Here is a 72,089-nt window from a genome sequence, read left to right on the forward strand (position 1 = left end):
ATATTGAGGTACAGGTGCAACTTGTTTATATCATGCTAGTAAAATCCATGTTTGCAAACACGCAGTGAAGAATGAAGCTCTTACTTTTTGAGCCCATTGCTGGTTATAGCCAGAAATGAGAAAAATACATGATAACCTAGAAGAGACAAAAGTGAAATTTCAAAACATCGCTTTTTTTTGTAAAAAACGTGTTCCCGTGGTAGCCACTATAGTCAAATAAAACGTCAAGTAAAACGCATTTTCTTCAAAAAAACGTTAAAAAACGAGATAAATTACATTGCAGTTTAAAACTAAAAAAAACATGTTTTTTAAAACGTTAAAACATGAATTTTATTTTTTTTTTCATTTTTTCTGTTTTTTTAATGCCAACAGTTTTTTTTTTCATTTTTTATTTGTTGCAAATCTATATTATACCCGAGATAAAAGTTGTTTTTTAAACTCAAAAACATTATTTGAGACTATGGTAGCCACCTAACACCATAGCCGGTTCTTATTATAAGTTGAATTGTCACTTTACTAGTACTCGCTTTACTATACACCGGGTTGCGTGTTCGGGCCGGACACAGGGCCTCATGTTCTACGGCATGAGAGGTAAATTAGATATTTTGGTTTTTCAAAAAATATTTTGATTATTTTTTTGAAACAAGTAAATTCTAGCTTTCCTAGCTAAATTCGATAATTTCTTTAGGGAAAATGCTTGAAAAAGAAGAGACCGTGCTTGGTAACGGGAACATGAAAAGCAAGGAGGTTTTCCTTGCTATGTGGCTAACATAAGAAGACATGTTTCTACCTTTTATTAGAGGGCATTTTAGTAATTTTATGAGACAATTTAGGAGGTTTTCCTGTTTTTTTTTTCACTTCAAAAGAATTTTGAAGCAATTTTTCTGCATATAGAAATTACTATGAGCTTCATTACAAAAACTTAATCAGCAGAATGAAAAGTGGAAGCTGATAGTGGTAAGCAATGTTTTTTTGCTAAAAATCATAAGCACAAGATTTGATGTGCTTACAGATTTTTCAGTGAAAAATATATTTTTTTTTTATATAATTACAAAATTGCATTATTATATGCACATTAACATTGTCTTTTATTTAATATATTGTTCAAGACTAAAAATAAGCAAATGTAAAACCAGATGGATAAATTGAAATCAACAGGCTGCCGAATATTACCAGATGGTTAAGTTTTTAAATTCTGATGCTAAAAATCTTCAGATGCTGAACATTAGCAGTCGTTTAATATGCTGCAGAGGTTTGTGATGTTTTTAGTGACAGTTTCGTGGTGTTTTTAGTGACGGATGTTAAATATTTAGCCATTTGGTAACTGGCTTATTTCAATTTACTCATACATATATATATGAGTAATTGGTTAATACCAGACTATTAACATAAGAGACAAAACCCAGACCGTTTAATTTTGTGTTAAAAAATATTATAAACAAAACGTGAACATCCTAACCTGTTCACAAGCAGAAATTCAATGTAAATTATGTTTTAATTTAAGTTGCTTTTGTAAAAAAAAAAGATTGATTTTTTCTACTATCAAAGTTTGCTTGCTATAAAAGCCGTTCACATTTTTTATTATTAAAAAGTTAAAACTAAAGTCAAAACATGACTACCTTAATACATATTCATCATCAAATCACTTTTATAACAATATCCATAAGGTTAGAATATCGCATAAACAAACACTTAAATAATGATTTTTTATTAAATCAGGTTTCTGTCTCTTGCTTAAATGGACTGATATTTACCAATCTCTCTCTCTCTCTCTCTCTCTCTCTCTCTCTCTATATATATATATATATATATATATATCTACAAAAGAAAGATTCTTTGTATTGGCTTCTATAAGATAACAAAATCCATAGCAGTTTCACGTAGATATTCTAGAAGGACGACAAACGAAGAAGATGGATAGATTGAAAAACTTTGTCAGTGTACAAATTGTACACGCGGTTTACATTGTCCCGAAGAAAATGAAAAATTTATGACATCAACAAAATGTAAACCTAGAGATAATTTATCGAGAAGGAAGATATCCCAAATAATTGATCCAGCAAAGTATCTTTGTCTCTATCATGCCATGGAAAGTTGCTTCCAAGGCTTTCCTTCCTTGGCTTTGCCGCTGCAGCAAAAGCTTTTTCACGTGAGATGTGCGTTTAAATTTTCCAAGTAACTTAAAGCATTTAAATTGGAAGACGTCTAGAGTTCAATACTTGGAATATTTAGGACTGCAAGACAAGCTGAGTCAAGCTCGATTTGGGACAACTCGAGCTCGACTCGACTCAAAAAGCTCGAGTTCAAGTTCGGCTCGAGCCCACTTAGCTCATTTATGTTAACATGTCTTGTTTCTTTTAACTCGTTTAACTGATTTCTTTCTATCAATTCAACAATGAACTGCCATCTAAGAGACAATACAAAGAAGAGAGACATATTTTGCATCAATATCTCTTAAAGAAAAACTTAGCAACAGAACAACTCTCATTCATGATACATCTATAGGGTCGAGCTGAGTCGAGTTTAAACAAGACAAGCTAGCTCTTACAACTCGAACTTGAGTCGTTTAACATTTCGAGCATAAATTTAAACTCTAACTTGAGTCAAGGTCTAGTCAAGTTTTTACGAGCGAGTTCAAGTCATCCCTACTTGCAATGCATATCCTTACCGTTAAAGCTAAAGCAAGCAGGATTTTTTTTTCTTTTCTAAGGGACAAAAGAAGTTCGCAGTTGATTTTATAGTGGAGAAATAAAAAGGGCATGGGAAGACTCGAAGAAGACCTGACTTCTAAAACAGAATATACATATACTAGGCTTATTGACGGCCAAATCTTGGTCAAGCCCACTCCAGCGTTGCCTGGCCCAGCCAACTGGTTCGGTTCAGCTGGTACTTGAACAAAAGCCTGTTTCTCTCTCTCTCTCTCTCTCTCTCTCTCTCTCTCTATATATATATATATATATATATATATACATATATATATATATATATATATATATATATATTATAGTCCACATCACTTACCAAGATGAACCTAAATTTTAGAAAGACTCACTAATGTGAAATTACCTTGTGCTTGGATGGCACCTCAAAATCAATCTTTAGAGGTAAAAAAAATTGATTTTGCTTCTAAAATGTCATTTCAGAGGCGTTTAGATGATACCAAGGATGATTTTTGGTAAAAACTAAAGAGTGACCAAGTTATTTACAACAGAATGTGTTCTGGTTGTATTACCCAAACACAAATCAATTTTTCAAAATTAACTAAAGGTGAATTTTCTAACAAAACTGGCTTTTACAAAACCAATTATTTTAAGTGCATAATCTAAAACTACTTAAAAGTGTGGTGTGTTCTGGGCAGTGGTGGAGTTAGAAATTTCTGGTTAAGAGACACTTAAATTTAAATTTCAAACTTTAAGGAGCTAAATTATGGAGGAGGCCCACATTGATCACCACTTTTTTCCCATAATAAGTTAATCCAACTATGGATTTGGATTTGGATAAAGTTTTTATAGAAATGGATGTTTTGGAATTCTGTTTTTAAGTATGGGTTTGAATTTGGGTTTTTCTTTTTTGGCTGCGCTAAATTTGATCTAATCTCGTTTTAATTGCTATAGATGGGAGCAAATAGCTGCCAAATGAAATATGTTTTTCCTGTATTAAAAATTTTTGCTGGATTGAATTTGATGCGTTTATTTCGGTCTGGACCCGAACCTACCTCTCCGGTTATTGCCCTATCCCAGAGTTGGATCTGGCACCGTCGATATGGATTCGAATCTGGATCTGGTATGGTCTGTGCTGTGTGGGATCCGTTTGACCATCTCGCAAACGGAGGAGCAGCACAGGTGAGACGGGGAAGGATTCCGATACGAGACGGGTCGCGGGGCCCACTTCGTTTTGGTTAGCGCAGCTTAGGAAGCGATAAAGGCCGCTCCAATACACTTCATTTATGTTAACATGTCTTGTCATATGATGAAACAGAATGTTTCCAACTGCAAGTGTAAAAGCCTACAAACAAAAAACTAAAAATTTTGTACTCAATAGAACAAGAAAATTGTTCAAAATCTATATAAGAGTCCTTAGATTTATTGGAATATTAGAGAAAAAGGTAATAATAAGAAAGTTTAAAAGTTATATTGTTTCCAAAGTTTTTGGTTCTGGGATTTTTGGTTTGTTTTCTGGGACTTTTGGTTTGTCTTCTAGAATTCTTAGCAAGGATTCTGTCTGGGTTTTCCATTTTAGGAGTTCTTTTATTTGGATCTATAGTACTGCTATCTGGATTTGGTGTTCTTCTAGTTCCATCCTGATTTGTCTTGTTTCTTTTAGCTTGTTTAAATGATTTCTTTCTATCAATTCAACAATGAACTGCCATCTAACAGACAATACAAAGAAGAGACATATTTTGTATCTAAGTATCTCCTAAAGAAAAACTTAGCAACAGAACAACTCTCATTCATGATACATCTATAGGGTCGAGCTGAGTCGAGTTTAAACAAGGCAAGCTAGTTCTTACAACTCGAACTTGAGTCGTTCAACATTTCGAGCATAAATTTAAATTCTAACTTGAGTCAAGGTCAAGTCAAGTTTTTACGAGCGAGTTCAAGTCAGCGCTGCTTCCAATGCATATCCTTACCGTTAAAGCTAAAGCAACCAGGATTTTTTTTTTCTTTTCTAAGGGACAAAAGAAGTTCGCAGTTGATTTTATAGTGGAGAAATAAAAAGGGCATAGGAAGACTCGAAGAAGACCTGACTTCTAAAACAGAATATACATATACTAGGCTTATTGACGGCCAAGTCTTGGTCAAGCCCATTCCAGCAGTTTGCCTGGCCCAGACAACTGGTTCGGTTCAGCTGGTACTTGAACAAAAGCCTGTTTCTCTCTCTCTCTCTCTCTCTCTCTCTCTCTCTCTCTCTATATATATATATATATATATATATATATATATATATATATATATATATATATATATATATATATATATATATATATATATATATATTATAGTCCACATCACTTACCAAGATGAACCTAAATTTTAGAAAGACTCACTAATGTGAAATTACCTTGTGCTTGGATGGCACCTCAAAATCAATCTTTAGAGGTAAAAAAAATTGATTTTGCTTCTAAAATGTCATTTCAGAGGCGTTTAGATGATACCAAGGATGATTTTTGGTAAAAACTAAAGAGTGACCAAGTTATTTACAACAGAATGTGTTCTGGTTGTATTACCCAAACACAAATCAATTTTTCAAAATTAACTAAAGGTGAATTTTCTAACAAAACTGGCTTTTACAAAACCAATTATTTTAAGTGCATAATCTAAAACTACTTAAAAGTGTGGTGTGTTCTGGGCAGTGGTGGAGTTAGAAATTTCTGGTTAAGAGACACTTAAATTTAAATTTCAAACTTTAAGGAGCACACATATGTCAAAATTAAAAAGTAATGAAGTTTGTATATGTAAATAAATGTAAATTTTGTGAGCTGGTATGGGCAGTTATGTGACTTTGCAACTGGTCATTGGGGTTTAGCATAGTGAGGGCCGGAGCTAGAAATTTTTTATGAGGGAGCTGAATTAAAATTTCTAAATTTTGACTAAGGCTGAAATATCATTTTTTAAAATTTTTATATACAACAAGTGAAATTTTTTAAAATTTACATAAAAAAAAAATGCGGGGCGCTACCTTGGCTCCACCCCTGAGCATAGCTGATGGAGCAGCGCTTGGTTAACAGCCTAGTATTGGTTGGACTCCCATATACGTTTATTTGTATTAATTAAAACAGCTCTGAACCCCGAAAGCAAAGATTGGAGAAATGAGAGATTCTCACCTCAAAGATTTCTCTGTAAGGGAGTTGGCACAATAAATAGAGATCTTCTACTGTTTGATGGGCAGTCACAATTTGAACTCTAATGAGCTATGGTCCTTTCACACAAACCATAACATGTATTAATATTTCGTCCTGGGTACTAGTCTCGGAGTTTTATGTAATCCAGTACGCTTTCTTGTAATAAAAAAATGAATCCCAAAATCTGAATTTTTTGCTAATTATAATTATCGACCCCTTAGCTTACACATGCAAGGTGTGACTTGTTCTAAATTGATTTAGTTGTCATTTTCTCGACCACAAACATGATATCCGGGGGCGGAGCCACAAATTTTCCATGATGGGGTCAAAATATCATTTTTCAAAATTTATATATAAAACAAGCCAAATTTTTTAAAATTTTCATGTAATTTTTTTTTTAAAATAAGGTGGCGTGGGGCCCATGCAGGCCCTACCTTGACTCCACCCTTATGGTATCCAGATTCATTCTGGTGACTCAGAAAAATTGGGGAAGAAGACAAAAGATACTGATGGTGCTGCTTAACAATGAAAGAGACGGGAAAAAACAAAGTTTCTTTGTTGATGGAGACTTTGAATGAGGGAGACAACCTCACTACGTGAACCCACAAGAAGGGAATCAAGTCGGTAGAAATTGTCAAACGCTGGGACCAACATGGACAGGAAGCATGAAGAACTTAAGTTTTTGGATTTAATGGGTGGGCCAGGGTTCACAATAAGAAGGTTGTGCACGGGGATGCTTGCGCATATTTATCTGTCATTAAAAGTCGGTACACCTAGCCAGTCGTTTTCACGTGCAGTTCATGTTTTGGGTCTAGGGTTTAGGGTTTAAGGTCTTTTAAATCGAGTCATCGATATACATTTATGCTATGTTTGATACAGTTGTGGAGCCATAAAATTTTGACTGAGGGGCACTAACCGATCACTCGCTTAAAAGAATGAGTGATTGCAGGGTACTGACTCAGGTCTATTGTGGGCAACACATGCAACTGGACCTACCTGAACCTACATCTAGCTTAATCACACTATAAGATTTCACGGGCCATGTCAATCACATAGTAACTCCGCTAGTGGTTTGATAGCCTCCAATCTCAAACTTAAGTTAATTTCTAATGCATGATAAGTGAAATAGGCAGCTAATTAAGCAAGCAATGGATCTTACAGTACCATGGATCTTAGATCTTCATTAACTTATGAAAGCCACTGTACAAGGCTATCAAACATGAGAGTTTGGATCACATATCTGTACTTTAAACTTGAAAGATACCTGTGGATCTTCAGGTATACTCAGACGTGACCTCAGATCCAAGGCTATCAAACATAGCCTAGAAGTTGGACTGAAATTAAATTCAATACGACAACAAAAGACTGATAAATTAATACGAGATTCAATCCATTCGAACTCTACTTTTAGGACGTGTTTGATGGGGAAAAGAACATGCATGAGACAAACATGTCACATTTGTTTATTGTCTCTCTAACAAGTTGTAAGTGAAAGTGGATGGAGAATTCTGGTGCCTATGACTCTAGTCTTTTCTTTCCACTATATGGGGAAGAATGCACCTAAGAGCCACCTTAATGCAGGGCCATTTGACTCACCATGCAAGACTATATTCATAGACATGTCTGAACTTGTAATTCAATTCCCAATGGAGATTAGATTGCCCAAGAGATTAATCCTGAGATCCCAATTGAACAAGGGATCCGACATAAATCTACGCATGGTTCTAACGAACCATGGATCTTAAGAGTTTATTTCACAAATGAAACAACATGTAATTGTTGACCCAAAAATTAACGCAGATTCATGAAACATAAAAAGTGTTCTATAGACCTACCTCAACCTTTGGAGTAGACTTATGAAACAATTATAAAGTACTTCATTTGCCAAACAGACCATAAGTTTACTATTATGCCTTAAATTTACATATCTTAAGTCAGAGCGGTGGGGGTCTAACTTGAGATCCGTGCATTTTAAGAAACAAAATTTACAAATCTACAGTGTAATTTTGAGTATTAACATTTTTAATCATTATTAGAAATCAAAGATCCAAATTAATTTAGTTTTTGAATCTGAATTCTAAAAATCTTGAATAAGCTTGCTCTAACAACCGAAGTAGTTTTTTTTTTTTTAAAAAAAAAGCACTCCAAGTGAATCCGACTTTGGCAAACACGAGACGATTTGCTATTTACATAGCACCAACTTCGGTCTAGTGTGGGCACCGCATGTGGCTGGAACCGGATAGACTTTAATATGTGACCTTCAGTATCATAACTATTGAAGAAAGCCCAATTTCAGTTTCAACCTCAAGACTGATTAATATTTTGAGGCATGCTTTCTTTTAATGGATCTTAATAAGTAGGTCTAGTTTCAGAGCTCCATACTTTATCTGATCCATCTTGGAGGGGTGGGAAACAAATGATAGAAAGGTCTCGGGACACTCTGTCTTCGACATTTTTCAACCATGCTTCCAATACGCTCTTAGAAGTTGCTTGAATTATATGGTCATCAAGTATGGATAGAATACCCAACCTGCCCACAGTGCCCAATTCAGGCTTGATCCAACGACCCAAATTATACGCGGGTCCGGACCTTTTAGGATCATACCAGATTCAATTGGTCGGGTCGCAAAGATCCAATCATTCCATGTTTCGGACTCCCAACTTGCGTAGTGCTTGATTCTGGTTTAGATTGGCCCAAATTATGCTTGTCCGGGTCACGATTCTTTTGGATCATAATATCTACTATTCGGTTAAAGATCTGAATGTCATGGATGACTCCCCGTGAGCCTTACAAGAATAGTTATGCTCACCTCTTGGAATACCGATTTTACTTGCAGCCTTTAGTTGTGCAAGGACTGACGCTCGTGAGAATCGAACCACGACCGGCCAAAACAAACTTACAAACTTTTATAGGACTTGTGGCAATGGAAACAATAACAAACTGTTCATGAATTTGCCTAATTTTGAGCGCGTACTATAATATATACATAATATACGGCACCCTTCAATTAAAAAAAATAAAAAATCATTCAATATTTTGAAAATATTATATTTCAGTTTTTTTTTTTTAATTTTGAAACTATAAGTTAGTACCTTCATGAAAAATTATTCACTCCACCCCTACATTTCAGCAACTATCTACACAAGCATACAACTTAATCTGGGATCAACACTAACCATGTTTACTTAAGAAATTATATGAAAATAATCTAGAGTACTTTCCAATTGAGCTTGCCAATGAGGTTTCTTAAGCTTAGTTGAGCTTGCAAGTGGTTTCTTTCTTGACCCATTTATTAAACAAGTTTAATAAGTAATCTCGGCTCGGATTCAAATTTAATTCAAATATACGGAGTCTGATTAGGTCGAATTTGGTTAAAGTTAGATCCAACTCCAGTTGGTAACGTTTGCATCTGGATTCTCTACCAACTCAGGAAAATTCAGCCTTATAGTTTAAAATTTTCCAAATAGAGGAAATGTTTTTACTAACAATTGCCAAATCGGCGTCTAAGTTTTGCAATTACTCCCTGCTTTAAGCTAAGCAGGGCAGCCAACTAATACGAGTGATGAGAACTGATAGACAGGAAGCTTCGTAGTTCAAAGGCACACTGAAACTCCATTGAGAAGGACTGTACAACATCGGTAATCTAAAGCTGTTGATGTTGCAATGCTCGAAAATCCATCCACAGCCCACAGTGAAGAAGATATCTGTTCCAGAACATGTTTGATTATTTGGGAGGGCGTTCAATGAAGACCAAGCAAGCATTTCCAGCCTCAATGAAGTAAATGGGAATCTTCCGCTGTTGAGAAGATCCTGAATTGAGGAATGTTGGGACATCACGGTCTGAGGAGGGATTGTGAATGGACTTGCAGGAGTGCTCACGTTTGTTAAGGTCATGCACAAACCCACAATGCCTTTCACTAGGAAGACGGCTCCATCTGTACTGCGTGAAGGTAGGCCTGGAGTCGACGTTGTTTATAGCTAATTGCCTCCTTCAGATGTACGTGAAGTGTGGCAGACTCGGCGACGCGCATCAGGTGTTTGTTGAAACGACTGAAAGAAACACCTTCACCTGGAATAGCTTGATTGAAGGTTATGCTAATTCGGGCAAGGCAAGAACTTCATTGGAGCTGTTCACGTCTATGCCGTGCAAAAACGAGTTTTCGTGGAATGTGGTCATTGCAGCTTATGCAAAGATGGGGGATCTTGAGGTTGCCCAACAACTCTTCGATGAGATGCCAGCTAAGAACACGTTCGCTTGGAATTCGATGGTTCACGGTTGCGTTTTATATGGCAGAATTGGAGAGGCGAGGATATATTTTGATGCAATGCCACGCCGAGATGTGGCGTCGTGGAACAAGATGATGACTGGATATGTCCACCAGGGACAACCTTGGGAAGCACTGAGACTGTTTGACCAAATGAAGTTGCATCAGTTGGCGATCGATGGTTTCATCTTAGCTACGATGGCCTGTGCCTGTGCCGATGTGGAGAAGCTTGATGCAGGCAAACAGCTACACGCTTACATTGTCACGGGTGGGTTCACGATTGACAGTGTTTTGGGTAGTTCCATGATCAATATGTATAGTAAATGTGGAGACACCGATAGCGCGTTTCTTATTTTTGATGCCATGATTGACCAGGATGAGGTCTGCTTATCGGCTATAATAACAGGCCTTGCAAATTGTGGGAGGTTAGAAGATGCATGTCGAATTTTTGCTAGTCAAAGCAGAAGAAATGTGGGTTCTTGGAATTCAATTATTTCTGGATATGCAACCAATCGCCAGGGAAAAGAGGCTATTGAGTTATTGAACGAGATGAGGAGAACCGGGATTCAAGCAGAAGCAACAACCATAACTGCTGCTTTGACAGCATGCATGAACCTTGCAACAACTGTCACAAACATCGGTAAGCAACTGCACGATCTTGCTCATAAAGTTGGATTTCTTCATGATGTTGCCCTTTGTAGCACACTGATTGACTTGTATGCAAAGAATGGATACCTTGAAGGTGCATGCAAGCTCTTTGATGAGCTTGAAGTGCGTGATACCATTCTGCTGAACACCATGGTTACTGCATATTCCAACCATGGTAAAGTAGAACAAGCGAGGCAAGTGTTTGAATCTATTCCTTGTCGTAGTTTGATTTCATGGAATTCAATGATTGTGGGATACAGCAAAAACGGTTTTGTAATAGAAGCACTGGAACTGTTCCATGAAATGCAGATGCTAAACCTGAGGTTGGACGAAGTTGGTTATGCTAGCATGATCAGCTTGTGTGCTGATATGTCTTCTCTCACGCTGGGTGAGCAACTTTTCGCTCATGTTGTTCTTGCTGGACTTATTCACGATCCGGCTGTTGGCAGTGCACTTATTCATTTATATTGTAAATGTGGTCTTATCATAGATTCACGGAGACTATTTGATTCAGTACCTAAGTGTAGTGATGTTATATGGAACTCAATGCTGATGGGTTATGCACATAATGGCTATGGAGAGGAAGCTCTTCAAGTTTTTGAAGATATGAAGAGAGTTGGAGTCAGACCAGGCTCCATTACCTTCATTGCCGTGTTATCGGCCTGCAGTCACCGAGGGCTGGTTGAGGAGGGGCGGCAACTATTTCATGCCATGAAACATGATTATGGTATCTTACCAATGGTTGAACACTGTTCTTGTATGATTGATCTCTTGGCACGGGCAGGCTGCATTCAAGAGGCTGTAGATTTTATTAACAATATGATGTTTCCAGCTGATGCTAGCATGTGGACATCAATACTAAGTGCAAGCAGAGCTTATGGAGAGGAATCTCTTGGAAGAAAAGCAGCAAATCAGCTTCTGCAACTTGATTCTGCAAACTCTGCTGCATTTGTGCAGCTTTCTAACATTTATGCTACTTGTGGGGAGTGGGCTAAAGCGGCACAAGTAAGGAAGTTGATGCAGCAGAAAGGAGTGACGAAAATGAACCCTGGCTACAGCTGGATTGATGCATAAGTGACGGGAATTGTATTGACACGTAGATGACAGGAATTACATCGTCTATGCATGTTCTTAGAAAAGCTTGCATGATATGCGGATCATATCTGTAACACTGTCACAAATATTTCCTTTTTCCTTAAAAATATGTTAAAATAAAGGAAAATGAGAAAACCATGAAAAAATGAGAATATTTTGAAAAAAGGCAAAAAAGGAAAATATTGTGTTTATACTTTATATTGCTCTTTTACATTTTTCATGTTTTTTCAAAGAAAAATGTTTTTAAATATAATTTAATTTTTTTGAGGTTTCTTTTAACATTCTAAGTTTCTAAAAATTATTTTAAAAATTTTATCAATGTTTTTGTAAGAGAGCTAGTAGAAAACTTGAATTTTCATAATTTTTTATACTATGCTTTCATTTTTTAATTTTTTGAAATATTTACATTATCCTGAGGAAAAACAAACTTTTCAATTAGTACCTGAGGAAGGCCTCGCCTATAAAACCTGAGAAGGACTTTTTGTGACAATGATATGTACTACTAGTCTAGTTGGCATATGAAAGAGAAGCCAATCTCAACTCCATTGTGCTTAGATTGTAATTGGATATCAACCATATTCATGCTTCATCGGTGGTCTGACATGTTCATTATTGGTCAACTGCTCATCAATCTTCTTCATCATGAAAAACAAGGGGTTCATATGAGTATCTGGCTTCTTTCATCAGGTGAGTCAATGTCTTTGGCATCATGTTGTTTCCTTTAATCTGATAAGGAGACTTATATTCTGCTATAGTTTTAATATGTTATCCCTTATATCAACCAACTAATCTCTAGTTCTTTTATCTCCCTTCATGAAAACTCATAGTTACTCACTTCTAATTCTATGTCCTCCTTTTGATTGTCAGTGGAACTTATGATAATCCTTAGGTTCCTGTGTCTGATTGAATTTGTACGTGATGTAATACCAGAACTAGCCAATCGATGTTATTTTCTCATTGTTCATTTTACAGGGACCAATTAAGATGTATCTGGGAAAATGTTCTTCACATCAAGACATCTACTATTTCTTTTGAGTGCGAAGTTATTTTCTCATTGTTCGTTTTACAGGGACCAATTAAGGTGTATCTGGGAAAATGTTCTTCACATCAAGACATCTACTATTCCTTTTGAGTGCTTCTATCTCTATGAATCTAGACAGGTTGGTCTACATCTTTGTTTTGCTGCTCTATTATGTTAGAATGGTTGTCATACCTGCTACACATTGCTTAACATAGTGTATCCTTTACATCAGCGATTGCAATATTAACACTACATTGAATTATCAGTATTTTTTTTCCCTTTTGTTTTTTGTCCTTTTAGAATGCATTTTAGGATTTTGTGTTTCCTGTGTATAATAGTTTTGGCTGGACACGGTAGCCATGAGGCTCACCTAGTAGCTTGCAACAGCTATTGTTGTATGTGGGGGCCATGCAGATAGGAAGAAGCATACATGGCCTGATGTGTTTATCTTAGCATTTAAAACCCTTTTCTTTTTAATCATGCGCTTCTGAGGCTTGGTTGACCTTTTATAGGAGTCAATTCCTATGAGCTTTTGTATCCTCTCTGAATTTTTCTTATCTTGCTTTTTTGAGAGCATTTTCTTTGTTTTGTACTTGCGAATGAAGTTTTTTTTTCTTTGAATTTTTTTTCTTGCTATTGAGTGCATTTTTTGTTCGTACTTGAAGGTAGTTTTCTTTACATCTTATTATCCTTGTTTCATTGCATACATGTAGCTGACTAAGTCACATAGGTACTTTAATAAGGTCCATGTACCTATGTCGCCATACTCGTACCCAAAGTGGGTACTTGGACACACTTGGGTACTTCTTAGATCGAAACTGATCCAAAGCACTTAATTTTGCTTGATTTAAATTTTTTCAATTTAGTTTTCATTCTGTTTTTAGAGTTATTATTCATTAACATGTAATATTTTTTATTCATATCAATTGTTTATTTAAGTGTCGCTTCCATTTTGACTTTTTTGTGTTATTTTGTATATATACATATGTATATCCTATCGTATACCCATATTTGCATCTGTACCTATATCTTTGTTCCCAAACCGTATCCATACCTATGTGACTTAGGTAGCTGAATTTTTTTCTCTTGTTGTTGAGTGAAGTTGTTCTTCATACTCGAGGTAATTTTCTTTACATCCTATTATCCTTGTTTCATTGCATACGTGTAGCTGAAGTCTTCATAAACCTTACCAGCATCTGAAAAGATTTTCTGCATTGATTAAGCAAGGCGTTCACATGTATTGGTGTTTTTTCTGTACCAAGATGCAGTGTGTGTCCAAATAGAATTCACATATTCCTTTTTTATTACGAAGATAATTAGTTTCTGCATCATTATGTGAATATTGTACTTGTAACAACCCGACCCACTTCTGGGCTCGGACCCCTAGTCTAGCGGATCTCAACCCGCTCCCTAACCGTTTTGGCTTCAACACCCAAAAAAGTTAGGAACCAGGACAACCATCTATTTAATAACCCCATTTATAAGCCCTTAGAAATTCCTCACAATCTTCAATATGGGACTAAATTTTTAGGGTGTTACAATCCACCCCCTTTAAGGCACACACGTCCCCGCGTGTGGGACCCTAAGTCCAAGTGTTGAACTGGCTCTGATACCACTGTAAGTCTGTAACAACTTGACCCACTTCTTTGCTCGAACCCGTAGTCTAGTGGATCCCAACCCACCCCCTAGGAGTTTCGGCTCCAGCCACCAAAAAGGTTAGGAACCAGGACAACCATCCATTTAATAACCCCCTTTATAAGCCCTTGAAAATCCTTCACAATCTTCAATATGAGACTAAATTTTTTGAGTGTTATGGTACTAATGTGTGTACACATGCATGTGTGCTGAACATTTGTGTAATGTGCATGTAGGCACAATCTCCATGCACACTTATGCATTTGTGTATGTTCATGTCTGTTTAATTTTTGCTTTTAATGTGTTTTGAGTTTTAATATGTTTTGTTAATTCATTGAAATTGCTTTTAATTTTTGCTTCAAGACTACATCTGCTTGCCTATGCATTTTGATATTAGTTAATGAAACTTTTTGTGGATTTTCATTGTAAATTGTCTTATTGATCCCTTCTATTTCTTTGTTCAGTTTGATTGAAGTTTTCAATTGTCATTTAAGAGTGCATATGTAACAGTATTGTTTATCAGCATCTTATCCATTTATCTGCGTAGATAAAAGTATCTGTTGATCAGCCTGATTGAGGTCAGCAACTTTCTCTTTTATTGAGTTGCATTCTGGATCACTTTCTTCCCTTTTATTTTGTACATCATTGGTCCATTTATCGTGAGATATAGATGGATCATGGCCATCAGTAAATAAAATGGAAACTGGAAGTGATGCATAAAGTGGAAGTGAAGCTAATATTTTGTAAAATGCTACGTTAGAATAGGAGGTGGGATTGAGGGAAGCCAGGTGTTGGAAATGGACTGGAAGCAAATGTCCTTGTTACTATGAGTCTTTGTGATTCATATTCTGATGCTAGTGTGGCATTTCCAAAACGTTCAGGGAACAGGTGTGACATTTAGATAAATATGAGACTAAAGGAATGAATCTTTGAGTTTGTGACTCATTTTTCAACCTACTTGAGTACAGCATCTCTGCCAGCATTTGGTGTGGGTGCAACTCAGGTACTCAGAGATGCACTGTTACACAGCTATGGGTCACACAGCTTTTTCTAACAATGGAATATTAGAAGAATGTCTATGATACAGATCTTCCCCTCAATGTTACATGGAATGCCAACATTACGCAACCATCTGCACAATGCTTTTATCATAAGGCTCTCTTGAGCTTTATAAGGTTTTGTTGGCTTCCTTACAACTTTGATGAATTGCACGTGTGCCTGTGGGAATATGTGGCCAGCAGACTGCTACTCATTTTGTTGACATGGGGCTGAATCATATGCATTTTTCGATAAACCATCCCCCACTATCAAGCATGGGCACCCCCATTTTTCACATCATGTCTAACTGAATCAAGCATGCTGAGATATAACTAATTTTTGAAGGAGTTCTTTGAAGACCGGCATCTGACATGGACGGTCTCAGGGCATTCAGTCTGCACTATCAAAGATGCCCTTAAAAAGAGATTATCATCAGTGGAGTCTCTATTTGTGTTAGTATATGAAAGTACAATTTCCATGGCATTGCTAGGTATTATAATTTAGAGTGGCTACATTGGAAATGCAGCAACTTGTTCCATTAGTTCTTTATAGTAATATTGTTTGGTGTTTGTTGTACTATGAACTGTTCCTTATGGTGTTTGGTGTACTATGAACTGTTCCCTAAATTACTAGCTTTTGCTTTTTTGAATGATCATTTCTTTCTTCTAATTAGCATGTTTATCAATTTATGCAGGATATTTGGCCTCTTTCTTCTGTTATAGGATGGCGTTGGTTGGTATTTGCTTCAGACTATATAGAGAGACAATTGACTGCTTTTCAAGGGCTTCTAGTGATCCCAAAGACCAAGCGATTAGCAGTTCCCAGGATGGCAGTGAAGGTTGCTGGAGAGCTCTCTTTTTTTCCTTTCTTTTTTCCCGTTCCGATTGTATAGTTTCTTGGATCTGTTAACAGGAAGATCGATCTGTAAGGATGTGATATTTTAATCTCATAAAGTTTTGGGTCTGGATCTGATATGGACTCAGATCCTGTCGTCCCTTTATAGGGGAGCTTTTGTAGCCCTAATATGCTTGTAAGGAACATCAAGAGAGTGGATTGACCCAGAGAGAAAAGGCTGTCTTTGCTGCACGTTAGAGAAGGATTCAGTTCCTGTTTTCCACAGCCTTAACATTTGCTCACTTTCTTGCATGGTGTCAGAGCAAGAATTGTCCTTGAGTATGATTAAACATGATTAGCTTGGGTTGCCATCTGTTTCTTTGTATGAACTCCTTCATCAATGATTCCTTTTTTGTCATTTTTGCTTCTATGGTCTTTGGTTTGGGCTTGAACCTTGTTTCTTTATAAATTATAATATTTGCTGTTCTTCTTATATATTTTTCCTCTGATGTTGCTAATCAATGTTGTTCAAGTTTTATCCTCTCTTGGAAGTCTTTTCTGTGTCAATACTTCTGTTTCTTGTTTCTTACTTCTGGATGTTGGGTTGTGGTTTTGATTTTATCTCCTTCCTCTTTTAGATACTAATCTGATATGTTTTCTCTATTGTCTTCTTCCTTTACCAAATCTGTTTATTTTCTTTTGTGCCTTTCTATCTCAAATATGTTTACTTTGTTCATGCTTTTCTTATTGTTTTTGTTCGAAGAAAGTAAAACTTATTGCTGATAAGCTAGCCTTGGTGGACGAAAGTAGTTGCCAGCATATCCAGTAAAATCTTACTGGTTTGGAACCCGAAGTTCATGTTGTCATCCCCTTAAGTATTTCCCCGACAGTGTTTCCCCGTCATTTCCTCATTTGAAGATCTCATACAACTATAAGTTCCAATATGAGATGAATCCCACTTAGGGGGATGTTACATCGTCAAAAGTCTCCAAATATTTTATCTGCAGGCGCTATTTAGAGGGAAAGTGAGAGGAGGAGGATGTCAAGGAGATCAAGATCGCGAGAGAACTCAGGGAAGCCGTGGTATCTTACTCTGTCCTAAATCCCTAATTAGTTTGGAGGTAAAAGAATTATGGTTTGTTAGATTGGTTGAAACTTTGACATGTCAAGGTCAATTACTAGCATAAGATGTTATCAAACATATTAGAGAATGTCTTCGATCGCAAGAAGGAAAAGAGTTTGAGCAAATCTCAAATTGGAGGAGAGAAAATTGTTAGCTTAGGGGCATGCTACAAAATCTGTGATTTGGAAGCAAAATTATCTGAGTGTTTAGTCGTTGATTTTTAGACAACTAGTTCTGTATAAGAGATGCAGATAATTTTTCCATATGTGTTGCTTATATTTGGAGAAACAGTCACTAATCAGTAAGTTTTAAGATGTGTAGTGACGGTTTAGAATATGCTGTTATTATGTTTTAGGTGATAAACTAATTATCTAAAAATTACTTTAAAATAATTTTATCTTCTTATGGATTAATTAACCATAAAAAAATTCAACGTTTTTTCAACAATATTAATTGTGTAATCTCGTCTTCTGGTTCAGCACCAGTCTCCGAATCTTCTGGTTTGGCACTAGTCATACTTCCAGTTTAATACTACTATACTTTTCTGCAGATTCTATTCAGATGTAGACTCAAATTCAGCTTTGAAGCTATTACTTGGGATTCAGATTTCATATATTCCATCTATTGCATCCTGCCGTCGTTATCATTCGCAAAAAATTGGGTGTGTATATATATATATATATAGCGGTATCTACTGTGTCAACAGCCTTGTAAGTCATTGGATAGGGGAGATGTGTGATTAGATGACTCTATAAAGCAAGTATTTTTACAAAATAAGGAGATTAGACGTCGATAACTTTCACTGCAATGTAAACCTATTTACTGTATATGGAGATCTGCTGCCATTGCTGCTTCCCAAAGTAAAGCAGCGTCTTTAACTCCTCTATGCAATTACTGTATATCTTAACAACGAGATGTCACCCATTTTCCAGCTTGCTTTTCGCCCAATATTATCATATTAAAATGCATGTTTTGCATTTCGCCAGCCCGATATGTAACGGGCCGGCTCGGTAACTTGACTGGCCAACCCGATGGGGCCAGATTCCACCTGCTATGTTATTTAATATTATTTTTATTTTAATAATGATATATATTTTATATTAAAAAATGTATTTTATTTAAAAAATGTTTTTTATTTTAACCGGACAGAACTCAACTTTAGCTGGAGTCTCGAACCGGCCTGAGCCTGATTCTCATCGGGCCGATGCCCAGCCCTACATTTTTATCTACCTTTTCGTTGCTTTAAAATAAAACAAAAAATCACAGTCACCTGGGTGCTTTTCATTTGAGCTCGCACCCGTTTCATTTGAGCTCGCACCCCAGAATCTGATTTCGGAAAAAAACCAAATCCAAAATCCACAAAATCAAATCCACCATTCTCACCCGTCAACCGTTGCATCTAAGTTAATACATATATAGATATATTATATGTTCTCTTTTCTCTTTCAAAAAAAACAATACAGGACTAAAAAATGGTGGCTTTCATAAAACGATCTGTTTGCCTTTTTTTTCAAACATTTCTTTTTTTATTTTTTCCCACTATCATAAAATGTATAATTTTAATTGTGTTATTTAATTTCTACAAAAAATTAATAATAATAATATTATTATTATTAATATTAATAAAATATCTTCACCGCACCGCCGCACCTAATTTTTTTGAGATGTGCCGCACCAGCACCCGCACCCCTCACACAGGTGACATAGCAAAAAATGTGTAACTTCATTATTTCATATTCTGTTTTGCCTGCATGAGTAATTGCGTTATTAAAAGTGCAGCTGCATTGCCTATTATAACCTAGTTGCATGCAAGCGTTCTGTTGATTTTGTAAATTACTGTGCTCAAGATCGACATCAGCTTCCAATCTTTATTATTTCTAAGAGCTATTTTAGATCGTGTGCTCTTTATAAGAAGCCGATATTACTTTCTTGATATTTCTTTATTAGTGAACAAAGGTAGTTATATATTTAATGAGGTGCACCAGCCACTATTAGTTCATTTTTAACTTTACAATATAAATGATTATTTTTTAACCTCCTGTAGTTCCACGTTTAATTTATGTCATAAATGAGGCACACCGAGATATTTCTTAGATAAATGTTTCTTCAATTTTTCCCTCTTTGAAATCCATAATTCCTCTCCCTCTCTCTCTCTCTCTCTAGATCTACATGCAGTTTAAATTAATTGACTATTAACTATCATTCACCTGAAATCAATTTTTAAAAGCACCTTCCACAACTCATTAGTCATCATTTTTTTTAGAAACCAGGATTTAAAAAGTGAAAACCGAAAGGTTTTGAAAACTCATTAAAAAAAATGTTTTCACAAAACCAAGTTTTTACAAAAAACCATTTTGTTCGAAGTGCTATCCAAATGCATCCTGACACTTTTCTCCACCGCTTCTAGCTTGGAGAGCAGTTTAATGACCATAGCCACAAAAAAACATGTTTTTTTTTTCGAAAGAAACGCAATAAATAAGTCAGTTCGTTTGAAACTTAAAAAATTATTATTAAGAAAAAGCTTAAAATTTTTTATTGTTGTGTTTTTTCCACATTTTTTAATGCAAAACTGCTTGTTTTCATTTACAATTTTTATTTGTTGCAAATTTATTTATTTTTTTATGTTTATGCTTTTAGTTTCTCACTTATGTTATTGTTCTCTAACTTTTAGTTTTTCTTTTAATTTTTTTTAATGTTAAACGTATTTTCTTGTATTTTTAAGCTTGCCACATTACAATTAAAAAAAAAATCCTCGCCATTCAAGACACAAGAAAGACTCTTGTGGCAATCTATGGCCACTTTCCAGCAAGGTTCTCCTTCGTTGGCTGCATTCAAAACCAATAACGAAAACACTTGGAACACAGATCACAGAATGAAGTAGTGGTCTGCTATTGTCCTTAGCAGACTAACCACTGTTGATCCAATCTTTGTTAGGGAAGCATCTGCCCAATTTGCTTTCGACGTTTCCTTTGGCCCTCACGCCAGTTGGTCCAGGTGTATTTAACAGTCTCTTCTGGGGTCTTCTATTTTCATCAGGTTGGCTGCATTAGCATTAATGAATTGAATGACAGAAACAGAGACCTTGGTGGCTAAATGCCTGCATGTTTGAGTTGAGCTCAGAGAGATGAAAGTGGAGGTCCATGACTCCATATCTAGGATAACAAGTGACCAAGTTCTCGCCGCTATAGCAAGGGCATTTTTTGTTATTATTATTATTATTATTATTATTATATATATATATATATAAAGAAAATTGTTTATAAACAGCAAAATTATCAAATAACAAATTTAAAATTACAAATAGTCAATTCAACAATGAATAGTCTTTAAGTTCAGAGTTTGTAGTTCATAGTTCATCATCCCAACATCTTGATTTTCTTCAATGCTTTCATTAATCGAACTCATTGAAAGAAACAGCAGAATGATAAGCTAAGCCCATGTTGGCAGTATATAAATTGTGTTCTCCTTCAAAATCAAATTATTTTGGGGCTACATCCCAATGTTGATATGATCAACAATTGTGTTTTATTATAAAATGAAAACCAAAAGACAAAAATGTTGACAACAAAAATATGTTTGATCTAATACAACACAAGAAAATGATCCAAACAAAACGACGTAACGCAATGTCAAATGAACAATACATGTATTCTTTTTATTTTGTTAAAAGAAGGCGCAAATTAGAGTGTACAAAAACCAAGTCTTCTGCATGTTGGCTAGTGAGTTTATTTCTTTTATTGTTGTGTATATGAGAATACATGCACCAATTTCTTTCACAACACAAGTTTGTAATAGTAGTCTCATTGCAACTTTTTGGATCACGGTCCTATCTAATCCATAGGATGCCCACCAATAAAAAATGAAAAAAACTTATGACATCGTCTTCTTTTGTTGCTGTTGCATCTTCAAAACTAAATTGTTCTAAAAAAAACTTTGAATATTAACAAATAGCTTGCCTTCTCATGTAAGAATCTACAAAATAATTCTCTCTATACATGACATTCCATTATTATATAACTCATTATCTAGATTTAGAACAAGAAGTCTAGTTTTAATATAATATTTGAAATTTGAAGAATGAGCTATGTAATGCAATGGCGTATTGCTTTTGCCCTATCTTCCAACTAATATTATATATATGTGATAAAAAACTCTGAATTATATCAAGTGGAGTGTCTTTCTTCTTTTTCTTTAAAATTATAGATTGAATTTACTCAATCATATCATTTTACATTCCATTAACTTTATCAAAGATAGACTCATCTAACCTCATCTTCAGCACATCGAAGCTCCACTTCTCTATTAACCACCATTTGAATTAGTGTATTCTGCACTCTTTAAATTCTTTTTAACATAACAGTTATTGAAGCAAACCATATCTTTACATCAGTTTCTGTATCTTGAATGTATGAAAATAGCTCATGTCTTTGAGGATCAACTTCTAGACTTGGATGACCATATACGTCCTTCATTGCTAAATTTAGTGTACGTGCAACATATGAGGTCCAAACATATGTGAAAAATTATATATCAAATTTTTTTGCAAACAACAACGTTATCAATGATGAGTTGCACTCTCTTCCTCTTGCTTCCCACCTCTCTGGCCTCCTTTAGCATGAACAGCTTGAAATTTGTGACATATTTTAAAGCTCTGCTGCGGTGCTGCCTCTCCCTCCCCTCCTTCCTCTACCAGGGCTCTGGAAACTTGAACCTTTAGCTCCCTGTCCGTTTTCCCTCCTTCCCTGCTCCTAGAGACATCTACCACCAACTGACATTGCGCAGGGGCTGGATTTGCACCACGCTGTGCAGAGAAAGAAAAGCTCGGGGGAACATCCTCCAACCTGAAAGGGAGACTCATCTCGACCTTGTTCTTGTCTCTCCTATTCTCAAAGCGACTCACAGTCTTTGATTTCTCCTCTACCTTAGACGACCCCCCACTGCTCTGCCTCACGGGCATTTTCCTATGCCTGCTGACCCTTTGTGCGCGCGACAGTTCCGAAACCCCCGTCTCCTTCTCAACCAACACCTAATTTTCCTGCCGGTGGGGAAGCCCGACTACTGTTAGCCACACTGCCACTCCGACGGTGCTCCCCTGGGTCATCACCCTTCCCCTCCTTCAGCCGCCTCTTGGGGCAGCTCTCAGGTGATGTGCATTGACGCCACAGATCTGACAAAGCCTGAGCCTCCCCTCGTAGACTGCTTCTTGAATAAGAAGTGGCTTCCCCCCAGATCGATCCCCACCTTAGGAGGAAGGCGAGAGTGAATTAACAGATCCAACAAGATGCAAGCGAAGTTCATACCAGACATCCTCATTGTTGGAAAATTAGCCTCCAGGAACTAACCACCAATACCCATCCCAACTGCATTGAAGATCCGCTGGTTCCAAAAGTAAGGGGCGAGCACCGAGAACCATACGAGACATCCTCATTGTTGGGGAATTCGCCTCACCTCAGATACCCATCGCAATTGCATTGAAGATCGGCTGGTTCCAGAAGTGAGGGGCGAGCCCCGAGAGCCTCACCCATAGAGGTGCTGTGATGGAGGGGTTAGGTTCCAACGGAATCCCTGGATGCCATTGTGCTGCCACCAGATCCTTTCCCTCCACCCTTCACTCCCCTTTATTCAACACAAGATTCAGTTCGTCCTCATTGGTAACTGGGTTGTCAAGAAACCCAGTTTTTCCTGTCATCCAAACAATCGGTGTCATCCAAACAGCACCTTCAAAAAAATAGTTTTCACAAAAAACGTTTCTTTAAGGGGTGGATCCAAACAAGGCTTAATAGTTAAGATTTAAGTATAAAACAGAAAAATACAGACACCCGAGAGTTGTGATTCGCGACATCGCAAAATCAAAATAGAAGCTCAAGAGTACAAAATCTGTAGACGGCAGAAATCAACCTAAGAAATGATTTAAGTTAACAATCTAACATTGTGTGCCGATGAAAAAACCAACATAGACAAAACAAACGAACAAAAAAAATTAAAAAAAAAACATTCCACAATAACTACGGTGCACAATCAAACAATGAAAAGGACTGAAAAAAAGCAATAAAACATGCATTTGAGTAGGATAGAATTTGAACTAGAGAGAGCAACCGCCGGACAATGGAGAAAACTGCCGGCAGCTGGAGAAAAATAAACGGGGCCTGAGAAATGAGAATGCTTGTGCGATGTGTAAAACACTGCCAGTTATCGGAGACCAGTCGAATGTCTCCACCGGCCATCGGAAACACACTCGCCGGTTTTAGTCGTCAGAAAATTCTTCACCGCACTGGATGATTGAAAGGAAGCAACACACACGAAGGAGATGGAGAGGGGCACCGATCATAAATGATCGTGCCTTAAACCCTTTCCTTTTAACTTAGAAATTTTAAAAATAAGAAAGATGAAAAGAACACCCGACTCCCATCAAACACTTGAGTGATGAGTCATATTCAAAACGGACGAAAAAGGTCGGTGCGGCTGCAGATGCTTGCCGACTGTTTGTGGGCGCACATCAAGGCTGCACCCTCACACTCCCGGCACTCAGACGGTAGGGTTTGTGTGACTTGGCCCTTGGCCGCCACACAAATTGCACCGGGTAGCTTCTCTCTCCACCAGCCCTCAACAATCTAAATTTCAATAAAGAGGTTATATGTGAATTATTCAATCTTAGTTTAGGCTATTATCTATGGAACATGTTACATGTTATGGCCCCCCATAAATTACATGTTGTGAGCTAAATATGACCAAAATGGTACTCGTTAAATGAAAATCTCTTCTTCTATGCATCCCCAAAACGAGTCGAGCTTGAACTGGACTCTAGTCATATATAGCTCCGCTTAAGCTTGACTGGAGCATCACTTACTACCGAGTTTGAACTCGAGCTCGACTCATTTAAGCTCGTGCCTCTTAATATATATTTTATGCTTAAAATTTCTATATTTTTATTTAAACCATTTTAAGTTTCTACAATTACAAGAACAAGTATTGGTGCTAATGAGTTTAATTGAATCCAGTCATTCAACTCGAACTCGACTCCATTACAAACTTGAGTTACCAATTAAGCTTAAAGCCTTAAACTCAACTCCTTTAATTTAATTGAGTAGAGTTTAATCGAGCAGGTTCCAGTCGAGACCCCTCGTTGAACATTGTAGGCCAAAAGTGGAACCCAAAAACAAGTTCCCTTATAAAATTATGAAAATGAGCCTACAGAAAAGGTGTGAACTCCGGTCACCTCGGTTTCTGCGTTCCTGTTGATCACTTTGTGATGCGTGGCTACCTATGTCGTCTATCTTCGTTATTTCATTGGAAATGGCTGAAAGCTTGCTCCTTGGATGGGCAAAGCCACACGTCTCTGTCGAGACGTTCATCCTCGATACTCTAAGCGGTAATCCTGCGGTATGAGCGTCCACCACGGCTTGCTAGAGGCTGCCCACCAAATATTAGATGAAATGCCTAAAACGTTTGTTGTCCACTTGGAAACCATGATTTCAGATGTTGTTCAATTGCCAAAATGGGTAAAGCACGCATGTGGGTCGCAATATGTTGTATACGCACGTGGCTCGGAATGTTGTATAATTCCCAATTGGGTAATCTATGCAAGTGCCGCCTCCCCTTAATCTGTATTGGATGTTCCTTGTGCTGATGACTTCCCGAAGCAAAATCTTGTCATGATTTAGCTTTCAAAGCAAATTCTCTGGCCGAAGCTTTCATGTAAATTTGTTTTTGTGAAGCAAATATTTTGAGCTTCGGTGCTACTGTGCTGTTTTGGGGTCTCTGTTTAAGACGCATATGTTTATGCCGGTGATAATCTGTGCCAGGTTTCCTGGTGTGGGAGTTGTCTAATAGACATGTGCGCAGCAGCGCAAAGTATGTGGTGTCTAAAGTGCATGATATCTATTTGAAAAATGCTTGAGCGAGGTTGTGTTATGGGGCCGGACCCATGGTCATCTTATGGAAGAGCAATTATGATGTTGCAGTCGATCTGCGTTAAAGCTAATTCTGCATAAAAGATCGTCTTCTCGATTAGAACAGTGGAAGGGCAATGTATTTGTGCTCAGTCTTGCAATGTGGAAGACTTCTTGCTTTGCATCTTTGAAAGAAGGATGCTGACCAGTGGTCCTCTGTTTGGAGAAGGCAGCTTCGAATTACTGACCTGTATGGACGTGATGGCATGGGACAGCCTCGTTTGAGACTAGATGCTAGAGAAATAATTTTTAGAGAGGCCAAGCCAGCAGAAGATACAACTGAATTGTTTAGGGAATGTTCTGTAATTGGCTTTTTTAAGGTTTGGAACTCTTACGATTGAAGCTTGCTGAATCCCTGTGCTCCTTCATTGTAGGCCAATATAGGGATAAACTTTGCTTTTAGGTTGTTTTCCTTGCTGTTGATTGACTCATTCTTTTCGAATAAAAGGGAGGGGACCTATCAACCCTAGCAGCTTTGCATTGGAGGTTGTGTTATGGAACAGTTTGCACAAATGCTGCGTTTAAGAAAATGCTGCTTGTTAAACAACGAATCCCCTTTTATCGGTGCAAGACAGGTTGTTATCTAGTGAAGCCACATTGTCAACTGCAGTAGTTACATGTGTGTGCTCATGTTTAGTAATAGAATTCTTTTACTGGTTCATGCTTTGGTGCAAAATTTCACGAGTAGTCATTGTACATGATTGCTCAATTTCAGTTGGATGATCCAGGAGCCCACTTTTATGCTCTCATTACCATCTCTTTTCTGATTTTTGCAGATGATTTCACGCCTATTTGATTGGAAATGTTATCAGATTTACTGGATTTTTATGTCAATGCATCAGGAAATGCTAGACAGGATTTGCGGTGGCGTTGCCTCGCTCTCACCTCTTTGATTTATAGGTGTAAAGAAGCTGGGAACGTTGGTGATACTGATGCACTTGAAACTTTGTTTAAAATGCCCAAATAGAATATGGCGTCACCGGCTGCTACTATTTGGTAGTGAACAGAGAATTGCTAGAAAATAAGCTGTATAGTTGTCTGTGGTGTTGAAAGCAAAACATGTTATTCAACGGTTTGCAGTATTTCCAATTATTTTGCTGGCCTGAAATATAGTTCACGTAATGAACTGTAGGTATAAAACTGAAAACTTTGTGTGGTTGATGGAGGGCCACATATGGATCAGTCAAAAATGCCTTTCTGATATTTGAGAAAGAGGAGATTGAGTCCTGTGAGATGTATTGTAGGACATACTTGACTGGACCCTCGTTTATGGTTTTGGACTTTGGAGAAATGGTAGTAAGACATCAAGCTTTTAAAAGTATTTGATAGTTCTGTCCTAGTACTCTGAATATGGTCTGAAGTCAGGTTGCCACAGAGGAGGATGACCTCCGAATCGTGAATGGAGCAGAAACAGATCTTGTCCTAATTTACTGCTTGAAGTCCTCTGTGGATGTAGTTGAAGGCAATAAAGGAAATTTGGAGGACTATACTTGGTCATTGTTGGAGTTCTGGACAGCATAATATAGATTGCAGTTCTATGCGAACACTTCATTGGTTATCAAAGTTTGAACATGTCTGCAAGCAACAAAGCATGGATTAATTCCACATAAGAATCATTGGGCATGTATGGCTGTTGATCTTCATTAAACTGGTCATTTATGTGCATTGCAGAAGCTTACCAACGTAAGCATAATTCTTTCGGATGCAATAATGCCTTCCCTGCTTAGTGCCTGCAAATTCATGGCAATCATGAGATAGGAAGCATGTGGCATCAATGCTTTACTCAACATTAGGAACTCTTGCTACCAGGGGTTTTCTTGGATATGTCTCCAGAGCTTCAAAATTGTGCAAAGTTTTTAGAAGCAAGGAGTTTGAAAGGACAGTTCAGCTGGCATTCATCTGGCTTTACGTTGGAAGCTAAGTGCGTGCAGTCATGGAAAATATTTTATCCGGTCTTAAGTGGAAGTGGATATGCATATCCTTAAAAGTTCTTGAAAAACAAAGAACCTGTATTGGATGGACTCTTCAATGTTCTTGAAACACGTAATTAGTTCTGGATGATTTTGGACGCTTGTTAGTTTGGATAGTTGAGGTGAAGGTGTCATGTAACTGCTGCAATGTTTACTTAATGATTAGTTCCCAAATTTTTTCTGATGTCTGGCTTGCTTTCTATTGTATTTTAAAAGTTTCACCATGAAAGGTTTACCTGCAAGTTTGCCATTTCCATTCTGAAGGCATTCTTCATAAGCCCCATTTTGCTATAAGCTAAAAATGGGAGGCGAATCTAGAACCTCATGCATTAACTTAAATTCTCCAAAATAAAGTAGAAAAACATTTGATTTTCATAAGCGCATTTCTAGCACTCGTGTTTATTTTATCTTTTGGTTCGTTAAATAGGTTAATGATTTAATACTTTCCCCTTCTGTAGACATCATGGTTCTGCAATTTTGTGACCATAATGAATCTTACAGAAGATATCATCTACATGAAAAAATGACAGACACTTGGATATGTAGAACAATTACATAGAAACTCAGATTCAAAGTTCAAAGATACAAAAATAGTCAGCTTCCAGCTTCTGACAAAGTGTGCTTCCAAGAATATGCAAAAGTTTTTGTTAACCATGGTGCGGTTCATGTCCAGTCCAATATATTGAATAGAGAATATTACTTTAGGTTAGTGCTATGCCTTTTATGTTTTTATCTTTTGGACTGATAATAAACTTTGAGAGCCATTTACCTGCATCACATCTATCTGGAGGTCATGCTGTAGAAGTCCAGATTATTTTATGGGCACAGGTATCTTTAGACAGGCGAAGAACTATATAGCAGTTATCAGACGATGGATCAATTTAATTTATATAAAATGTATAACAGAGATGCATCCATATAGATAGTGAGAACGCATGTCAGACTGGGTAAGGCACTGAACTTCTCCTTACACGACCTTCCAAGAGGGTACATGTGATGTTTCCAGAAGGTACATATGTATATATACACTTCAAAAGCACAATGTGCACGGTTGGAATAATACATCGAAGAAATCTAGTACATTTTGGCTGAATATAATATCTATTCTGGCAGAGGGTTATACAAGGGGTATCAAGTTTGAATATCTTATTGAGTCTTTTCTCCCCTATGGCAACAAGAACATAGAAGGAAAATAAATGCTGGCGGCCAGCTAAGTTTATTGATTTTCTCTTCATAATTTTCCATTTGTCCCTTCGAATTTCATAGGTTCAAGTTATTTTAATTATGTCAAGGATGTGAATTTCCAACATTCCATATCTCAAGGATCTTTCAGTTTCCTATATAAGTGAAGGTTTAGCCCTAAATTCTTGTCACAGTTGGTCATGTGAGACTGAGGAATTCCAGTACATGTCAACTTCGGCATACTCGGTGTGTTTGGTCGGCTAGCAAAATATGTCTTCTGATGATCTCTAGATTTTTCTGCAGAGCATGATTTACGATGCTTAAGCAAATGATTACACATCCAAGGAAATGAGGCTCTGTAACTAGGAATCATGGTGAGTGGTTAGAGTAAATGCTATAAACAGCACAATTTTTTTATCAAAATGATATAAGAAAAGCAGAGTAGCTTACATATTCCAAACATACACAAGTTAGGTGGAATTTCGTCATTTGTGACTTGCTTTATTACATTTTCTGATGGTTTCAAGGAAGAACAAGTCAGACTAAAAGCTGCTTTAGGCTGCCATGAGAGCACCTGCATCTGAGGATGATGTAGGAAAAGAATCTGTAGGCTACTATGAAGCAGATCATGTACATCACGCTCCTCCATCTGTCTGCCTCTCCAAGGCCTTGCCCTTTAAGCACATCCTCACCAGTCATCAAGCATCTACCAAACTTGTAACCCAGGCATCCCTTCCAAGACGAAAATTCATTTACCATGAATGCTTCAAATGGATACTTGAACAGAGAAATGTAATGCATGAAGATCCAGTATCTTGGTATTTGATCCTTCGATATAAAGTATCCAGAAAACAGAAAAAATGATCCCATGACACCTGCAATCACTGAATTCCCAATGATGAAATTTGAAGCCAAAGCACTGAAGCACGCAACAACAGAATTTGCGGTATACAAAACTAGCCAGATTATCAAAACAAAGTAGAGGAAAGCTGAGAAGCTCCTAGTCAGACCCACAAGCCAATATAGTGGAATGGAGAACAGCAATGCCAAGATGAGCAGAAATGGCAGAAAAACTAATCCATTTGCAATTACGTACGATGATATCCTGTAGCTACCGGATGAAATCTCTTTCATTAGGATCTCTCTTTCCTGCAAGAAGATTGGTAGAGCTTCTGTTGTGCAGGATAGCAGGAAAGTTAAAATGAAAGCAAACAGGCCTATTCTTTCTTGCTGACCGGTTATGCTTCGGTTGAGATCATGAAAGATGGTCCCCAGAACCAAACCGGCTATTAACATTTGCAAAGTCCGCACGGCAAAAAGCTCCTTTGTTCTAAATGTGCTTTTGGCGAATCGCTCCATAAGGATAATAATCTCCTTGATCCTCGAATTGGCACATATCCATTCAGAACTAAATCCTCCACCCTCATCAAAGCTTCCCTCGACTGCTTTGTTCAGTCGGAACAGCTGCTGTAGCGTCCCTTTATTCCTAGCTTCTTCATATTGGTATTGAGGAAGTTGTTTGCGAATATCATCAACTGCATCAATTGCAAATTCAATTATGTTTACATGCATAGGAATCTCCAAACCTGCTGATACCAAATGATTTTGGAGCTGCTGTGTGGTGCCATGATGGAGCACTGACCCATTGGCCAATAGCAGGACAGAATTGAAAAGCTTTATGATCTTGAATCCTGGTTGGTGAATGCTTAGAATTACTGTCCTGCCATGAATCTCGGCCATGAGCTTAAGCATATCAATGATCTGCAGAGCTGATGTGCTGTCCAAGCCAGATGTGGGCTCGTCCAGCAAAAGCACTGCAGGATCATGGATGACATCAACACCTATCGAGACACGTCTTCTTTCTCCACCGGAGATGCCTCTGATCTTCTCATTGCCAATTCGTGAATGTGCAATGTGTTCCAAGCCGAGTTCCTTAATCAGAGATTCAACTTTATCAACCCGTTCCGAGTAGGGGAGCTTCAGTTTGAGCCTAGCACTGAACAAGAGTGTTTCTTCAACTGTTAGGAGTGGAAACAAAGTGTCTTTCTGTGTCACATACCCAGAAATCTTCTTGAACAGGATCCTGTCAATTGGTTTCTGGTTGACTAATATGTTTGATGTTTGTGGAATGATCCGTCCTGCTAAGATCTCAAGGAGACTGGATTTTCCGGCGCCGCTAGGCCCAACAATGGCAAGTATCTCCCATGGCCTTGCTCTGCAGCTCACATTCTTCAGAACATGTTTAGCCCTCTTAACCATCCCAACTTTTTGTTCCTCATCTACTGGATTTGGTGAGCTGAGCTCCTCTTCTCTGCTCCATATCCTGAAAGGGTGGCTTGTTTTCTCCACATCTACCTTGTAGTTGATACATTTGGCTTCTATTTCACAGCCCTTCTTCATCACGGATTCCATCTCTAGTGATCTCTGCTATGAATCTGCTTCTACTCTCACACGGACTGTATAAATGATTTATAGAGGCAGACTGCTGAAATTATTAAAAGAAATCCTTGTTTCTTACTCACTCTTTTGAACTTCTCCAAAACTAATATACGTTGGCTTGAGGCCCACTTTAAGAAAATGACTAAATGCCCCTTTGTAAGCAAGTGGTATTCTCCTCCAATTCTAGAAAGCTTGTCTTATGTCTTGATATTGCATTTCTTTTTTTGCCTATTAACATTGTACTTGGAATTTTAGCTTGCTTACTGATCCAGTGATCCCAATTACCTGATTCAGTCGTTCTATCTTTCATAAGCAACCAACCTGTTGGCCGCTGGCTATTAAATGTTGGACTATTGTATAAAATATTGCATCTACATCTCTTTTCAGTTGGATAGGCACCCGCATTCTGAATCACAGGCTTCTCTGGAAAGTTCTGACTGCCAATTGATTTTAGCTTATTGCTGTAGCCGTGCTTTTCTATCGGAAAAGAAATAGGAATGTCCACAAAGTTCTGTTCATAGTAGCCACTCATATCGAAATCAGGATCCACGAGCTATGGTTAGAAATTTGGATTGAAGCCCTTCCAAATGTGGATGAAGGTTTAAGGAGAAATATTAACCTGTTCGAGCTCTGTTTTGAAGTTTAAACTATTGGAGCTTTACTGTCTCAGTTTAAACCATTTGAACTTTACTGTCTTGGTTACATTCTGGTTCACTTCTCAGTTAGTCCAGCCCCTCAGAGAGACAGAGGAAGAGAGAGAGTGGTTGGTAATTTCACATGCAGTGTATCAGACATTTCACATGTATGCTTGCATTATTTCCCACGAACGCGACAACAGAAGGCCATCTTCTCGAAGCACTAAACTACAAATACTCGAGTTGAAGGGGAAGGGCTACAACTTTCAAGAATTCATAACACGCAGGGCATTTCAGTCATTGACATTTTATGCAATATCCATTACACTCTAGCCCACTCCATGGTTCTCTTCTTGTCTCGAGGCACCCTCTGTCGACAATGAGATATTGTTGGTAGGAATTTTCTTCTTTCACATGGGCACCTTGGTCATCCCCTGAGAAGCATCTAGAATGTGCCATGTGGAAAGAAGCCGGTGGCACGTCAGACGAAAAGTTGGTAGCTTGTGGTCAGGATTGCTCAAAAAGATTCTGGCAGCTATCCCAAGAAGCCTGTGGTTAAAATTTGAACTTGGGGTGCCAAATGCCCCATATTGGTTGATCATATTACTGTATTGCAACTCCCCACCTTGATTTTTTTATGCAGCTTCTGACTCCCTGAACTTCTTCTTCATGTGTTCAGGGCACAACTCTGTGATTCACTGTTCTGTTGTTAGATTTTTTTTTATGATATCAAACAAAATACTGAAGGGAACAGTACTGAAACAACAATTGGTTGCAGGAGGAAGAAACAGTCAACTCATTGAGCCAATCGTATTGTTGCATGGAAATATCACTGTTGAATCCGTGGTTCAATGTGCTAGCTAGATGTAAGGTCTCACTCTTATACAAAACCTGGAGATCTTTAGGTTTGCATTACAAATTGTTTTATCTCAAAGAAAAAGAAGTTGTATCTGGTCGATTGATTCGAGCAGCTGGACTGCAATGCTGGTTTATGTATTGGATCATGTTTTGTATCACACAAGGCATAAGTATCAGGGAACAGAAAAACTTGATCGAGCTACCACCAATCAAGTTGAAGAAGAATTTAGGAGTTTTAAGGAATGCCGCATGCCAAGTGATCAATCATTCTTGGTGATTTTGATCGAAAAATCAGTTCAAACTTCGAACTGCAGAAAAGGAAGCTTAGTGCAGTATCAACTCAGCATTGGATAGACACGTATGGCCTTTTTTTTATCATTTAGCATCAATGGTATTGGATGAATGATGGTATAATATCATCTGGATTAACAAATAGAATCTTCTTTTTAGTTAAGCTGATCCATTTTACTTTCTGAGAATGAAGAAACTGTGGATGTTCGAGTGGTCTACCATCGATGGAGCATTCCTTGATCAGTTTCTATTGTGGGGATGGCATGGCAGAACTGTTATCCTGCTCCAGGAGGAGGATGTCATCGGGATTTCGCAGTGGGCCCGTCTGACGTGGAGGACTTAGTGGTGTAGGAATGTGAAGTGGCAGGTACTGAGCTGAGGTGGCAGCGATTGCTTTGTGGTTAGTACAAGAGGCAAATGGCCCGTGGGGACCACACCCCACTACTTTGCTTTGTTTCTGGGAAACCCGTGACCCTCTACGAGAGCCCGTGACTCTTTCCTCTCTCCCTCTCTTTTTTAAAGGATGGTATGGTCTGGAGCCCGTGAACGGTTTCATGCATGCATATAAATTATAAAAGTGAACTAACTCTCTCTCTCTCTCTCTCTCTCTCTCTCTCTCTCTCTCTCTCTCTCTATATATATATATATATATATATATATATATATATATTAGTTAAAAAATCTCTCCCTATCGATGTTGATTGGACACTTTGGAATGTGAAATCACAGGTATCCTCCAGCTATAGAGAGGGAGAGACAGTACGTGGTGGAGAGGGAGAGAGACTGAGAGACTAGACGGTGGAGAAAGAGAGAGAGTTCACGGTGGTTTTGAACCATAGATCATTTACGTAGCTAACCCTTTGCCCTGTTTTGAGAGAGAGAGAGAGTAATGGTGGTTTTGGTGCACGAACCATTCTGAACCGTGAATCGCATATGAGAGAGAGTACATGGTGATTTTGGACCATGAATAGGTAGGTAGAGCCTACTCATTTCCCTGCGCAATGGTGGTTTTGGACCATGAATTATATAACAGAGAGAGTGTACATGGTGGTTTTTAACCATGAATGATATGTATAGCCTACTCTTTTCCTTGCTTTTCACAATGAGAGAGAGAGAGAGAGAGAGAGAGAGAGAGAGAGAGAGAGAGAGAGCTCATGGCTGTTTCTGAGCCATGAAAGATATGTGCGGCCTACCCATTTTCTCTTTGTTCATATTGTAACTATTTATTTACTCAAAGGCTGCCTCATACTTCTCATCCATTAAGAACATAACTCCCCTTCTCGACTTCTCTGCAGGAAAACAGATAGAAATGAAAACAATGCAGATTCCAATAAACTATCTTAGCTCAAATTCCAAAAGAAAAAAAAAAATTCTTAAACAAGTGCTTTTAACATGTAAACAGCTGCCAGAATGATACAGCAAAAGAATTCGGGGGGCAGTAGCACTCCCTTTTCTCTCACGTTTAAAGGTTTAGCATATTCTTCTCAGTTTCACCTCTGCATGCAAGGGCAGGGAAAAGAGGAGCCCCATATGTCCTTTTCAAGTGTCCTCCATTGATCGAATGCAGAATAAGAAGAGCAAGCGGTTGAGGCCTCCGCTGCCTCTCCAACAGCCCTCAACATCATTGAATGAAATTTGGCTTGGTAGGAAGATGTCCAGGGCACAGTACAGGCCGTCGTATTCAACCTAACCCCATTGGATGATAGGCTGCATCGTTATCATATAATAATTAGCTCAACTTTTGTGTGTTGTCGATCATTGCATGATTGTTAGTAGAAAGCACCATGTTGTGACTACCAACTCGAAAGTTTAATTTACATGAATTGTGTAGGTAGCGTTTCATTCGGGTCTTAAGAAAGAACCATGATTCACAATGCACCAAAACTTCATAATTTTGGAAGTATTATCTTCCTGAATTCATGCCAAAAACAAAAAAAATGCAAGAGATTTACGTACAGTGCCCAACAAATTATAGTGTTACTAGAAGTTATATTTCATCAACCAATGCCTAGATAGAAAGAAGAGGGGGTGGGGCGGTAGGGGTGGCAAGAGAGAATTTCTTATGATATTGCTGGTATAATTCTAGTTTCTTGATAAAGTAATTTGTTTCAACCTCTAAAGGTGTGTTTGGATGATACCCTTAAACACTGCTTTTAAAGGTAAAATATTGTTTTGACATGTTGGAGGTCTAAAACTGGGTTTTGAAGAAACTCAATTTTGGATGTAAAACATCGTGTTAGTCTCGTTACCCAATATGTAAATCAAGTTTTTAAAACTAATTAAATGATGCAGGTAAGTGGTCAGTTCATGTTTCAAATTCTCATGACATTAACTGGTGAGGGCCACTGTTGTACTTAAAACGGGGTGAGGGAGCACCCAATACCCCAAAATATGAGTTTTATCTTATGGAGGCAAAAGGTTGGGTGGGGGCTTTGGGTCTATTCTTGAAGCAATATTTTACTTTTCACCCAAGAAAATTATTTAATTGACATTTTTTAAAGTGAACTAAAATTTGTATAATTTTTTATTTTTAAAATTATATATATGTGTGTGTGTGTGAAAAATTGGTAAAAACTAACCACTTATGTCAACAATAAAAACCAAACCCAATGATTTTTTTGTTAAAAAACTATTTTAAATAAAATATAAACATCTTAATAATTAATATATTTATAAAAAGTGTTTGATATAGAACATGCTTTTATTCTAATTGTTTTAATGAAAATGGTTTTTTTTTTATTATCATGTCATGGGGCCATTCATTTTTCCTTATTAAAAAAACACCATTAAAGCACATCAACTCATTTTACATCATATCAATAAGGTTGGATTGTAAAGAAAACATCTTAAATTTCAAAATCATCCTTGACTTAATTATCTGACTTTTACCCAATATATATATATATATATATATATATATATATATATATATAAGAAAAAGTGAAAAGCATATACATAATGTCTCTCAACATAAATATTATCTTTTATTAGAAAATAAACACATATACTTTAAACATGGTGAGGCTCAGCAGTTGATAGAATTAGAATTAGCTCAGATATCCAAAATGAGAATAGGTCTGGCGAGTTCATAGGCTAGCCAGGTAGCTAGCAGATCTACGTGTGGCCACAAATCCTAGGCGGAATATCCTGGCCCCAGACTTTTTTCTTTTTTTGCTTGTTTTTTCGTTTAGAAATCGAAGAACTCCAGGATTCGACATTAAAAATTTGTGTCCCCCCGTGAACACCGTCTCTGAAATTTGATAATTCAAATCGGGCTGAAATCAGATTTGCTCTTTCCCCCTTTCTAATTTCCAAAGGCATCAGTTCCCCATCATTTCAGATATATAATCCTTCTCACGTTTTACATTCATCTCTCTCTCTCTCTCTCTCTCTCTCTCTCTCTTACCCACCACTCAAGAAAGACTGAAATTTTTATATAATAATTTGTCTAAAACATATATAGGGCTTGCTTTTGATGCTACAAAATGCTGTTCTCACCACACTTTAACTTATGCGTTCATAACTTTTGTTTATATACAAAAAATTGAAATCTTACCTGCCAACTTTTTAAATGTGTTGACAAATTACTGTAGCAGTTTGATTATTTAATGAAGAAACACCATTAGCAGTTTGAATCTGATCTCTCGCATTAGTGTCGATTCTTGCTGCTCTGTCCACATGAATATGGATCGGATTATTTGAATTTATCTAAGATCTGAAAAAGAAAATCATGAAAACACAATGTAGCCTGATGTTTTCACATGGCCAGCCATTATAGAGAATTTGATCTTCATGGTTTTCACAAAATTCTATAAAACTGAAGATTCAGTTCACTGATTTTCAAGTTTTATCTACGCATTTATGGTACCACCTTTTTTTAATATAAAGATAGACCACAGAAAAAATGCACGAAAATGTTTTAAAATTAAGAAAGACACTGATTGGATCAATCCGAAGGCGTGTGCAATATATATATATATATATATATATATATATATATATATATATATATATATATATTTTCTGTATAATTAATATTAAAGACCAAATCATGCATCATGTTTTCTTTGAAATAAGTAGGCCATTTGTGGAATCATCAAGCCTTTTGTTTATTGTGGGCCATCCAGTATAATATATGTCGGACATTTAAAATTCCGGACTATATATATATATATTTATAACTTTCAATAAACGTAGTTAAACTCATATCCGTACATGTATGACGCATAATTGATACTAAAATCAAATGATGCATCATGTTTTCTTTGAAGCAAGCACGCTATTTAATGAATTATCAAACTTTTGTTCGTTCCGGCCATATTGTATTTGGAATCCTATATATACATAGAACTATTGGATTCTTCCGGACGGATGAGAGAGAGTGGGAGAGAGAGAAGATGTGGTTTTCACGATAGGATATTTTTTTTTTCACATGGAGTGTAGAAGTAAGGTGGTCGGGATTTGTTGTCATTTATCGAGGACTGCGATTGTACGTGGTCCTCGTTTGTCCTTATACTTGTCATATCTTCATGGTGACTGATGGATGGCCCCGTCCCAAGACACCGCCAGTTTTTGCGTTGAACTGTCAGGACAATTTCTGCGGTCTATATTTAAAGCGGTAGATATTTTTTCTGAGTGGGTTGGATCCTCACACGAATCTGAACCAGTAAAAAATTGGTGATTGAAATATCAAACCTTGTTGGATCTGGATCACAAAACTGATGTAGAACTGATGTAGATGGATGGTTGAGAAAAAAATATAAAGAAAAATGTAAGAACTAATGCTAGATTATGAAAATATCCATTTTTTTCTTGTTTTTGTGTTAACCTTAGATCCTAATTAGATGTTAACCATTTATCCTGTTAGATCTTGATTAGATGGTTGTGTGACTTTAAAAAAACTATATTCTATCATTCATTTTTTTTTCATATATGCGTTTTAGAGTCATATAATCTGTACTATTTAATCAAATATAATTAATAGTTAAAAGAAAAATAAGAAGAATGACAAGGCCTGTTATCACATTGTATGGAGTGGTAAGACCGCTTACACTCAAAGGATCTAAGGTTTGAACAGTAGCAATTTGAGTTCAAAAATGTATTATAGGTTCATTTAGACTTTAAAGCAAGCCATAACCTTGAGAAACTCAAGAACATCGCCTTGAAGGTTGATTATGCCAAACAGAGTTTATCTTAAGTAAATATTAAAAAAAAACTTATGTGTAGATCACCCTTTGTAATTGTTAACATGTATATTAGTGCAATGTTTAGATCCAGCTTGAGTGTCCGTGAACGCTGGTCCAGATCCAAGAATGATTGGGAAGCTTGATGGTTGCATTTTGGGTAGGGCGACAAAGCTAAAAATGTCTGTTGCTTTCTATCCTTTGTTTTCCTTTTAGGGGGTGGATGATGCCGTGAAATATGTTTTGGAGTTTCTTTTGCCGGTGAAACTTTTTAGTGAACAACTTTACCCCTGTTTGATTCAAAGGGTACAAAAGCACCATGGAAGGCATTTGATGACAAAAACATTTAGAACACATATTCTCGCATATATGTTTTAGAAACACCATGTTTTTGTGTGATTATGGATGTGGTTCTTAAATCAGAAAAACCAAATGCTAGATATAATTCCAAGAACATAATGTTCTTCTTGTCTTCTACTCTCGTTAAAGTTTATAAAAATTATATATAAAAGTTTATTTCTTCCTACTTTTTATCTTACCGATAAAAACCTGATCACCACCAAAGTCTTACATGGCGAAGACCATGGAAAATCACAAGCTGCAGAATGGTAACTAGGTTGGCACTTGATCCAGAGTACCTTACTACCCTTTTGACACAAGAGAGAGAGAGAGAGAGAGAGAGCCCTTCTTTCCTACATACTGTTTCAAGATCTACCAAGCTAAGTTGAGGATACTGTGCTACTTCTTTGCAAGTTGGAATATTTTTAAAATTGAACCCTTGACATCCATTACTACTTGACACAAATACTTGTCTCAGCTTTTTAGTTTGAATACCAGAGTGCCAACAATGAGCTTTCAGGCAAGTTAAGGATTACCTAATACATTAACTTGGGTATCTAATTAGTATAAAAATAGATACTCACTATAGTTTAACAGAACAATTGCCACTTTTTTTACATAAACAGTAAGGAAATTCCCATCAAATAAGAACTTATTTCTTTATCTGATGTACAAGGGAAATCACACATTATAGCAAGAACTTTTTAGATAGAAAATGTCAAGATCTTATTTGATCAATCTTCATGCACAGAGCTAATAATGGCCCAGAAGCCAGAACTTATCTTAAAGCACCAGATCTGGAACCAGGTGGGTCCAGTAACACTGGAACATTGGATGTAACATGAATTCAAGGTAAGGTAACATTGACCTAGGTGTTCCTACCCTATGCTTTTGCTGATCTTATCTGAATGCACATTATGGGAGAAAACTGAATCTACAGTCACATTTAATCAATATAAGCTGAATCTATAGTTATATTTTGATCAATGAAAGTCCATTTTTGCTGATGTGTGCACGTATTGACATTAGCGGCACTACCTTCACTGACGTTTTCTCCTGCGCTACAAGATGTGTTAGCGAAGGCCTTACTGACCTTCCTCCTCCCTTTACTGACGTTTTTTTAGTGCCACTGAGGACTGCTTTCCCTAAAGTGTGGACCATGAGCTTATGAGAGTTTAATTTGCAAAAATATATCTTTACTCAGGTGAATTCATGGGTTGATCCAGTTTTAGAGGGAGATAAAACAAGAAAAGGAGTAGCCCATACAGCATAAGTAAAATTTGCTAACAAGTTACACTTGGCCTTTTGGCTAAGATCAAGTGTATATTGATCAAATTTGACAGTAACCTATTTTGCAGCAGAAACAAGAATTTTTGGTAGATAATAAAACACAAAAGGAGAAAAGAACATGAACCAGGATATTGAAAGGTCCTCATCAATGTCATATTCAAAAGGCAAGCGAGTTGTTGTATTTTAATTTAAAAAGGCAAATTAAATGCTTATACTGATGTCAGGAACAAAGCAATAAACATCTTCCAAATAATTGAGAACAACTAGAAAGTGACCACCATATTTTAATGCAGCTAATATGCTTTCATGACCAAGCAATAAACATCTTCCAAATAATTGAGAGCAACTAGGAAGTGGCCAACATCTTCTAATGCAACTAATATGCTTTCATGACTATCCTATGAAGGCTCACAATTAAAGCATATTAAGATCAAGACTGTGGGCATCCTTACATAATAATCAATAGAAACAAAAGAATAGACAATATGTCTTAACCTAAATGATAAAAGACCATGACTTTTGCATCACTAAAAGGCATACAACTAATTTTAAGAGCAAAAAAATCAATAGAATAAGAACAATTGACATGTGAAACCAAAAAATTAGCCATCATCTCTTAAAGGATACAAGTTCATGACTAGTGGGTTGCCGCGAGTACAAGCGACAAACCGCCCATGTTCAGCTGTTCACCTAATGACAAAGCTGAGCCAGCTTTGCAGCCTGTAATAATCCATTTCATTGTCATTTTTTGGCTGAGAAGTTCACCAGATCTTCCAACTATAGATCTTAAATCTTGAAAAAATGTGAGATAAACAAATCTTCATTTGGGTAGTTGAGTATCAGTATTGATATTGTTCGTGCACTACTGTCCCTAAATCATTCATATCCATCAGATTAGAAATTATTGCTCTTAAGAACATTGGATGTGGACCTCAAGTTTGAGATTTTGGAAAAGACTTCAATATCATTTGTAATGACAACCAAAACGAACACATATTTTGCTGGATCTACCTCATTGCTTCAGTTTGATAACATCAGTGTCTAAGAAATAGCTGGAACACAAGGTAGTAATTATTCTTCTATACATGGACATGGTTTGTAATTTGTTAAAGGTTTTAGATATGAGATTATCTACATGCTATGCATAAATGTTACTCTGTTTCTCTTTAAGGAACCAAAACATGTCCTTGCCTGTTGGACTTCCGCTATGAAAATTGGACTTGATCAAAATACATGTTACACACACACACACAAATGCATACATATATATATGTGTGTGTATGTCATGTGTGCATGTTTACAAATATTTCGGGTACAAGAGTATTCCCAATTACTTATTCTTAAGCATAGATCGTGTTAATAGTCTCCAAAATGTTACAGAAAAGACATATAGGTTAAAAATACTATTACCATATTATCACCTTGTGGCCATTATTGTTCCAATAATAAGCAGACTACTGCTCAATCAGTCACCACAAGAAGTACGAAAACACATTACAAAAGGTAAATGGTCATGCCAAAACAGAATAATGTCACTCTAGATGTATATATGAGAACAAGCAATTCCCCTAGATGTTGACACTGGGGACAGTGCATTTAAGTAGTGGGACTACTTGTCCTTATAGAGTGAAAGTTATGTTACCTAACAATTAAATTCATATCAAATGGCTATGAGGTGAAATTTGCCTTGTTTAGTGAGGCAGACTTGGATGCTAAAGAACTTATGATATTCTCATCTTGTTGTGTTACTTTAGCCTATCAAAAGTCACTAATTTTACTTATAACGACCTTGTTGAAATAAGATTGTTTGTTAACTTGGAGCCAAACAAGTTTACCACGGTTCTTCGATGTACATCTAGTTTGACAGTTTATCTAAGACACACTTTTATATAGTTTCATCTTAGTGCATATGCCTCACATTTTTTTTATTAGTTCAAGATGGTTTTATCATACATGATAAGCTGAGTTTCATCTTAGTTTATATGCATGCCTTATTCTCATATATACTGAGCTACAAGTGCAATCCCCTTTTTCTTTTTGTTGGGTAGCTAGCGTTAGAGACTGCATATACTTTACCTGTTAGAGTATTGTCCCCCAGAGTATATTAATACAAGTTAGCATTGAAGTCAAGGTTTAAATACTTGTAAAAGTAAACTTGTTTCCGATCAGTAGATACACTTAAAAAACAAGATTGTCTTTATTCTATGTTATTAATTTGATATAGATTCTAAAGCCCTCCTACAAGTTGACAGGTCAATTAAGTAAGTCTTTTAACTTGCAAACATGAAAGGAAGAAATCATAAGGTTGAACCAAAGTTGATACAACAACCTAGTGCATAAACTTTGGCGCTTCACAGTAAAAAAAAAAAAAAAACGGAAGCCCTAGGAACCAGGATGTAATTAAATAGAATTAAAATGTATGTCGCCATCAAGATAATTCAATGTCTTAAATATATGACTGCTTTTGTTTCCATTTCACACACTTGGGATATTATAATTCTATGCATCCTTTGAAGTATTGAACGGAAAACGTGCTATAAATTGTATGAAAAAGCCATTCTTTATTGAAGCAGGCAAGAGCATTAGGATTAAGTGATCAAATTAAATGTTGTTAATGTCTTTATCCAGGCAAAAAATTGTTAAGAGTGTTTTGGAAGGGCATCATCATGAGACAAACTATCTCAGACATCCTGCCATACAAAGGCCTGTCAAAGATACTGCTCTGAAAATAGTCATCCCCGGCTATGGGGTCATCCCCGGCTATGGGAGCGCAATGTTTTCTAGTTTTGATATAGCGGACGACTGACTATCTGGAGACACTTTTCCCCCTGTTTGGTAGGAAGAACGTCCAGAAAAGATAACTCGAGACGGAAATAATCTCTTATATGACATTCTGTCAGCCCCATTCCCATAATTCTTGTTTACTGCAAAACTGAAGAAATTGGAAGACTGGCCTGATTTGCAGTAAAAGGATGCCCTGGTGCTTTGCAAGGAGAAAGAACAGCCAAAACAAACATACGGTAAAAGTCCACATCTTGGACTTGAAAGTTTTAATGCAACTAAAAAACTTTATAATGCATGTAAAAAAGCTTACCGTTATCACTGAAAACATGAAAGATTAACAAATGCTTCAGCGGCGGGATCTGTGGCGTCGAAATTTTGGCCGTTGCCATTACACAATGGCGACAGAAACCAGAGTAATAAATAGCGACTTTTTCGCCATTGTTATTTATCATAATTGGTACCCAAAATTCAGGAAAAGATACTTGCTACTATGATTTTGGAAGTCCAGCATGACAAGCAACTAAACAGAAAGCTGACAAGCAGATCATTCACATCAAGGTTAGTAACTAAAATGATTATGAGAATACTAAGATAGAAAGCAATCACTACTAGTCCGTCCAAGTGTGTGATTGAGATGCAGAGATGGGTTGTCAAGAACAGTTTATCTAAGATGCCTTGTCATAACACATAGAGTGCTGCAACAGGAATACAGTCGCTAGTGCCTGTTCGGGGTCAAACACACTATTCATTAGTTGGGTGCTTCACAGGCCACTATGTCATGCATTAAACAGAAAGTAAGCTTTTGGTATTCCCATTTTGTCCCTGTAGAATTAGTTTGGTCTTCTGGGCTATCTAAGAATGTTAGACACTTCAGACATGCAACGATCTCCGACAGAAACATGTGGACTGATAATTAATGAAGAAGAGTTTGTACCATATATATCACTTTTATTTTCACATCTGAATATGAATCCGAACCACAAGTTATATATTATTAAGAACCAACTTTCAAGATATGTGGATGGTATCCGAACACAATGCGAGCAAATACTTGCTTACAGAAAATAGGCCGATGCGAAATTTTTCTCCACAAAAATTCTCTATGAAAGCAAATTTGGTTAGATATCCCATCTGAATCTGATTCATTGATCGACGTCCTGCTAGCAATCTACAGCTGTTCATGGCACACAGATTTGTTCATGTGGGACTGAATGTCGCGGAAACCATGTCACAGATACTCTGCCAACTGAACCAAACCCTCTCTAAAACAATTATGGGGAGCAACAAAAAACTTGCCAACCTGAAGTAACCAATAGTACGTCGCCAGCCTCATCGCCATCATAAGCGACGAATAGAAAGACAAGCTGCCCACATTAACAGTGACGATGGTTGGCCAGCTTTGAGTAACCAATTCAAATGCTGTCTTCACCAATGTCTGCAACAATGAAATCAAGTTGATGAACTGGGAATGATAAAGAAAGATTTGAAATCCTTCATTTACATATTGGTTAACCCCAAATTTTTGCATGTTTACATACAAAATGCCCTTCAAATATATGGTGAGCACCACGTACATGTGGGGATCTGACATGATAAAGAAAGATTAATTTGGATATATATGTGGACTTGTGGGGGTCCGGTCCTCGGACCGGCCCCAAGCATTGATAGTATTCCACAATTGTACAATTGTGAGCCATAAGATTCATTCGTTCGTATATGCAATGATTTTTTCCATAGACCAATCTGTTCCTTCCTAATGAGACCATCTGCCATCGTTTCCTCATTGAAAAGGAAAGGCTAGCTCCAAGATTTTAGGCAAGCAATAATGCATGCAGAGACACTATTAGTTAGATCTATCTCCCTCCCTCTACCGACAATATGTGCATGCACTCGTGCATGTACGTGGATATGAGTGTGTTTTTGTATACATGTCTATATATGTTGATGCAAGGTAGGACTTGCGCTTTTGGCTTTACTTTCAAGTACCAGGCAGGTAAAAGTAAGAGCACCAAAGATGGAGGAAGGGTTGTATTGCAACGTAGGGTCCGAACGATTCGTCAATTAGGTCAAGTGTTACGTCCGGCCCCCTGCATGAAAGAAAGGAGGAAAAAGAATATTCTACTTGATCGGGCATTTCAATTCATTGTCTGCGCGCGAGGGTTTAACACAAGCCGGCTTTGCGGCTTGGCTTTAAGTCTTCAAGTTTAAAGGGGTCTAGATCTAGAGTTTTACATTGAAACACATCAGAATATATATATATATATATACTCAATAAATAGGCATTAGACAGAGTTTATGATCTGGTGATGGTTTCTTGTGACTTTAGTGACGATTTATGGTCTTCTTAGAGATAATTTTTTTAAATTTTAGCCATTCGGCTACTATCCAATTTCATGGCAGCATTGATTCCTAGACAGAGTTTATGATCTGGTGATGGTTTATTTACTGACGATTTATGGTCTTCTTAGAGATATTTTTTTTTTTATTTTAGCCATTCGGCTACTATCCAATTTCATGGCAGCATTGATTCTATATATATATATATATATATATATATAGAGAGAGAGAGAGAGAGAGATTGGCAAAGTTACTCAACTCACTTATGAGATCGAACTGATCTATCATGATAAATGTTTGGGAAAAAAGCAAGAGAGAAAAAAGTGTGAACTAAATCACATTTTTTATTGTTTTTCTCTCAACCATCGGAATTATTCAGGTTTAGTATTATTGTTGTCCATTAGTTCATTAGTTTTAGAGAGAAAGAGAGTGTGTGTGTGGCTTTTCATATGCACCCAATTATCTAATTAAGGTCGTTCGGTCCAACATGATAAATTGCTAAGAGAAAATAGAGAGAAAAAAGGTGAAGGATAATTTCGTCATCTAATATTAGTTTACATTTTTTTTCTTGTTTTTATTGACCATATGCTTCAAATGGACAATCCTAGCTAGATGGTTGAGTGATTCTAGATAGCCTAGTCATCATTAACTCACTAGATATATATATATATATATATATATTGGAAGGGAGTTTTACACATTCGGAAGATGTGACTGTCATTGGAGAAAAGTTCTAGACAGCCATGGGAAATTTAGAACCAACTTGGTACACGATAGCAGTATTTCATCCAAATAAGCATCACTTAATATATCTATATATATATATATATATATATATATATATATATATATATATATATATATATATAATGGATGACATAGATACAAAAAATACTATACATAAGCTGCATTCATTTAAAACGCATGTCAATGTGCCTATATAAAAGCTGAACCGAGCCAAGCAGCTCCTAGAGTACTTTTAATGATCTGCGAAACTGACCTGAAGAGGTAGCGATGGAACCGTTCGATTAAAGTGAGAGCCAACTTGTCATTGCAAAAGCATAGCTGAGTCAGCCGGTCGATTCGATCCCTTTCAAGGGACCCTCTAAAGAAAAAGGGTTTACGCTGCAGCTCAAACAAAGTGGGTCTCCATCTCTGCTCTTTTCAACTTCAAAATCGATTGGTGGGTCGTCCTGCCGGGCGGATCAAAACAACAAAGCCAAGCAGGTTTAAGATAGGGTGGGCAAGTGCCACCACGACTCCAACAATTCCAAATAAAGGGCTTGGATCCAGACGACTCCAACTTCCGCCGAAAAGAGATTTCTCCACAATAGTCCCTAATTCATTAGTCAAATTCCTAATTCCACCTTTATATTTAAAAAACCACATTTTCTCTTTCTAAATTCCCTCTCGTTTAAGCATAAAAAAACTAGAGCACGCCCCATATTTAGGGCCGAACACAATAACACACATGTTCTACCATTTGCACAGTCTTGTGTGAGGAGTATCCGCAATGGCAGAGCCACATGTAGGCAGCCTTGCCCATATCAGCGCCTCAAGTTCCTTTGTTTTCGAATTGGTGTTGTCATACATTTGCTTCTTTCTATATATTAGTGCTTCTAGAAAAATGTGACTTCAAATTAGTGCCCCTTAGCCCAAAATTCCTTGCTCCCCTCAGTAGTAAGAGACGCATTTTTTTAGAAAAAAGTGGCATTAAGAATACTTTTCCCTTTATGTCCTTACTGCTGGATGCCTCCCTTTTAAAATAAAGGGACATTTTGGTCATTTCAAGACTAGCATGTTGCTCAAACATTTGCCTTCTTCAATTAAAAAAAAGAAAAGTATCCACTTCTTAGGTAGGTTATGTACCATCATTACAAAATATCGACTTAAACTGTTAATTTTAACTAAAAAATAATAATAGTGATTGGCCCTGAATGATTGAGCTTGCCTGTGCATATGATTTGTGTGTGTGTGTGTGTGTGTTTGAGAGAGAGAGAGAGGTGTGTAATCTCATAGGTTAGAAGTTGATAAAAGCCAAAAAGGAAAAACTTTACTAGCTGGCTCTTAAGAAACCTAGGTTAGTTATTTATTTAAAGGTTGCTACACATGCCCATAGCATGCTAGGCTGGGGCTAGCTAGTTTCCGGCCGGCAGCCGGTCACTGGTTCGAGTGGCATGAACACCTTGAACACCTCCTTTTGTGAAAGATAGTTGTGTTGACGAAAGATAGTTAGAGGATCATGAAAGCATAACTTGTGTTGACGATTCAAAAGGATAGGTTGGATGTGCACCTTACAATAAGAAAACAATTTAAGAAGTGGCTAATAATGGAGGAACCAGTACAGAAGGATGCTGGTTTACATCCCACATGCACATGGGCGTGCATGTGCACACACAAACCACACACATATACGCATACTCATGTAAGTCGATAAACGAAAAAGACAGAAAACGAAAAAATTTAAAATCCTATGTTTTCTCAAGTCTTCATGCTTCTGCAGACTCCATGTAGATGCCGTCTAGTTTCATCTTTCTTCTCGTTCGTGCGCCTAATTTGGCCTGTCACTAGGCAGCTGTGACCTCTATAAGAACATGCATGTGGAGGCCTGAAGGCCTAGCCATAATGTTCATATAGTAAGCTAGATAGGCATGAAGCATAATTATTCCCAATAATTTGGCATAAGAGACCAAAGTTTATGTGTTGCATATGGCCTAAGTCCACATATAAATGATGAAAATGCGACTGTTTCTGAAAGCTGGACATAGCTATCAAGTTCTATTCACTAGATGTTCATTATAGCGTTGCGTCGGGTAACCATGACATGCAATATATATGGTCATCGATTTTGATTGAACAAATTCATATATGCCAAGAGAACAGTTGAATCCAATCGGCTACAAAGTAACCCACGAACTAGAACAGGAAAAAATCGTTGGGGCTCCATTTTCTTGGGAATTGCCGGACAACTATTGCCGAAGCAGATCAGCAGGTCAAGATTTGCTTTGTCTAGGCTTAGCTGTAGCTGTTGGCTGCCCATAATTCATAGAAAGATAATTGGCTCTCTCTCTACCTCTTACTATTATTGCGTTCAGTATTAGTGATATTTTATAAGATTTTTATATTACTCTCTCTCTCTCTCTCTTTCTCTGAACATGAAATCATTTCAAAATTGTTATAATCTTTTAGCACTTCAACAGTCTCATGCAAACCATTTTTCCAAGAGCTACCAGACCCCATCGTAGAAATGATAGACCTAACAAACCATATTTGCTTTCTTTATTTTTTTTCCTTACAAGAGCTTTTATGAATATTCAGTCACATTTTATATTACATAATTGGTATATTTTTATCTTTTTCATTCCTGAGTTTGTGTGGCCCAAATGTATAATGTCAGTGTCGAAGAATTGGATGAGGGGCAGAGATAGGAATTCTTCCTTGGAGGGGCCAATCTATGTTTTCAAAATTTTTATATAAGTTAAATTAAAATATTAAAAAAATATAAAATACGATTTTATTTTTTTTTTCCTGGAGGCTATGGCTCCTTGATTGGATGCATGGGCTCCAGAACCCATGCACACACATGGAGTGCTTCCTATATATCATAATTACTTTCTTAGGGCTTAGTCCCAATTCCATCATTTCTTCAATGGATTGTTAGTATCGAAACACCAAAGACGTTGGTTTCTTGGTTTAAGTTCAACAAAAGTGATGATAGATCAACACAAAAGACATTCATGGCCCAGTTCTTGACTGGTAGCGCACATCTAGGCAACTGTCTACCACTTGTGACCGTGGAAGAAACTATGGCTAGCTCATCCATAATGGCTCGAGCGTCATGCATCGTGAAAAATTCTGCCTAAGGAGTACTAGATATAAAATTTTAAATTTTTTAAGGGACATCGGTATCTAAATGAGAAAATTTGTTCAGAAATATCAATATAAAAATAAGAATAATTTTTGAGGTCTGTGTGGGCAATAGCCCACAGTAGCCTACACCTACCTCTGTCCATGCATGCATGTTCAATATCCAGTCACTTCATCTCACAGAGAAGAGAGATGCAGAGAGAGAGAGAGAGAGAGAAGCTGCCTGCGAACAGAACCGAGGGGCTCACCTAAGAAGGCTCCATGGATGATTCATGAGGTTTCGGCTCAAATGTTGGGAGAGCTTTTACTCTTCAAAATTCCAAATTTGAACATTTGTTTGGCCAAAGTAAAAGCAACATAATTTGCTTGACATATATAACGGAATTAAAGATAGAAATGACAGGTGGGAATCGAATATAATGAATCTAATGACATTGATTACTTGGTAACTTTTGTTTGCTAAACATCTAATTCTGAAGCAAATTTTCCTCCATTATAAGCTTTCCCCTTTATTTTACGTTAAGGTTCAGAGTTAGACCTCTTCTAACAGGCACCATTTTTTTTTCTCCTTTTGTGAAGCAAACATTGCCACAGATGTGATCAGCTTTATGTCCAAAAGCTAATTAGGGTTCAGTATACAGATATTCCCCCATGAACTGTGCATAAGATTTACATCCATCAACTTTTAAGTCTTCATGGAACCTAACTTATGCATTAGAAATTTAAACATAATTTTATATCTATAATTAGCTTTGGATATATATATATATATATATATATATATATATATATATATATATATATATATATATATATATATGTGTGTGTGTGTGTGTAGTCCTCGTAGAACCTAACTTACGCGCTAGAAAGTTGAGCATAGTTTTATATCTATAATTAAGCACACAAACAGGCACACACACGTAGGGCTGCACAACGAGTCGAGCCAGCTCGGGCTCGACTCGAACTCGCCCGGTTAAACTCGGCTCGAGCTCGACTCGTTTATAAACGAGTCGAGTTCGAGCTTACAATGAAACTCGAATGAGTAAACGAGTCGAGTTCGAGTTTTAAGAACTCGACTCGTTTATACTCGACTCGACTCGTTTATACTCGACGAGTAAACAAATTTCATCCCAGGTCATGAAATTTACTAGATATTTTAAAAAGAAGGATCATATTTTTAAAAAGAAGGATCATATTTTATTTAGACGAGCTAATCGAGTTAATCGAGTCGAGCTCGAGCTCGACTTTATTTAATCGAGTCGAGCTCGAGCTTGTGTTAGGTAGCTCGACTCGAGTTCGAGTCGAGTTCGAGCTCGAGCTCGTTGAGTCGAGTCGAGCTCGAGCTGGGCAAGCTCGAGCTTGACTCGGCTCGTGTGCAGCCCTACACACACGCATACGCATACATACGAACAGACAACTTCTTGAAAGAACGTAATATTACATATTAAACTTTCATCTGGGTAACTGTGTAGCACAACAGACCTGCCATTTTCATTTTTCACAGCTGTCCACATGCGCACAAGCACGCTCACACATGCAGACACACAAGCGCACATACGCAGATCAATAACATTGGGACATTTTGTTACTCATTCATAAATGACTTTCACGTGTAGAAAGGTTAGTTAGTATCTTTGTCAAGAAAACGCATTGTATTCCCATGAACGTGAAAAAAACGTTAAAAACAGGACACAAAAAAAGGGAAAAATATGTTTTTTTTTAACAGATGACAAAATGGTTTGCCATTTTTCATGCTTTTTTGTTTCCATTTTTTTGTTTTTCGCATTTCTTTTTTTGTTTTTTACTTTTTTATAATTTTTTTACTTACCAAATTTTTATTTTCACATTTTTCACGTTACTTTTTAGACCTTTTCTTTTTTAACCTTTCAAAACTTACCGAGATTTTACCAAGAAAAACAACTATGTCATGTTATACTCTAGAAAACCTTGCCATTTAATACCTGAAAAACGATATTTGTGACACTGATTATAAAAAACAGAATACATATATATAAAATATATGAACATGCACTTATGTGATTATAATTAGATCGTGACTACTGGAGATTATGGAACTTCCTAATACGATAAAGACAGATGCATTTATTATGGTCCATTTATATGCTTAAAAGAGACATTTGAACAATTTCTTCTAATAAAAGGAGATTCAGATTAAGCTGAAAAATCTGTAGAAACTTAAGAACATTCATTGTGTATATATCACCGCTCAATAAAATGCAATTGGCTGGTTACAAGTAAACACAAAGGCTTTGAAATAATTTGATTTAAAAAATAGTATGGTACTTATCTTCTTAATTCGACAGACACTTCCTTTTGAATAGACGATTTCCATAACTATTGGACTAAAATAATTAACTGTCAAATAGTCGAGATGAGTTCATACAAGTGTTCTTGCATATGACTTGCTTTAATATGAGGAATGCGGACTAACCAGGGAGAGCATGAAGCGCTCGCTAGCTATATCTTTTATTACCTTGATCTAAAACACATAACTACTCGCATGTGATTTTGTACATGACTTCAAAGGATTCAACACTTGAATTATTCAGTTATTTTACAAAGTTTTCTAAAACATGAACAACACTAGTAAAATTTTCACTAACAACAAAAGTTCAAAACTCATATTTTTTCACAAAAAATTGATCCAACAGCTAATTGGTGAAATAAAAAATAATGAAATACCATGTCTACTTACGGTCTACATGATTGCCTGCGGCGTGCACTTATTTTGATTTCTAGCTGTGTTTTCACACGACGTGTGTGTCTGTGCAAAGACCATTCCAAGTGCATGGGATATGTGTATCCATTTGTGTGTGTGAAAGAGAGAGAGGGAGAAAGAGAGAGATCATACATCCCAAAGAAATCACATAAAGCTAGGTTTTCATGACTTACCACATACATGATCGTCACCTGAACCATTCTTAATTAATTCCAACCGCGTTATGCTAGGAAGGGCCAGGAGAAAAGAAAGAACAGGAGGTAAGAGAGAGAGAGAGAGAGAGAGAGAGAGATTAATTGTGATGCAAGAGATATACATAAGAGACTTCTGTGGAAATGGAGAAACCTTGAGTGAGTGAGCGAGTGTGAGAGAGAGAGAGAAAGAGAGAGAGAGAGAGAGAGAGAGAGAGAGAGAGAGCATGTGCATATTGTGCTAATTATGCAACATACAATTTGGAAGTTATTAAGGATGCATAAATCCCAAAGAACTATATTATTTATGCAGACATTATTTCACAAAATTGCCAATCAAGGAGAGAGTATATTCCAAAAAGCATACTTCGATTGATAATGAACATGACAATCAAGGGTTAGTCGAATTTTGTTAGTTTTCCAACCAAATATGGGAGAAGGACCATGGAGTAGGAGCCTCCGATCGGTCTCATAGTGCACCAAAGGTTCTCACGTTACAGTGCTCCAAAGCTTTCATTTGTTCTCCATTTTTATTTGATGGTGAAAGTAAATATTTCTCCAAATGTTGAAACTGAAGTAATTATATTTTTCCGCAGAAAATTAGGGGCATAATCAGCCTCCATCAACTGGATCAAGTTATCATCTTCTATCAGCATGAATTTCTAATATATCTACTTAAAAAATGTAAAATATAGGTTTCACTACATAAGGGGTCCGTGTGACTAAATTCATCTATGAAAATAAAATGTGCTAAACTTTTAGAGGACCATGGTCATCTCTGCAATCATTTCAGTGAGAGATCTGTATGGTACTCATAAGTAGCTGATATGCACCAACATTGATAACAATATCGTAAAAAGGACTTTGGGATGTGAGAGCATGGATATAGGAATATAATTGAGATCGGGTATATATAGTTGTTGCCATATCTTATTAATTAGATATTGCTTAATCTGTTTAATATTGACCACATTCAAATAGGAATACAAAAACTACAAGACCATATTCTGATCATTTTTACATGTACTGACGTACTCATCTATTGAATCGGATATCCATCTTATTCCAGTAAGAAAAACCCTATATTATATTCCCAAGTTCACTGATATGGATTTTCGTATCAGATCAGACTCCAATTGAGATTCAAATTGAATGTCAAGTTATATGTATCTTAGCCATTCACATCCCTAGACAGCAGAGGGACATGAAAGGTACTTATCATTCACCAATTGGTGTCAGGATTGTGTCAAGTGCATCACTAATGGTCTCATCTAAAGTTAAATAATGTGTCAAGAAACTTAATAGCATAATCCATGCATGAATTGATGACCAAAAAGAAGGATGATGCTAATGACGAGGGACAGGCATGTAGTATGTCACTATGTGCCACCAATGCATCATGAAGGTGCCATAGACATGTTAATATTTTCTTACATCATTTTTTCATTATTTTTTCCTTATTTTTCTTTTGTTAGAGGTTTTAGCTTTTATATGTGACTTCATTGTTGTAGGCTTTTGTTTTCAACTAATAGATTTATGCCTTGGAGAGAGGAATGTGGAGTTCACGCTTGTCCTACCATATATATATATTTGTTATCTCACCATGGAAGCAAAGTAGCTCTTCTGTAGGTCCATTCGGACACGTGTCTATGCATGTGTCTGTGTCCGTGTGTGTGTGTGTGTGTGTGTGTGTGTGTGTGTGAGAGAGAGAGAGAGAGAGAGAGAGAGACGCAACATCCTATAGCTATTGCCAATATCCATATTCCAAACAACTTCTTTTCCTTAATATTTTTTTATAGATCAAAATTGTACATATTTGTTAAGCATCGGACTTTAAAATTTAATTTGCTTTTTGAAGTTTGAGACTCATTGATGTTCAATATTTTAAAATAGGTAAAAACCATCATCAATAATGCATAAATAGTGTTACTGAAACTAAGACATTACTTGTGCTACTGAGTGTCTATGTCCTGCATTACTGATTTTTTGTCTCCTTCTGTGTCACTAATTGCCCCATAAACCAATCCTGGCCAAAATTAATAAATGATATACTCATTAATTTTAAACTGCAACCTGTGTCAAACATCAAAACCTTAGCAGTAACAGCAAGTTGAACAATTTGGACCATTGTTCACACAAGGAGAAGAGTACTGACAGAAACATGAAGACTAACATGTTACAATTTGTTGGTGTGCATACCACACGTGAATAAATGTGTATGGGCAAGCAAGGTCTATTTGAACTTATAAACTAGCATTATACGGAAGGCAAGCTTCTGTATGATAATTAAGTTGCCTGTTTTACAACAAATTCTTTGTCATCCACTTTCGGTAAGAAGCTGGTAGGAAAGTGCATAAAATGACATCATCTTCAGCGTCAAGATAGCTACATGTGACAAGCGACTGAAATTATAAAAACTTCAGAAATAAAGTCAAAGATTTCTCTCTCTCTCTCTCCCCCCACTTTTTCTGTTATATTCTTCTTCTCCTTGCAAGAAAGCATAACATGAATCACGAATAAACATGCTCTGAAATAACAAGTCCTGCTCTTATAGTTTCACATATGATTTTTAAACAATATATGTTAGCCAATAAAATATCACACCAAAGTTTTGACAGCTAAATAAGAAGAAAAGTATAACCATGTTTTTCTTTTTTTACTTACCAAAAGCTCCATCTGCCTGTCCACCTCCCCCATTGTCCAAGTACCTGAGCATGCTTTAAAAATTTTCCTAATCACATGAATGAGACTCAAAAGCATAATTGTATGTACCTTCAAAATAGGTGACGACGACCTGCACATTTGTGAATTTTGATGACAGCCCACAATTAAAGAAAAAGAGGGAAAATTTAGGCAATGTAAAAATATAATATGCATCTCACAAGAAAATACAACATAGATAGTTGCTGCCTAGACATACGCTAGCATACAAGACATGTTACAAAAATGAATTCATATAATACAGAAAAACTATGCCTTTCACTTGCCCCAGTTGATAATATTATTAAAAGGCTAGAAAAAATGATGTGGTTTACTTGGCCCAATCGGTAAAATCATTACTTTAATACCTTGCAACACAAACTGCTAAGTTAGGCAGGACAACAACAAAAAGGAATCTAATTGGAGTCTTGTGTATATGAATTTAGGTAGGCATTGTCTTCCTCAACAACACTCTTTACAAGAGTAATGACTGTGTTCATAAGTTACAATATTCAACATTGTGGACATTGTAGCAGAAGAACAACCAAGAACAAAAGGTACCAGTGTGTTTTTCATAATGAAATCCCAAGAAACAATAAAGCTCTAAACCATGAAAAGAACAGTATTTCATTTAACAGAAATCTCTCTCCATTTTTGCAACCAAATTGAATACAGGTATCTATGTTTCTCTAATAAGACCCAAGGTAAGACTTGAACCATGAAAAATATGGTTATTAGCCCAAACTTTATTGGCAATAAATGTTGCATGCCTCCATTCACATCAGATAAAATGACAGTCATTACAATGGGGCCTATCAACTACTCTGTACCTGTACAATGTAACCTTGTAAATTGGACATAAATTATTGAATTGAAAATATCTACCTACCAGCTAGGTGCTTCATTGCTATCATCTTTCGAGGAATGGGCTATGGTACATCTAGTTCATTTTCATTGATTAACATGCTTACCTTATGATTTTCTAAAACCAAATATTGATTAGGTCTGCTGGTGATTCAAACAACCTTGGCCTGATCATCAGATTGGATTTGAACAGCCTGCTTTGGTCAAGAATTTGAACTTAGCCATATAATAACTTACTGAACTTCCTATCATTGAGAGATGCAAGGTCCTTCCTTGGTACTTTCTGCATCTCTTTGATGCCTGTGGATTCAACTGCCTTCTTTTAGACTTGTAATGCCACATGCTTTTAGCTGAAAGGAGAAATGTAGCAGTGAACATTGGACAATATCTAAATTGACAAGTAAAGCTTATTGATAGTCGATATGTGGAAGCAAAAAATGTATACAACATGATAATATTATCTTCTGTTTTCAATAATCTGTATGAAAGAAATGTGATCTAAATGCTAAAAGCACAAAAGTTCCAACATATTATGCTATGCTGGATAACTTGTTAATCTAGTCAACTGTACTGCTGGCTGAAGAGAAGTGGTCTTACTTCAGAAAAGCTTGTTGCTGCTAGGTGATCATCAATTGTTGTTGTATGCATAAAAATCAAATCTGGTATTGTTAGCAGACAAATGAAACATGGAAAATAAAGGCAACTTGTTCTAGGAATCTATAGCATGAGAAGTATTGAGAAAATTGGACTGGGAACCAGCAAAATTTCATATCAACTTGCATGGAAATGGCTCATGAAAATGTTATATAATCCACATCCTGGATATAGCCGTGACATTCCTAAGAGGTATGGTGTCTCAAACAAACCATGAAGGCATGAAGTAATTCATATAGTGGCATAGTGAAATTGAATTGGCATTGGCAACAATATCATGTAAAATTAGTTATTTACACCATTAGCTTCCAACTTCAGTGAACAGCAATATGGTTACAAGTTACAACCCATAAAGTCTTCATGAATGTCAATTTCTCAAAAACTCACTGCAGGATAACTTGTGCTTGTTAATGCATTTGAGATTGGTGGATATAAATGGTAAGAGCTCTTGCATACTTTTCTTTCCAAGTTTCCGTGGTTGTCTTATTGCATTTACCTTATATGCCTGCTAAGATAGTTAAATACCTAGACCTGATAATTCTGAAAAATACTATAGGCACATTGGTCTATCCACAAGGTTGCGATGTAACAATCTTTCTGTTACTTTGTGTTGCTAAATATGACAAAATTCTTTCTAGGTGATGAATATGATATTAAACATTATGCTGTGTACCATTGATGGCCCGACAACAAAGCTGCTCAATTATAATTATGAGTATCATTGGAAGACACTGAGATTTTTCTGCTAATACAGAAAAACTTTGGCAAGCATATCAAGCTATCATGTTGGATTCCCATTGCTTCCTTCCATGAGAGAGGAAAGAAATCCACAAAAAATCTTTATGGGCTGCATTAAGCAATAGTTATGCATTTGACTTTTCAACTGCATTGCCATGGTTAATTTTTTACCTTAAGTCAAGAATAAATTTGGAGAAATACACCAAATATTTGGCACTAAAATTCATGGTTCTGCATGAAAATAGATTATGCCTGAAAGCACATTTATAAATATCAAAGAAGATTTATGAGAATAAAGTTAAACAATTTTTTGGAAGCAAAAAAGTAAAAAATCTCAGGTTCTGAAATCTCACTTAAAATGGCGACACAAAAGCTCTCAATTAATTCTTTTTTCAGATAAAAAAGCAATCCCAACTTCCGTTTCCAGAAAAAATGGTGTCCAAGGGCTCATTAATTTTTTTTTTCTTTTTTCGTATGAATTCTTCATTTAAATTGGACATGGACCTGATCTGAGTCGAAGTTAGGTCCATATTGTCATCGAGTTGGTCATCGGAAACCATCTTAGGAGACATGACAAGCAGATATCTTCCACCAAATCAAAGAAATGGAGAGCCGTAAAAATTTTTGACAGGGGAAGAAAGAATTGCTGCAGAAGAAGATACTTGAACACAATCAACCTAGCATGCCATCTCGGTCTATGCATTCATTTCTATCACAAAACCTCACTGGAATTCGTGAAGATAAAGATACAACAAGCTCCAGCTTCAACTTGTATGAATGATCAAACGGCCTATAGGCAGCCATATTCAGCCAGTGGTGAAGGAAGGAACTTTAGAAGTGATACGAGTGAGGAACGAGAACAAACTGAGGAAATGGTCTTCCGTAAAATCGATCATCCACACAATGTTTTAATATTAACAATTCATAACGGTGGCGACGTGGATGGAGCTCCTGTCAGGGCGACTGAGGTAAGCAGACCAGAATCGGGAATCGGTTCCTCCTTTCAAGGGGCAAATAACGGCCGCTCACTCAACAACAAAAGCACAAGGAGAACGGAAACCCTTGATCGCCCTGCTCCGAAAGACCCCAAGGGGAATGGAGTACCACGAAAACGAAACAGCCGGATGGAGAGGTAGACGAGAACGATTACCATTGTCGTCACCAGATGAACTTCCGCCCCTGGAGCTTCACTATTTCCGGTGATTTGGGAACTAACTAAAGTTTCTTCTGCGAAACGGAGAAATGGGAATTCTCCGACGACGGAGATTTGGGGAACCATAAAAAAAAAATGGGAACGCGCGAAAAGGAGAAGGGGTTTTCTCTAACGCAACCGTGTGCCGCGTCATACATATCGCCTTGGGTTCCCGGTTGAAAATTTGTTAACTATGTATTTAATATTTAATAAAAAAAAACATCCCTTTATTTATATTTATATATATATATATATATATAAATATATAAAAGATTACTAGTAATAAGTTGGCTGCTGGATATTGCTAAGATGATAAATTAATGTTTAACTGTCACTAGAAATAGTATGCTACAAGAGCATTAACAATGGTTTATTGTGTCGATGTATTTTTAACAATAGTTTATGATGCTTTTACTAACAGACTTTAAAAGTTTAACCATAGACGTTGCCAGCTAAATTATTTCAAATTTTTCATAAAAAAGATTTGCTGTTTTAATGCAACAATTTCAAAAAAGCATTTTTGCTCATGTTTACATTCATTCATTTAAAACCCTTCTCACGAAAGTAATTCTTTTCAAGATCATGACATATCGTTTTTAGTTTTCTGAACATCCAAGAAAGACACATTGAATCAGTTTGTTTGAACCATAATCACAAAAAAATATGTTTTTTTAACACAAAAAAGTGCAATAAATTAAATTAAATTGCCATTTAAAACTAAAAAAATGTGTTTTTTTGAAAAAAAGTTAAAAATGAAAAAAACACGGTTTTAATGTGTTTTTAACGTGATTCCTCTCTTTTTTTCACTTCGTCATTTTTGCATTTTTTTAATGCCAAACAGTTTTTTTTATTTTTTATTTTTTATTTGTTGAAAATCTACTTATCTTTTGATGTTTGTGGTATTAGTTTCTCACTTATTTTATTTTTCATCAATTTTTAGTTTTTTTAATTTTTAAAAGGTTACCATATTTTTCCTATATTTATTTCATTTTTTTAAGTTCGTCGTATTATACTCGAGAAAATCCTCGCCATTTAAAACTACGAAATGTTGTTTGTGACTATGGGTGTTGAACATACTTATAAATGATACAATACATGTCTTTCTTGTGATTTTAGTCTGATTATTTGATTTTTGCTTTGTATAAGAAAAATTACCACATTTACATCAGGTTAGGGTGAAAACCAGACATTTAGGACCATTTGGGGTGAATCTAGTGAAAACCAGATCTCAAGCCAAATAAAGACCCATATGTTGGCCAAAGAGATCCATTGACCTGTTCAATATATATGGTTCCACGACCCAATTAACCTAGTTATATGAATTCGACTTGATTAAACTTAAGTAAACTTGTTTAATCTGTGTGTGTGTGTGTTTTTTTTTTTTTTGTAATTTTCAAACTCAAAATGGAAGAGAGGGATTAGGTTAAATAGGGATTTTGGTAAATGAACTTAAATGAGTCGAGCTTGAGCCGTGACTCGGTCTATCAAGCCAACCTCGAGTTGACCTTGTACAGCTTGACTTGAGCTCAAGCCGAGCAAGGTCTGGTCGAGTCTAGTTTGAGCTAGACTTGGTTCATGTACAACTCTACGGCTAATTCTTTTGATTCCAAACACAAAGTGTTTAGTGGCTTTTGAGAAAGTCACGGATGTCGACTTTATTATGGGATTTGACAAATTTCGAAACTCTAAAATGCACACTATAAAAGCCCCACAGTCACCCATGTTTTACTGTTTATGTCTCTTAAATTTCATTTTACCTGTTTATGTTCCTTAAATTTCATTTTACCCCTCTGCTTCTCGAGTTGTGCTCTCCTTTTCATCATGATTCAACCTCTGATGCATGTAGGTAGATGGGTTTTAGCTTCAGATTCGAGTATTGTTTTAGGGCCGGCAAATTTATTTATTTTTCATTTTTTGTGCTAAATTTATGGGCAAATTTCTCTTGGTAATTAGATTAGTGGAACATGTTATATCCGTGTCCAAGAAAATACTTTAATTGCTCGTCAGATGACTTTTAACTTATTAGAGGCTAACTTACATGAGTTTTGGTACGTGTAGACACAGGTATGGTGGTAGGAAGTTATATATATATATATATATATATATATAAAATCGTTTTGGTTGTACGTAGATGGATGGTTGATAGAAAGTTAAGAAGAAAAAATTATTAATTAATGTTAAAAAACTAAAATGTCATGTTGCATTTTTCTACTTGATTTTTGGTAAGTTATCCGTGTTGAAAGGATCAACAGTCAGATTGCTCATGGATCTCATATCTAAAGGTGTCATACTTACCAATTTCTCTCTCTCTCTCTCTCTCTCTCTCTTTCTCTCTCTCTCTCTCTCTCTCTCTCTATATATATATATATATATATATATATATATATATATATATATATATATATATATATTGGCAATATAAAACTATGATTTTGATTTCCTTTTTTTTTCTTGAAACAATATGGGAGGACCAAACAAAGGAGGACGCTGAATTGGTTATATATATATATATATATATATATATATATATATATATATATATATATATATATATATATATATAGAGAGAGAGAGAGAGAGAGACCATTTATTGAAGGTTTTTGCCTTTTTGACAACCTCAAACCAGCCTCGTCCATGACCACCCTCTCTCTCTTTGATGCTATGAAGGTGGTCGATCGGGCCATAATATATAATCTGCTTCCCTTAACCCTTAATTAAGTACTTGGGGTATTCTTATTTTTCTGGGTTAGAAGGTATTGTGTATGGTTAGTTCCCTTGTCTCCATAGCTGAACATGGTATCAATGCTTGGTTTTCCAAATCACTGTCTTTGCCTGGTAGAGTTATATTAGTAAATTATGTTTAATGGAGTGAATTTAGGCAGACAGAAACAGTTGACTTTGTTGCTTTGAAGGAAGATAGTGTTAGCTATGCTTTGGTTAAAAATTTGAAACTCTCCTGCAACTTTTTGCTATATATATATATTTATAATGTGGATCGAGGATATTGGTTTGAAACTGCCCCAATAATGAAGATTTGACATGGATGTTCTAAGATGAGTGCAGTGTTAGGAATGAGGTTCTCTCACACTCTCTTAATGCATCAAGAGAATAGAAATTACAAGAAGAAAAAAAAAATACAAAAGATTTATGTGGTTTGGAGACAATGCTCTCATGTCAATCCTCCAAGCGCCTATTTACTTCCATACAAAATCTGGGTGGGGGTAGACTGCCCTTAAGAGGAAGTTTTCAGTCGAAGCCAGTTGTCGACTATATGTCATTAAGCAAGGTAGCCGACCATCGCGCTGCTCGATGATGAGCTTTCACTTGCTCGACCCCGCGTGACTTTAAGTGGATATAGACGTAGCATATGTGTCCACGGGAGAAATTGCCCCTAACCCACGTGCACTCCTGTGTACATCCAAACACTACACATAGGAAACTTTACCGATTCTTCAATGACGAACTTATACGTTTTAAAGGGACTGATGACCATGATGCCCTTATATACATTGTATTTGTACCACCGCGTTGCACATTCTAAGTGCATCGCTTTCCACTTGACTCAGTGTCTCATTGGATCCCACATGCTTCATGAGCAATGCCCAGCCAAGCAACAACTTATACTACCGGTATGTTTATGGCTGCCACATAGAATAGTTTTCACGATCATAAGTGACATCTGCAGATATTTGAAAAGCCTATCAAGTATAGATCAAGATCCACACTCCAACATGCAGAAGGCTCTTGAGGTGTTTGGAAGTATCAAGAGGATGCTGTGGATCCACTGAAGGGGATCAAATTGGAGTTCTTTGCAAAAGGAAGTATCCAAGTTTAGTGTTGCTAACTTGATATGGTCCTTTAGACATGTCAGGGCATCGATTATCATGAGACCCAGTGCTTGGCTATAAGCTTTGGGTAATTCAAAGAGAAAAACAAAGGTACAATCTTAGCTACAAATTGTCGTTTCTGCAAGAGAAATGAAGAGACTAATCCATGTTTGTAACTTGCTATGTGATGAAAATGGTGTGGAAGAGGAAATGCTCATGTTTTCCATGTAAGGTGGATTCATCAGAATGCCATGTAAAAAACTTTTAGGGAGTGTTTGATAGTCTCATATTAGAGATTCATAGGATTTGAGAACCGTGAATTTAAAATCAAACCTGTGTCTCCCTTCCGATTTTGAACCGATCTTTTCTCAATGCAAAGAAATAAAATAAGGATTTTAATTGTACATCTTAGGTCCAACCCAAGATCTTTACTTCAATGAACCATGGATTTTATTATGGATCTTTTGCTACATCGGCAAAAGCATGCCATGTCATATCCACATCAGATAGATTTCAAGTTCGGAGTAATCAAATGCCCCTTAGAGCTTGAAATAATCATTAAACTGCTCTTCCATGGTGCTGATATACTAGCTCATTGATGAAGTAAATAGCATATGTAAGCGTGTAATTGAAGGTCTCCTACTATGTTTTCGACATAAGTTGTCTGGAGCTGCCAAACTCCCAAAAGAAGAAAAAGAAATCTAATCTGCAGAGGCTTATCAGTGAAACTTCTGTTTTATTGAATAAAAAACTGTTCGATCGTCTTCATATTCGATTAAGTGGTATGTTTTGAGAACCCCAATAAATTGTGTGGTTTTTCTATACCTTCCTCTGCCTTGGTAAGATAGAAGTATAGGACCAGCCGAACGTGCTCACTGGACCTAGATGACCCGCTGAGCCTGACGGCCCTCTCTGCTCCAAACGAGAGGCAGAGGCTCCCCAAATTTCCATGACCATTGATTCAAGAAGAGTTCAACCACAGGCCATCGCCGTCGATAAGAGCTCCGAAGGATTATGGCCCGTGCTGCGTCTCTTCTCTGCACTGGTGCGGCCTCTGTAACTTCTTCCAGCAACCATACCCGTCCTCTTCAGTCGAGTTTGGCTGGTGGGTGCTCATTCTTTCCCACTCTTTTTGGCTGTTTTGCTGTTGCTTTTGTTCGTCTTGTTCTGATGTTTGATCACAGATTTTCTTTTTCATTTTTTAGTTACTTAAATGTAATTGAGAAGAATGTCTTTCAACGCTTTTGTTAGTGAGGACATATATATGGTGTTTCTTTTTGCTCGCAGACACTCGGTGATTGATTTTTAGAATGGGGGCAGCTCTTCGGTTTGAATCGAATATTGTACTGTGTGTAATGAAGTGTGGCCTTATTGAACACAATATTTATTTTTTGATTTATATTCGACTCGTCTAGTTTCCGTTATGGATTCCATTCTCAAATAAAAGTAGGGGAAACTGTATTGAACTAGAAAAGTTCTGTCAGTGAGGATATAAACGTGTTTCTCTAACTCCTAGATTTTGGGTTCATCGAACTCTTTAATTGGCACACTGAGTCTATTGATCTTTTGGACAAAATCTTGATAATTTAATTTCTAGTCAAATTAGGAAAATTGCGTGAATTCTATTGTTCGAATGGACTAGAGGTAGCTGTAACGAATTAAGTTCAAAGCAATGCATCTCTTTGTACGTCAGTGTTAAATAGATTCTACAGTTTACCATTTCTTTGCAGTTAAATTTCAAAGGTGTCTGATCTGTTCCCTTATATCTTGAAGTACAAGGTGTGCTTTGTATTTTTCAGGTATGCTTGTATACAACACCATTGATGCACAAAGTTATTACCATGTCTGCCTAACTACTTTTCTAAAACTTGATGTACTTGACACTTCATACCTGTGTTAAGGCATCCCTCCTGACATGGGAGCAGACTCTGTTGACTCTTGAATCGTCTCCTTCACTTGTTCCAAACATAGTGTAACTTGCAAGTGGGTAGTTTGTTGCATGTTTACTTTCAAAGCATCTCAAACATGCAAGTTCTGCAACTTATTTTATTTTCATGACCTTTTATTTACTAGTGCATGTGCATCTCAAACAATTAAAATTCAATTTCATAATTTTTATGTTCTACAGGGAATATGTTTTCAATCTTTGATCAACAAGGAGTCCATGCACTGCTATGGAGAGATTCAGTTATTAAGGAAGTGCTTTTCTGCCATCCCATCTTGAAAACAAAGCATCAATCGTGTATTCAGTGGTCTTCTATTTCATGTTTTAGTGGTGAGAAAAAGGATTCATCTCTTTGTCCCAATATCCAGCAAATGAATGCACGGATTCTTTATTGTGCAGCCCCAGCTATGGGGCATAACCAGGTAACTTTCTTTGCAATACAGGATAATCTTTATCCAATTTTGACACAGTTTGGAGCCAACGTTTGCTTCACATCCTCATTGTGATACTATACTGTATGTAGATTCCAGTAAAAGATTGTATTAAATGGTAAATATGGCGATAAACTGCGATTTTGGGCATAAAATATATATGATCTTGTAGTGATAAAATATTTTGGATTGATTAGTCCTAGATATTGACTTTTCTAATTTATCAATTGTCACATAGAGCTTCTTATGGATTAGCTTTATTGTTGTATTGGTGGCATCCTTTATAGTTGAGGAAAAAGGAAAATCGAGGTTGATTTCATGCATGAAAGGAAAGGTATTCGTTGTTATTCATTTTTCTTTTCACACAAGAGTTTATTTTATCTTCCAAAATAAAATATTGTTTTTTTTTTCATATGCATGTTCAGTTGTTTAAGAAGTAAAACATAGACATTGAACTTTCTTTTTCTAGGCTTAGCTAAAGGGTCTCTAGTTTATAGTTTTGGTTATTTGTATAATGACCGTCATTTAGCGACAGCCCAGATTGCATCTGGTGCACACCTGAATCAGGTGTGCACCTGGCACAGTTGTGGCAGTTTATTTGTGGGACCCATGTAACATATAAATTAACATGATAATCTGAGAGATTGAGTTCCACCATTAAGTGAGGATTGAAGAATAAAGGAAGTAAATGGGATATGAAGTTGGTATTCTGTTGCTTACATATGCCCTCCTAATGGTGCATGCATGATCAGACACGTGGTCCACTGCAAATTTGACTCTTTCTTGCAAAGCCATGAAGCATTGTAATGAAACAAAGACATGCAATCTATTGGAGCTTGGAATGACCTTTACACATAATTTCTCTAGAGGGAGTGTTTTCTTACATTGTCCTTGACATAGGTGTGCACTGCCAGTCTTTGTTGGTTGAGAGTTTTCCAGCTTACTATATCTAAAAATAACATTGAATATGTAGGATTTCAAGATGAAAGTTTTTTTATTTGAAATTTTGCAGGCATACACTTGGCTGATGCATTTGGTCGTTCAATAATGATAATGTTATTAACATGAAGAAAGATAAGCACATGTGTATGGTGTATTTTTAGTCTGCCATATGTTCTTGTGTGATGAGATATAGCTAAGATTTTTTTTGAAATATTGGTCAAATGGTTTATCTAGCTTATAAATAGCTTGTTCTGTACCGTTTGAATGTGCATGAGCAGCATTATTAGATATTTTTTCCTAGTCAAGAAAATGACTGGCTTTATGAAATTTTTTAAAACGTTGATTCTAGTGCTAAGGCAATTTCTGGCTGGATTGTTTTTCCAATGTATTTTGTTTGGTAGATACTCGAGTTATCTTCCCGAGAATAATAAAAGCCAAAATTGGCTATATTTGTAAAGTGTTGGTGGCATGTGGCAGCAGAGTTCTTATGGTTTGTCTGCCATCCAAAAGAATCATGTAAAGTTGCAATGATTTCAATGAGTTACCAAATTCAGATAGACAGGCCGGATAAACCACTTTTTGTCTCACAAAGACACATTTTTGCTTACTTTTGATTCTCTAGAAGCATATAGATATGCTGGTTGACCTGGTCTTTGTATCACCTTGTTTGTGTCCTTATTGAATAATGCAAACCTTTTTATCCCCTTGTCTTGAAATTCTGTTCAACCGTGTAGCTAATTGCAGGAATCACATCCAGAATGTAATGCAAGAGTGCCAGCCATCATGGAGGCACTTGAGAAGTTGGAGCTTTCACCGAAGGTGAGCTTCCAGGCTGCTTCCCTTATGTCCATGTACTGGCATAATGATAAGTCTTGCATATTTAGCATTGACGTCTGATGCACAACAGCTTTTGGTTATTTTTACATGGTTAGTATCGATCTTCTGACGTGGTAGAGATTCAAGATTGGAGGCCAGCTTCTTTGGATAATATTGCCAATGTTCATTCAAAAGCCTATGTGAACGGTCTAGAGAAGGTATATTATTCCTTCCCCAGTTTATGCTATGCCATTCTAGTGGCTTTCATGCTATATTAGAAAACTGCATTTTCCCATTCTCACGTAGACATTATGATATTGATGTAAAGTCCATTGTTTATGGAATTATCACAAAGGCGTTGTAAATGCTGTTGAATATGTTTTTGTCCCAGGGTGCATAACTTGTCAACAGACAATTTTCATATAAAATGTATATGATGATGGAATAATTGCCATTACAATGGCTTTGAAACCCTTCAATAGAACACCAAGGTTACATGCATCTGCTGTGACAGTTAGTAATGATTTCTACTCTAGAATAGAGTATGTAATTGAAGGCTTGATGGTTTCCCAAAGTGAAACACATAATTCTATATATGCACAGTTGTGGTATCTATTTGTAATCCGTGATCCTACTCAAAGACAACCTGAGTAGAAATTAGTGCATCCAAGTCATATGACTAGATGTGTGCCTGTTGGAGATTTCCACTTCTAAATGTACTAAAATAATTATGAACCACTGTCACAAATATTCGCCACTCTTCTGAAAATAAGTGTTAAAAAAAAATTCAAGGAAAATAAATACCAAAGAAGTGAATAAATTGCGATATTTTTAAAAAATTGACACAAAAGTATCACATTTTGTCAATTTTCTTCAAAATGGTATTTTTTAATATATTTTAAAAATTTTATCACATGAAAATCTCTCCAATGAAAACCTTCTATGAAAACGTTATGACCTATAATTGCTTTATTGTTCTCCATCTCTCCAATGTTTTGTTACTTACAAAAGCCAAAAGGTACTTGATTTTATTGCATTCCTGGCCTTGCATTTGTGTCAGTCTTGTTGGCATTCATATCACGTGGCGACCTGTAGAAAAAAGTCATGGTACTTTATGAATAACTCTGCAAATGACCTTGTAAAAGGGATGAACAGTGTCACAATATGACTTTTAGACATGCAAAATCAATGATATTGTATTGTTCACCTTCTTGCTAATGCCTGTCAACACAAGGATGATATGTTTTGTGTGAGGAAAGAATTTAAGTGAATGGTTTATGATATTCATTAATGTGTATGGTCTTCATTTATTTTAAGCGTAACCTAGAAATGATATTATGCAATTCTTCTTTCAGCCCACTTACCACTTTAAAGTGGGTTTTACAGGTTGTGCATAGAGCTTCTCGGGAAGGTCTAATCGTTATTGATGGATCTGGACCAACTTACGCAACTGCAACTGTAAGCCATATTTGAGTATTTGGTTGATTATGACGTCTAAGTAGATAAGACGGGGCCGTCAGTTCATGTATCACTCAGTTACAGCACCTTATCTGAACATATGCATGAAATTATGCCTTATGGGTCTGAAGCTCACGTTATATTCTAAGCTAGTTAGCTGTTTGTGTCATATGGATATTTCTGTTTCTTGAATATATACTTTTTGTTGCAAATTTTCTTGCATATACAAATTTCGTGCAGTTGTGATATGTATTGACATTTTAACCTGATAATGCAGACTTTTCAGGAATCACTTCTTGCAGCTGGTGCAGGAATTTCTCTGGTTGATTCTGTGGTAGGATATTTTAGAGGTTCTTTAACTACTCATAATCTCTAGTTAGCAAATTTGTGGATAAAAAACTAAGTCTTTACCAGGAATATGTTTACTTGAAGTTTGAAAGAGGGAACTCATAAAACTTGCTTTATTTTCTTTTCAATGGGAACCATTAAATCAAGGCTGAAAGTTGGTCTAACAAGTTAGTTTTATATGATAGGTGGCAGCATCAAAACTTGGGCAAAGGCCACCTATGGGATTTTCAATAGTAAGGCCTCCAGGACATCATGCTATTCCAAGAGGCCCAATGGGATTCTGTGTCTTTGGAAATATTGCTGTTGCAGCTCGCCATGCACAACAAGCACATGGCTTAAAAAGAGTGCTTATAATTGACTTTGATGTTCACCATGGAAATGGAACAAGTGATATATTCTATGATGATCCAGATGTCCTTTTTATTTCCACTCATCAGGTAGGCCTCTGGCCAAATCATCTCTTTAGGTCTTTGTTTCCTGCTGCCATTATTCAATTGAATTCCCTTCCACCATGCTGCAGTGTAAAGCAAGTGCTTAGTCACTTTATTTTCCAATCTGGATGTGTCAAATCTATGCATACTATACTCGCTATGCTGTTTCCTCTTTCTTATTGAGAGTAACAGTTGATACCAAATTGAACATCACCCTGACCTATCTTAGGTTTCAGGGCTGCATGCACAGGGACCTTATAATGGAGAACTGATATTCTATTATGCAGTTCAGCCTTTAAGTATTGGGATTTGAGAAACTGATTGATTGTTACTTCTGGAGAAGGGTAGTTTTTTATTCAAATTGATTCAGTCTTTGTGATCCAAACTCACTAACTCAGGCTTTAATGGTTTTGGGATGGACCTGTCTTATGCATGAAATTTATCGTATGTTTTCTGTGATTGTAGTTAGTTGTATGAGTTTAATTTGTTCATTGAATAAATATTGAATAAATTAGTTTAACATGTACATGGATAGGATGGAAGCTACCCTGGTACTGGTAAAATGGAGGAGATTGGTCATGGAAGTGGTGAAGGAACAACATTAAATCTACCTATTCCAGGAGGATCTGGTGATACAGCCATGAGAACCATATTTGATGAAATTATTGTTCCTTCTGCTCAAAGGTTTAAACCAGATATAATCTTGGTCTCCGCTGGGTAAGTTTAAGTACTTATGTTTAGTGTGGAAAGTTATTCCTTTTTGTCTTTTCTGTCGCATTGATGTTGAAGGGGAGCAAGCTTCTTTCATAAAGTCTTTTGACCTTTTAACTCATAAGTTAGGAAGTGTAGCATTTGACCAGAAGTTACCGTGCATTTGAGTGGTTTGTGAACAAAAAGCCATTAGCATAAATTGTCATAATCCTTTCAAGTGTCAGATTTGTCATTAATCTTAAAAGGAATTATTTTTGCATGCAATTCCATAGAGTTTTTTTTTTTTTTCGTGGATGGCAGTTCTGAATCTTCTGATATTATCCTGTAAAAGGTCTTTTTATTGGGTTAATTGCATATGATGACATTTTCAAAATAGTGAATGCACTTATGAAAGGTAGATGCTGGTAGGAATTAGTCCATTAAACTTTTAGCACCAAGGAAGGTTGTCACTGCATACACTACATAGATGAATACTCACACTTGAACTGCACATACACACATAAAGGCCTCTGTTACACTACACAGTTGCACTTTTCTGTATTCAGAAGTAGAAGAAATCCAAGAAATTATATTACATGATGAGAATGATCACAGGATCTTGTGGATGGCACATATTGTCAGCTGTTGTGCTCAATATGTTGAATGGGATTGTACGAGTAGGCAATTAGATGATTGCTCTGATAACCTGATGTCATTTCCCATCCACAGGTTGCCTTGCATCATACACTACTAAATGACAAATCACCATATTTTTGTTTGCATTTGGTGTCAAAGTCCTCTGTCCTCAAGAAATTTGTGTGTTTCAGCTACGATGCTCATGTGCTGGATCACCTAGCTTCTCTACAATTTACAACTTCCACATACTACATGCTGGCTTCCAATATCAAGCAATTGGCAGAGGACCTATGTGGAGGTCGCTGCGTGTTCTTCTTGGAAGGAGGGTACAATCTTCATTCACTCTCTTACTCAGTTGCGGACACATTTTTTGCATTTTTAGGTGAACCAAGTATTGCATCCAAAGTTGACAACCCAGCCATTCTTTATGAAGAACCAATGACCAAAGTGCGGAATGCAATCCAAAGAGTCAAGCATATACATTCTCTCTAGATCACCATAAATTCAACACCTCATATTTTATTTGTCTGACAAGGCTACACGTTGTAACTGTTAATATCATCTACACATATTGTTAATGTCATCTGCCTTCGTGGTGTAAACACTCTAAGGTGTAAAGTTCTGATATGATCATATGTTATGTACTCGTTCTTGGTTGATAACTTAGAAAAGTTTCCTCTAGATTTTGTCTAACAGCTGATTAAGAAAGAAAATGGTTTTCTTCCAGTAATCGTATAGTGGCGCTGTTTATGAACTACTAATAGTATGCATAATTATCACTGATAAATGAAGAGATATGGCATTCATTATATTTCTTTAAGTAATCGCAAGATCTTATGTATAATGTTAGAGAAATATCATGCAAGTAGTGACCGAACTAGACATGTGAATTGGTCTGCACAAACATGCAGTAAATTGCAAAAGTAATATAATGCAAGCACTGACGGCTAGAAATCTAAACTAGGGTGAGCAACGATGTACCATAAAATGGCATTATGGAAAAAATCCAATCAGCAACTATGAAAACATCGGCTAGACTTTCCTTTTTAGGCTTCTGGGTTGATTGTTGATCAAACTAAAATATATGTGGAGAGAGAGAGAGAGAGAGAGAGAGAGAGAGAGGTGTTTATATTTATTATAAAAACAACTTAGGACAAGTTGAATGAGAAGGAAAATATTCTGAAAATTCACTTCTTTGGTTATCTAAAAGATTTCAATGTTCCTTCAAAATCAGGAAATTCAGAACCATCACCTTCTCTTCAATGGAGCGACTTCATTGATCATAGTGAAGATTACTTTTTCTTTTTCATGAAAAATAACTCCTCTTTATAAGCCATCCATCAAAAGATGTTGCCACCAACTCCTGTGGTGCTTGAAGATGGATTATATGTTTCTAGAAGTCCCCGCAAATGATTGTAAAAGTTATTGAGGAGAAAAATAAAAGATAATAATAACATGAAGCAATCTTGCAGTTAAAAAGCAAAGGCATCATCACTTACAAAGATTCATATGGTCAATAGGCCGATAATAATGAATTCATAAACACACAGAGACAAGTGCAAGCACATATCTCTAACCGAAAAAGAAAGATACATAATGTACGTGCGAACTGTACCCACTACTAGGACTACAACTAAATCCATTTTCCAGAATCAGTGAAAGGTACCGTGTTGTATGCATTTGAGTAAGTAGATGCAGTTACTATGTCTTAACATAAGGATCCTTAGTTCTTTACCGTGCTACTAGTACTTTTTTACTGCTTAAAGAGATATATTGGTCATGACGATATGCATATACGGGCTGACGAATCTCTAAATCTTCTTTTTGCGATTTTTTTTTGTCCCTACAAAGAAATATTTTGTCGTATTAACTATGAGTTATTTGTCGTACTTAAATTGGCGCATGAAATTACACACACCAAGGTTGTGTATATAACCAGCTTTGGGCAACCATGCCAAGCTTGCTGATGTAGACATAAAACGAAAGAGAACTTTCTCCTTGCATCAAAAGTCTATATGAAAAATAAAGAAGACAGATTTTACAAGGTTTTGAGAGAAGGTTGTCTTGTGTCCAAGGCTGTATAAAGAGATTTTTTACTAGCACAAAGGAATTAAAGAATACAAGAAATCACAACCCCCTCTCCCACAAACCTACAAAAGACAAAATTACATAAATGACGTTACAAAAAATGCATGGAAATTAAGAAAGCCTATTAATTATAGATTAAACTCCAGCCTCCAACATTCTGATCTATGTAAAAAAGCGAGGGCCGTTGAGACGCAAATTCATACTTAATTTCATCATGTATATATATATATATACAGGGGAAGGAGGGCCAGCAAGGGCCCTAACCCTCCTTAATTTTTTTTTAATTTACATGTAAATTCCAAAAAATTTTATTTATTCTATATAAAATTTTATTTATTCTATATAAAATTTTATTTATTCTATATAAAATTTTTGAAAGATGATAAAACTTTAATTCAGACTTCTTCATAAAAAATTTATGGCTTAGGCCTATGTATATATGTCCAATCAAAGACCCCGAAAAGAAAAGGAAAAGGCTACTCAGGTTTGGCAAATAGAAAAACTGGCTACCCTTCATCAAAATCCACGATCTCGTTCTCAGCCCAATCAAAAAGAAGGGAGGCAGAGAGAAGAAAACGAGTTTAGGGCATCAATGAGCACTATGCAAGAGGAATCAGCAGCCCTCCAGTCAGATTCAGGGGCTCTGGCGACGAATGCCGTATATCACTCACCGGCGAGATTCTCACCGGATCCCCTGCCACCGAAGATGTGCCCTTCATTAGGCAGCTCCCTCATCGTCCCTAGCTGTGAACGTGAGATTCCTCAATTTCCC

The 72,089-nt window shown here is 36.6% G+C and overlaps 3 protein-coding genes and 1 long non-coding RNA gene across 6 annotated transcripts; 3 read left to right on the forward strand and 1 right to left on the reverse strand.

The window, feature by feature from the left end:
• The first annotated feature begins 9,342 nt into the window (after positions 1–9,342).
• Positions 9,343–16,797, forward strand: LOC116267095 (putative pentatricopeptide repeat-containing protein At1g77010, mitochondrial). Of its 3 annotated transcripts, XM_050075684.1 has the most exons (4): positions 9,343–11,144; positions 11,247–12,538; positions 12,921–13,011; positions 16,240–16,797. In XM_050075684.1, exons 1-2 carry the CDS (start codon positions 9,701–9,703, stop codon positions 11,828–11,830), a joined length of 2,028 nt encoding a protein of 675 aa, XP_049931641.1. In that variant the 5' UTR covers positions 9,343–9,700; the 3' UTR covers positions 11,831–12,538; positions 12,921–13,011; positions 16,240–16,797. The 3 variants fall into 3 exon arrangements, with proteins under 3 accessions (XP_049931641.1, XP_049931640.1, XP_049931639.1); XM_050075683.1 differs by having other exon boundaries at positions 9,343–12,538; positions 12,824–13,011; XM_050075682.1 differs by having other exon boundaries at positions 9,343–12,538.
• A 7,888-nt stretch (positions 16,798–24,685) lies between these two features.
• Positions 24,686–27,605, forward strand: LOC126410504 (uncharacterized). Its single transcript, XR_007574576.1, has 2 exons — positions 24,686–25,771; positions 26,228–27,605. It is a non-coding gene; the product is annotated as an uncharacterized LOC126410504 (long non-coding RNA).
• A 1,380-nt stretch (positions 27,606–28,985) lies between these two features.
• LOC116248147 (ABC transporter G family member 5) lies at positions 28,986–31,128 on the reverse strand. Its single transcript, XM_031620772.2, has one exon. It carries the CDS (start codon positions 31,013–31,015, stop codon positions 29,141–29,143), a length of 1,875 nt encoding a protein of 624 aa, XP_031476632.1. The 5' UTR covers positions 31,016–31,128; the 3' UTR covers positions 28,986–29,140.
• A 31,231-nt stretch (positions 31,129–62,359) lies between these two features.
• LOC116246086 (histone deacetylase 14, chloroplastic) lies at positions 62,360–69,955 on the forward strand. Its single transcript, XM_031617783.2, has 9 exons — positions 62,360–62,637; positions 63,661–63,899; positions 65,595–65,669; positions 65,783–65,884; positions 67,053–67,124; positions 67,402–67,458; positions 67,658–67,909; positions 68,439–68,620; positions 69,421–69,955. Exons 1-9 carry the CDS (start codon positions 62,547–62,549, stop codon positions 69,719–69,721), a joined length of 1,371 nt encoding a protein of 456 aa, XP_031473643.1. The 5' UTR covers positions 62,360–62,546; the 3' UTR covers positions 69,722–69,955.
• The last annotated feature ends 2,134 nt before the right edge of the window (positions 69,956–72,089 follow it).

Source organism: Nymphaea colorata, chromosome 1, assembly GCF_008831285.2.
Source record: "Nymphaea colorata isolate Beijing-Zhang1983 chromosome 1, ASM883128v2, whole genome shotgun sequence".
In the NCBI taxonomy this organism is placed as follows: domain Eukaryota; kingdom Viridiplantae; phylum Streptophyta; class Magnoliopsida; order Nymphaeales; family Nymphaeaceae; genus Nymphaea; species Nymphaea colorata.

Coding starts and splice junctions, on each gene's coding strand:
- LOC116267095 (XM_050075683.1), top strand. CDS start 9,701: ATGGACTTGCAGGAGTGCTCACGTTTGTTAAGGTCATGCACAAACCCA.
- LOC116248147 (XM_031620772.2), bottom strand. CDS start 31,015: ATGGAATCCGTGATGAAGAAGGGCTGTGAAATAGAAGCCAAATGTATC.
- LOC116246086 (XM_031617783.2), top strand. CDS start 62,547: ATGGCCCGTGCTGCGTCTCTTCTCTGCACTGGTGCGGCCTCTGTAACT. Junction 63,900..65,594: donor CAGCTATGGGGCATAACCAG/GTAACTTTCTTT, acceptor AGCTAATTGCAG/GAATCACATCCAGAATGTAA. Junction 68,621..69,420: donor ATAATCTTGGTCTCCGCTGG/GTAAGTTTAAGT, acceptor TGTGTGTTTCAG/CTACGATGCTCATGTGCTGG.